This window comes from Erythranthe guttata, chromosome 14 (genome assembly GCF_056151865.1).
Source record: "Erythranthe guttata isolate IM_541 chromosome 14, IM_541, whole genome shotgun sequence".
Lineage (NCBI taxonomy): Eukaryota > Viridiplantae > Streptophyta > Magnoliopsida > Lamiales > Phrymaceae > Erythranthe > Erythranthe guttata.
In genome coordinates, this window is record NC_142546.1 from 9224689 (window position 1) to 9282199 (window position 57511).

General features: G+C 34.8%; 11 protein-coding genes across 16 annotated transcripts; 7 read left to right on the forward strand and 4 right to left on the reverse strand.

Annotated features, from left to right (window-relative positions):
* The first annotated feature begins 636 nt into the window (after positions 1-636).
* HPR (hydroxypyruvate reductase) lies at positions 637-3816 on the forward strand. The gene is made up of 13 exons (XM_088813527.1): positions 637-1034; positions 1131-1214; positions 1298-1438; positions 1733-1854; positions 1981-2062; positions 2303-2375; positions 2474-2565; positions 2663-2737; positions 2827-2934; positions 3054-3131; positions 3260-3304; positions 3416-3530; positions 3631-3816. The coding sequence occupies exons 1-13, from the start codon at positions 912-914 to the stop codon at positions 3651-3653; spliced, it is 1161 nt and encodes a 386-aa protein (XP_088669653.1). The 5' UTR covers positions 637-911; the 3' UTR covers positions 3654-3816.
* A 93-nt stretch (positions 3817-3909) lies between these two features.
* On the forward strand, positions 3910-6572 carry LOC105954641 (SKP1-like protein 1A). The gene is made up of 2 exons (XM_012978308.2): positions 3910-4560; positions 6153-6572. Exons 1-2 carry the CDS (start codon positions 4225-4227, stop codon positions 6324-6326), a joined length of 510 nt encoding a protein of 169 aa, XP_012833762.1. The 5' UTR covers positions 3910-4224; the 3' UTR covers positions 6327-6572.
* Positions 6573-11475: 4903 nt separating this feature from the next.
* LOC105954643 (aquaporin PIP2-7) lies at positions 11476-12723 on the forward strand. Its single transcript, XM_012978310.2, has 3 exons — positions 11476-11844; positions 11938-12233; positions 12323-12723. Exons 1-3 carry the CDS (start codon positions 11553-11555, stop codon positions 12581-12583), a joined length of 849 nt encoding a protein of 282 aa, XP_012833764.1. The 5' UTR covers positions 11476-11552; the 3' UTR covers positions 12584-12723.
* A 717-nt stretch (positions 12724-13440) lies between these two features.
* LOC105954644 (GCIP-interacting family protein) lies at positions 13441-16314 on the reverse strand. The gene is made up of 6 exons (XM_012978312.2): positions 16106-16314; positions 15828-15997; positions 15393-15589; positions 15062-15302; positions 14044-14180; positions 13441-13941 (listed from the first exon to the last, which is right to left on the reverse strand). The coding sequence occupies exons 2-6, from the start codon at positions 15949-15951 to the stop codon at positions 13714-13716; spliced, it is 927 nt and encodes a 308-aa protein (XP_012833766.1). The 5' UTR covers positions 15952-15997; positions 16106-16314; the 3' UTR covers positions 13441-13713.
* Positions 16315-17120: 806 nt separating this feature from the next.
* On the forward strand, positions 17121-18090 carry LOC105954588 (transmembrane protein, putative (DUF1279)). The gene has a single exon (XM_012978252.2). The coding sequence runs from the start codon at positions 17296-17298 to the stop codon at positions 17725-17727; it is 432 nt and encodes a 143-aa protein (XP_012833706.2). The 5' UTR covers positions 17121-17295; the 3' UTR covers positions 17728-18090.
* Positions 18091-18797: 707 nt separating this feature from the next.
* On the reverse strand, positions 18798-24350 carry UBC23 (ubiquitin-conjugating enzyme 23). The gene is made up of 8 exons (XM_012978313.2): positions 24045-24350; positions 21465-23366; positions 21210-21344; positions 20428-20874; positions 20265-20334; positions 20017-20156; positions 19620-19931; positions 18798-19504 (listed from the first exon to the last, which is right to left on the reverse strand). The coding sequence occupies exons 2-8, from the start codon at positions 23358-23360 to the stop codon at positions 19250-19252; spliced, it is 3255 nt and encodes a 1084-aa protein (XP_012833767.2). The 5' UTR covers positions 23361-23366; positions 24045-24350; the 3' UTR covers positions 18798-19249.
* An 8764-nt stretch (positions 24351-33114) lies between these two features.
* LOC105954524 (putative protein phosphatase 2C 60) lies at positions 33115-36750 on the forward strand. The gene is made up of 6 exons (XM_088813619.1): positions 33115-33380; positions 33665-33718; positions 34062-34497; positions 35031-35398; positions 35485-35721; positions 36083-36750. The coding sequence occupies exons 3-6, from the start codon at positions 34179-34181 to the stop codon at positions 36338-36340; spliced, it is 1182 nt and encodes a 393-aa protein (XP_088669745.1). The 5' UTR covers positions 33115-33380; positions 33665-33718; positions 34062-34178; the 3' UTR covers positions 36341-36750.
* Positions 36751-37097: 347 nt separating this feature from the next.
* LOC105954648 (protein CHAPERONE-LIKE PROTEIN OF POR1, chloroplastic) lies at positions 37098-39088 on the reverse strand. The gene is made up of 3 exons (XM_012978316.2): positions 38777-39088; positions 37492-37843; positions 37098-37380 (listed from the first exon to the last, which is right to left on the reverse strand). The coding sequence occupies exons 1-3, from the start codon at positions 39086-39088 to the stop codon at positions 37205-37207; spliced, it is 840 nt and encodes a 279-aa protein (XP_012833770.2). The 3' UTR covers positions 37098-37204.
* LOC105954647 (V-type proton ATPase subunit B 2) lies at positions 39048-44237 on the forward strand. Of its 5 annotated transcripts, XM_088813617.1 has the most exons (17): positions 39048-39184; positions 39303-39532; positions 39626-39683; positions 40495-40555; positions 40942-40997; positions 41103-41201; positions 41404-41463; positions 41757-41868; positions 41956-42164; positions 42233-42361; positions 42456-42593; positions 42744-42894; positions 42998-43080; positions 43277-43324; positions 43426-43479; positions 43571-43654; positions 43752-44237. In XM_088813617.1, exons 4-17 carry the CDS (start codon positions 40498-40500, stop codon positions 43935-43937), a joined length of 1467 nt encoding a protein of 488 aa, XP_088669743.1. In that variant the 5' UTR covers positions 39048-39184; positions 39303-39532; positions 39626-39683; positions 40495-40497; the 3' UTR covers positions 43938-44237. The 5 variants fall into 5 exon arrangements, with proteins under 5 accessions (XP_088669743.1, XP_088669742.1, XP_088669741.1 ...); XM_088813616.1 differs by lacking the exon at positions 39048-39184 and having other exon boundaries at positions 39509-39532; positions 41757-41872; positions 41960-42164; XM_088813615.1 differs by lacking the exons at positions 39048-39184; positions 39303-39532 and having other exon boundaries at positions 39535-39683; positions 41757-41872; positions 41960-42164.
* A 713-nt stretch (positions 44238-44950) lies between these two features.
* Positions 44951-47348, forward strand: LOC105954589 (DNAJ heat shock N-terminal domain-containing protein). 2 transcript variants are annotated; one of them, XR_016029696.1, is made up of 4 exons: positions 44951-45917; positions 46024-46212; positions 46494-46579; positions 46922-47348. XR_016029696.1 is itself a non-coding variant. In XM_012978254.2 (3 exons), exons 1-3 carry the CDS (start codon positions 45246-45248, stop codon positions 46512-46514), a joined length of 882 nt encoding a protein of 293 aa, XP_012833708.1. In that variant the 5' UTR covers positions 44951-45245; the 3' UTR covers positions 46515-46702. The 2 variants fall into 2 exon arrangements, 1 of the variants encoding a protein (XP_012833708.1); XM_012978254.2 differs by lacking the exon at positions 46922-47348 and having other exon boundaries at positions 46494-46702.
* A 5477-nt stretch (positions 47349-52825) lies between these two features.
* LOC105954526 (uncharacterized) lies at positions 52826-54216 on the reverse strand. The gene is made up of 2 exons (XM_012978196.1): positions 53802-54216; positions 52826-53649 (listed from the first exon to the last, which is right to left on the reverse strand). The coding sequence occupies exons 1-2, from the start codon at positions 54214-54216 to the stop codon at positions 52826-52828; spliced, it is 1239 nt and encodes a 412-aa protein (XP_012833650.1).
* Positions 54217-57511: the final 3295 nt, after the last annotated feature.

Sequence of the window (57511 nt, forward strand, 5' to 3'; positions counted from 1 at the left end):
TGGCGAGCAAAAGAACAGTCTTGCTTTCGGACAATATTTAACACAAGTCCAATAAGATCTTGTTAACATTGTGTGACATGACAGGGTACATGAAATTTGACTTTTGTTGATATTTTTAAAGTCCGGACGTGGCTATAAATAGCGGACATCCATGAGTGTAAAAAGGTAAGAACAACAATCTTAATATTTGTGACTTAGGAGATAATCTCTTTTTAGAAAACTGAACGACTTGGCCATTGGAGTGTTAATTTTGCCTTAAGTACGGAACTTTCCTCTCTTTTGCAGATCACATTCAACATAAATCACAATCCAGAGCAGATCAAACCATCAAGGATCAAACATGACCACATATATTTATATATTTTTTATTATCCTCGTGTAATCGAGCTCGATCTTGCGTTGAAATTCACAGTCGACCAAACAAAAATATATGTTCAAGTTTAATTCGTTATGTTAGCGAATCAAACTTGTAACAACCAACTGATTTTCAATCGAGCATTCAGAGTACTTCTGTCTATGTAATTTTGAAGATGTGATGGAACATTAACAAATGCCCAAAATGCAATCAAAAATAAATAAATAAAATAATATATACAAATATTTGTTCTTCCAAAAGAAGTGGCTCACAAAAAGGATAGCTTCCTTCACACGTGTCGCAAATCCACCATTTTCATTATCTCATGTTCAAACGAGAGGCCCATAAAACCCTTCAAATTCAATCCGCACCACCCATAAATCACTAATCTCCACCGTCGATTTCCTGATCAAATCAATACGTAGAAATTTAGCTCCATATTTTTCAACCTGCGGAATTGAAGTTTTATAATTTGCTGGCTGAGTACTGGCACTTAACCAGAAGAACACACACACACACAAACACACACAGTAAGTGTGTAGAGCTCTCAATTGTAATGGCGAAACCCTTGCAAGTTGAGGTTTACAATCCCAATGGAAAATACAGAGTTATCAGCACCAAACCCATGCCCGGTACCCAGTGGATTAATGCCTTGATCGAACAAGATTGCCGTCTCGAAGTAAATTAAAAATTAAAATTAAATTAAAAATCCTGTCTTTATTTCTCAAATTTCTGATTGATTTTATTTTATGTTAATTTGATTGTTTGTTTACAGATATGCACACAGAAGAAAACCATACTCTCTGTTGATGACATCATTTCTTTGATTGGTGATAAGTGTGATGGAGTCATTGGACAGGTAATTGGGGTTTTTTGGGATATGATAATTTGTGTTTGGGGTTTAAATGTAATTAATTTTTTTGTGGGGGTTGTTTATGATAGTTGACTGAAGACTGGGGTGAGAAGTTATTTTCTGCACTGAGCAAAGCTGGCGGCAAAGCATTTAGCAATATGGCTGTTGGCTACAACAATGTTGATGTCAATGCTGCTAATAAGTATGGTGTTGCTGTTGGCAATACTCCTGTGAGTTTATTTCTTTTTTCATTATTTATTTATTTATTAATTTTCGATTTTTTTGCAAGTATACTAGTTTGAATTTATTTCTATTGTTTTGGATTCAATTTATTTAAAATAGAAATGAGATTATACTAGCTGATCGAACCTCTGAGCTAAGTGAAATCTGATTTTGGTTTACGTAACATGGGATTTGTGTCTTTCGAATAATATACACTACCCGTAATCGGAGATTGGGAATTGTGTGTGTGTGTGTGTTTTCCTCGAATTTTGAGAATTTATATATATTTTTTTTATGATCAGGGAGTACTAACGGAAACTACAGCTGAGCTGGCAGCTTCGCTTTCTTTAGCAGCATCGAGAAGAATTGTCGAAGCAGATGAGTTTATGAGAGCTGGCTTATATGATGGATGGCTTCCTCATCTGTATGATTCTTTCTCATATATATATATATATATATATATATATATATATATATATATATATATATATATATATATATATATAATGTATATATATAGGTATATATGAGAATGGATGTTTGTTTGTAGGTTTGTGGGGAACTTGCTTAAAGGACAAACTGTTGGTGTAATAGGAGCTGGTCGAATTGGATCTGCGTATGCTAGAATGATGGTAAAAATATTTATTGAAAATACGAGCATCGACTTTATATATTTTATTACATTTATATTATAATAAATTGGTTTGCAGAAATAACAATTTTAATACAAAATACGTTCAAACTCATCGATCTGTTGTTACTTGCCACTGTCCAAGAATTCCTCTCGATACCATTATTTCTTGTTTAATTTATTATCCAAAAAAAAAAAACAATTTGCACCGCTGATGGAGCATTTTATTTTTTTGGATCAGGTGGAAGGGTTCAAAATGAACTTAATTTACTTCGACCTCTACCAAGCCACTCGTCTCGAGAAGTTCGTCACAGGCATGTCGTTTTATCCGATATAAATGTAAAACTACTATTTATTTGTACTCCATCTCTCTTTGCCAATACTAACTTTTTTTTTTTTTTTGTAAACGCAGCTTACGGGCAGTTCCTCAAAGCCAACGGTGAAGAGCCAGTCACGTGGAAAAGGGCCTCGTCCATGGACGAGGTTCTTCAAGAAGCTGATGTGGTCGGTTTTTTTTTTTTTTTTTAATAATTATTATTTATTATAATTATACTGAGTTCAAATTAAATGAGAGGATACATTATATTGAATGATTATGCAGATAAGTCTTCATCCAGTGCTGGATAAAACAACTTACCATCTCATCAATAAAGAAAGACTTGCAAAGATGAAGAAGGTAATAATAATAACATTAATTTCTAACAAAAAAGATAAGAGTAAAAAAAGTGATTATTTTATTTTATTTTTTGGCAAATTATTATGCAGGAAGCCATCCTCATAAATTGCAGCAGGGGACCCGTTGTCGATGAGGTAGCTCTTGTCGAGCATCTGAGGGCAAATCCTATGTTTCGAGTTGGCCTTGATGTCTTTGAGGTAACATTTTCTCATCACATAAATAATATATTATATATACATGAATATAATATCTAAAATAATAATAATAATAATGTAAATATGTCGTTTAAAAATAGATTTTTTTGTAATTTAATTAGGACGAGCCGTACATGAAACCTGGTCTCTCGGAAATGAAGAATGCTATTATTGTGCCTCACATAGCCTCGGCTTCTAAGGTAATTTTCTCCTTTATTTATTTATCTTTTTTACTTTCACTTTTGAGTTTTTAAAATTTTGTACAACTTTCTTCGATGCATGTGTATATAATATATATTGATTTTCTTTCCCGTGCCTTAATGTGCAGTGGACTCGTGAAGGAATGGCGAAATTGGCTGCGTTAAATGTCTTGGTATGAGAAATTACTTTGCATTCTCTATTTCAATTTCCGTATTTCATCTCATCGATTTCATTTGTGGAAATATTTTGTACACTATATATTCGTTTTTTTTTTCTCACACAGGGGAAAATAAAAGGATATCCAGTTTGGTCCGATCCAAACCGGGTTGACCCGTTTCTTAACGATAACGCACCAGCACCTGCTGCTTGCCCCAGCATTGTTAATTCAAAAGCTTTAGGTAATTCATTTAACAGATTATAATAAACAAATAATTTTTCGTCTGAATTATTATATGGTTTTTATTATCGACTGTCCTAAAAATACGACGATCGTTGTAGGTTTGCCCGTCTCGAAGCTGTGAAGATTGGATAATCTCTCAAGGAAGCATGCAGATTACTGTTTTAATTTTCAAGAAAAAAAAATTGAATAGTTTGTATCTTTCATTTGAGGAAATTATTCAGACATTTGTATATGGGTTTTTATTTTTAATCTATTATTAATACAGAGTTGCTTTTTGTGCTTCATTAATAATTTTGACTATTTTAGCAAATTTAAATAGGATTTATATTTGGGAAAAAAAAACAATTGTCCATTGTTTGACATTTTTCATAAGTTCAAGGACATAATCGAAAATAGCCTAAAAAGTAAGGACTTAGTAGTAAAGCAAATAAATAGTTCTGCCTGTTGCAGTCATCTTGATTCTTGACTCTCCGTATTTCCAATTAACTTATAATAATAAATAGTTTTAGTTAAATTAAATAAAGGAGGCCGCAGTTACCATTTACAAACGTCGTCGTTTCGATATCTAGGGCTCTATAAATACAGATTCGCAATCGAATGGGCTCACACTTTCGCTCAGTTTATCTTTCATAGTTATTTTCTCTCTCTCAGGTTTAGGGCTTTCCGAATTACAGAGTCGAGAGAAAAAAACGATGTCGACAATCGACGCCGCATCTGAGAAGAAGATCTGCCTGAGGAGCTCCGACGGCGAGACGTTCGAAGTGGAAGAGTCCGTCGCCGTCGAGTCGCAGACGATAAAGCACATGATCGAGGACAACTGCGCCGACAGCTGCATCCCGCTCCCAAACGTCACCGCGAAGATCCTGTCGAGGGTTCTCGAGTACTGCAAGAAACACGCCGAATCCGTCGCGAAGTCTGAGGCCGAAGGCGCGTCTACCACCGACAAGGCGGCCGCCGACGAGGAGATCAAGTCGTACGACGCTGATTTCGTGAAGGTGGATCAGGCTACGCTTTTTGATTTGATCCTGGTATATCTCCCCTCTCTCTCCGTATTCACTTTGTCTATTTTGTCCCTAGGGTTTTAATGATTTTTCCATTTTTTCTGTGTTTTTAATCTTATCGTTTACCCTCTCTATATTCCTTCACACCTTTGTCTACACTAATTGTTCTGTTGTATAGAATTGTGGATATCCTTGTTTTGGAATTATCTAGTTTCTGATTTGTTTTTTGTTGTTATTGCTTGTTTGTTATTTATTCTGCATGCTAGTATGTGTACGGATGCTAATGTAGGGGTAGAAAACAAACCTAATTACCCCATGTAACAGTTAAATTCTACCTACTTTTCTCATTCAGTAATATTCTATGTTTGGCTTGTTAATAATGGAAGTATAAATGTGTAGAAAGATCAAACTACTAGAGTTTGTTTGGTTCACAGTTATTAATCATGTTTGAGCACAATTTTGGAATCGCGAAAAATTTCGAGCATGCTTGGTCATTGAGTTCACTTGATTGGTTTGTCATTTTTGCACCAACACCAATGTTGAGGAAACTTAGTATTTCTAGGAACTCTTTGTTGATTGGTATCTGAGGTTTTCTGTAGTTGTATGAGGATTTTTGGGCCTCTACTGTGTTTCTTTGCTGCTCTATATTGTTTTCGTCTGGGCTTGTATGCTTCTAGTTATATTATTTTGGTGTTGTTTTCAAATTTTAGCAGTATCGAATGGAGGTAGTCTCCCTCTGCTTTTCAAACTTTCTAGTTTCCAATTTACTCTTTGTTCGGCTTGCTCGTACTTGTGCGACTTGTTATGGATTCTGCATGTTTCTAAGTATGCTCATGTTGGGCTGACTGACAAACTTAATTACCCAATCTAAGAGATTAAGTCTGCTTATATTTTTTCAGTAGTTAAGATTGTATGATTGGTGAGTATAAATGTGTTGGAAGATCAATGTACTTGAGTTGATTTGGTTTACGATTGAAGTAGTTCAAACAACCTGGAACATTCAGATGCTTTGCTTGACTTGATTGGTTTGTGAACCTACACCTGTGCCAAATGGAATTAATTCTTTACGGGCACAATTCATGTCTTCAATGTTGATAGCTGGATATATTCTGCAGTTATACGAGTTTTTTGTACCATTCCTGTTCTTCTCTAGTCTTATATGATGCTAGCTTTGTTTCTCAAGGTTCTTATGTTGGATAAATTATAAATTACATTTTGATATTCATGTTTTCATTAGCAGAAGGAGATTTGTTTGTCGCATGGCTTTTGTTCGATTAACTGTTCCCCTTGTAATTGTGATGCTTATTAGTCCCTAGTTCCAATAGAGGAATTTGTTACTTAAGAAGAACCAGATAGTGCTAAGCTGACTGCTCATAGGTCTCATGCAAGTGTTTCTGTTGACTCCTTTGAACATGAATTATCTGCACCATATTAGTACCCCTTGTTATAATATCGTGTTTTCTTGTTCTGCATTATAACCAGTTTTCTTCATACATTTCTTAGCATCCTTTTTTTAATGAAAATGTGAGGTTCCCCAAGTTATCATTTACGTTAATAGTTCTAAATTTGTAATGCTGTTTTCATCCGATGGGGCTTCTGATTATGTTTTTATTTTTCAGGCTGCGAACTATCTGAACATCAGAAGCTTGCTCGATCTGACCTGTCAAAATGTGGCTGACATGATCAAAGGTAAGACACCCGAGGAGATACGCAAGACATTCAACATTCAAAATGACTTCACCGCTGAGGAGGAAGAGGAGGTCCGAAGGGAGAATGCTTGGGCTTTTGAGTGAGATGGGCACCGATTTCCATGTCTATATAATATGACAGTTCCTTTTGCGGTGCCCCTTATTAATAATAGTAACTGGTTACGAACTTCTGGTAGTAGTAAATATTCAGTATCTAGTTCTCTGACTAAGTAGTAGTTTCGTGTTTTGGTTGGTTCAGCAAAATCGAACCTCGCCTCTTTTTTTTTTCCAGTCGTGGCATGTTTGCTTATGTTTTGACATTGGTTGCGTCAATCGTTATATTTTGATTTTCGGAGCGTGTTATTTTGTTTTCACCTTTGATTAGTATCTTTCTGCTTGGTGCTGGATTATTGAGCTTGATTAGATTGCTTCATTGCTTGATTGTTCAAGGTGGACATAGGCACGTTTTGAGTGATAAAACTGTAATAGAGTCCCTCTTTATCTAGTGTTTGGTTTCTCTTATGTGGGCCTTTAGTAATCAAGTTTCTGGGTTGTTCAGCTCGGGCCCTTATCAAATTATAGAACACCAAAAGAATCCATATGGCTTGAATAAATATATGATCTTTTTTTTTTTTTTGTTTTCTTCCTGTATCTTGTTGTGCGAAAATCGATCTCGAATTCTAGTTACTTCCAGTACCTTGATATATTAATTGTTAAAACTATAAAATACAAATGACGTGGGGTATTGTTTACAGATCAGCCTAATGGATTTGATAACAATTAATTGACATTTATCATGTGATTAGGAAGTGACCAATCAACAACGAATGAATAATATTACTTCAATTTATTTATCATATATAATTGATCTCAAAAGATTTGCTTTGTCATTCCTTTGATGATGATTATCACAAATTCTAGTAAACTCTATTCTACCACATGTGACAATTTGGTCTAGCTAATATTTGGACTTTGAAAATAACACCTAACATATTTTATTTAGACATGTCAATGAAATTGCAATAATAGAAAATTTTAGTTGTCAACAATTAATAGTATTGATTACATAGTGGAAGTAGATTTTGCTGGAATTAAAATACTTGCCACCTTATGTGTTCTATGCATTATTTAATATATGTTCTAATTAAGTAATTTCGAAATAAATGAAATTAACACCAAACTCATATTAAACATACTTCATAGTACATATATTAAAAGTACTCGCATTTATCTTTGGCTTAATTCCACATTGCACCCTTGAAATGAAGTCTTTTAGCACTTTGCACCCTTGAAAAATAATAATAGCACTCAGCACCGTAAAAATACAATATATTATTCACAATGCACCCTGAATTGAATAATAAAGGCAATTTATTTTTTATTGTTTCTTTTATTCGGTTTATTTTCTTCAGCCTTCAACCTAATTACGAGCGCACAAAGTGCGAAAATAAACACCGGATTATTGAAAACACTATATTTTTATACAACATAAAATAAAATAAACTTTTATCACGAAATTATTCGATTGATGGATTTTTTTATTGTAACTGGTGGAAATATTATGTAAAAATATTTGAAAGAAAATATGATTTTCAGATAACTTGATAATGAAATAGCTGAAGAAATTTTTTTTCGTAAAATATATTTTGTGATAAAAATATAATTTTTAAATATGTTGATGAGATGTATTTTTATTTATGCACTTTATAGTTTCAAAATGATTGATAAATAAATAAAAATATTTGACATTTATCATCCTAAAAGCTGCCACTAAAAATATTAAATTCCATTTACTAAGTATAAAAATTCATTTGAGGTGCATTATGCATGATTTATTGTGTTTCGATGGTGCAAAATGCTGTTAATTTATTTTGAGGGTGCAAAGTCCAAAATATTATATTTCAAGGGTTCAAAGTGGAATTAAGCCTCTATCTTTCATGCTCGAATAATAGTTAGTTATACTAATACACCCACATTTAATATACATTTTCACCCCTTAAACATCTACAAGACCTTAAAGTAAAACAAAAAACAAAACAAAGGCCAAAGATGAAGACGATTATGACCTTCACAATTATTGATTGAAAAATAAAAAATTAAAAAATTAAAAAATTACCTAGTACTGGTTCGTTCTGGAAACATCTAGCCTCGAAACAAAGCCTTACACGTGTCCACTCCTGGATGGTCTAGCATCTATTTTTATTTATTTATTCCATTTTATTTTTTAATTTCTTTTCTTAAAACATTTCATTGTCGAGTAGTGTATTAGTCTTTAGATGCTAGACAATTAGGCACCCGTTTGGAGTGGGCAGGCCCTATTCTCTACATTTAGAATAATTAAATTCAATTTATTTGAACGAATTTCAGATTTTGAGGCGAATTTTGTACCTGTATTTTCGGAATTTAATTTGATTTAAAACTTCAAATATTTATGTTTAAACTATTAAATATTAATTAGGATTTAGATGTATATTGGATGAGAATGAAAAGGGAAAAGTGGTCCATTTTCTATAGAGTTTTTATTTCTTTATCAAACGTGACAATGCCAGCTGTTTCCCACATGGTTTTTTTTCCTATCCACCCCTCTAATTCATTTTAATAAATAAAATAATAATTAATAAATAAAGTCACAAATACAGAAAAAAAATTAAACAATGAAGATAAGTATGGGATTTATCCACGAAATAATTAATATCCCCACTATTGGAAGTGCTGTTATTGCTCTCCAACTCGATTGATAAAAGCTTCATCCCGTCGCGACTTAGAGGGTATTTGGCTAAACTTATTTTAAACAGCTGATAAATTCTTACGTTTGATAAAATGTTTAGGAGTTGATAAGTTGTTACATCTTATTTTTATGATTAATTTTTAGAGTATTTGGATAATGAGCTTATTTCCTAGTTTTACTCATTATAAGATCGTAAATAAAAGGGTAAATTACACCCACACCCCTAAGGTATGCTTAACATAACTTTAAGGTTCATGTAGTATCGATAATTACACTCGCCCCCTTGAAACGTAGTTATAAACTCGAATGAGATAATGCATTGGATAAGTTATTACGATAGAGTTCTAACAGACTATTGGTTTCAGGAAGTAGTAGAGACAACAAAGAGTTATGGGTGATTTAAGAAATATTGGGGGAGCCATGTCACCCCATAACTCCCCATAACTCTATGTTATCTCCACCACTACCTAAAAGTAATAGTCCATTAGAACCCTATCGGAATAATGTATCCAATGCATTATCCCGTTAGGGTTTCTAACTACGTTTCAGGGGGGTGAGTGTAATTATCGATACCACAGGGACCTTAAAATTATTTAAGCATACCTCAGGGGTGTGAGTGTAATTTACCCTAAATAAAAATGTGAGGTAGAGGTACCTATTTAAAAAGATCTTATTTGCTCTTCAACAACTTATTATTACGATTTTATTCTAAAAATTTACCAAACATTTTGGAAGAGCTTATAAGCTCTAAAACATCTTATAAACTCATTTTAACATCTTATAAGCTTAGCCGAACAACCTCTTACATTAATAATTAAATCAAATTTATTTATTGTTCGTTAATACTCAAATTTTTTAGCTTATTCACCTTTATAATAATTAAAGATGCGAATTACCGTTTTCGAAGCACATAGAATATTTATTAAAAAATATATATATATATATATATATATATATATATATATATATATATATATATATAGGGAATTAAATTAGATGGATAAGGGCAAAAGCCAAATGATAGATGACAGCATATTTGAGAATGATTATACCTAATAAATTAATTACTATCATAATTGTGGTTACAGATAGTCTTGGTCCTCCCCAACTATTTTATATGGATTCTTTTTATTATAAAGTAAATTTTCATTGATTTGTTTACCATTTTTCATATTTTGTTCATCTCAACAAAGGCCCAAAATTGTTGGTAGGTAACAAAAACGACATCGTTGTAAACTACATTTTATGCTATTAATAATTACAACAATGACATTCTATTTGTATCTCTTCCAAAAAAAAAAAAATCATATTCATTACTTACATTGAAATATAAAATTTCATTTGAGGAAGCTTTAAGCAAATAACAAAAGCACTTTTCTCAATATTTCCACCTTATTTATTTTATTTTATTTTTAACTTCACCAACTCCAAAGTCACGTGAGCAAGTCATGTAAAAATAAATAAATAAATAAAAAAGTGAAAAAAAAAAAAAAGAAAAGGAAAAGCAAGGCAGGCAGGCATCCAAGGAAAAAGCAAACAGAAGAAGGGACATATAAAACATGCAAACAATTTGGAAAAGCGAAAAAGTAGACGTAAAATGTAGCCGTTGTGGGTTTTTTTTTTTTTTTTTGAAGGCACTGCTTTGCTGCGGTGGACCCGCACACAGCGCACCACTTCTCATCACCTTCTACAGGTTATCCCCATCACATGGTCTAGCTGTCTACTTCTCCCCACCACCCACTTTCTCTCTCTACTCTCTCTCTCTCATCCATATATCCTTTTTATTATTTTCACTATTTAAAAAAAATGTTAAAACAAAATTGAAAGTTATTAAGTAATTAATGTTAATAATGCTTATGTTAACTAATAGAGATTAAATTCTGACCGGATCAGCCGATATTTAACATAAATCTGATTCCACTAATTTGTTGACATGTGGCACTCTTAAATCTTAACTCTCAATAAATCACGTTGATTATAATTAGGGTTAGGGAGGTTATGGGTTTTGCGGGTTTTTTTTTTCCCAATTATTAGAATCCTAATTATATTTTATTTAAATTATCCACGTGTCAATCATTCCATAACATCCGATTTTCATATTAAAACAGACCATCCGGTCTAAATTTGCATGCTAACTAATATTGTTATTCTTTATATCAAGAGCTAATATTTGATGTGGTTACTGGTTACGGGTGGAAATCGGACGGACGCGAATTAGATTGGATTTAAGACAATGTTGATTAAAATTCATTTTTCTATAAATTAAAATTCACCAATGAAATATTTTCTTTAAAAAAATATACTAGTATATTATTTTGAAACCTTTGACTAATTTTCTGTTAATAATAATATTACATATTTCCCATGCACAATATATTGTAATTGAAGAATATTATTCTTATTTAGTTTCATTACTTAATTAAAAATTTATTTATTAAAAAAACATTTTTATTGGGTCCCCAAAATAAAATTCCGAAAATACCCTTGCTTATCCAAAAATTGTGCACTTTACACTCTTATAAACCCTCGCATACACTACAACTTCAATGACAGGAAAAAAAGAAAAAGAAATTTAGAGAGAGAAAACAAATTAAAGTGCAGAGATGACGAAGGAACTGAGCGAAGAACCACCGGTGCACCACCACAAGGACTACGTTGACCCTCCGCCGGCGCCGCTCCTCGACATGGGTGAGCTTAAGCTCTGGTCCTTCTACAGAGCCCTCATCGCCGAGTTCATCGCCACCCTCCTCTTCCTCTACGTCACCGTCGCCACGGTTATCGGACACAAGAAGCTCAGCGCCGCCGACCAGTGCGACGGCGTCGGAATCCTCGGCATCGCCTGGGCATTCGGCGGCATGATCTTCATCCTCGTCTACTGCACCGCCGGAATCTCAGGTTCAATTTCATTTTCAGCTACCGAACCTTTTTCACTACCGACGAGTTGTATTATTATTATATAATAAGCTTTCCTGTAATTAATTTTTTCAGGTGGTCACATAAATCCGGCGGTGACATTCGGGTTGTTCTTGGCACGGAAGGTGTCGCTGGTGAGGGCGGTGGCGTACATGGTGGCGCAGTGCTTGGGTGCTATCTGCGGCGTGGGTTTGGTGAAAGCTTTCATGAAGAGCCCCTACAACCACCTCGGCGGCGGCGCTAATTCTGTGGCCCCCGGTTACAACAAGGGAACCGCCCTTGGTGCTGAAATCATCGGCACCTTTGTCCTCGTCTACACCGTATTCTCCGCCACCGACCCCAAGAGGAGCGCGCGTGACTCTCACGTGCCGGTAATACTTCAGCTAACGGAATATTCTTTAATTTCTTGTTAAATTGTTAAACTAATTAACAGAATATTCCTTGGTTTTTGTAATAATAGGTATTGGCTCCGCTCCCGATAGGATTTGCAGTATTCATGGTTCATTTGGCAACCATACCCATCACCGGAACAGGAATAAACCCTGCCCGGAGCTTCGGAGCAGCCGTCATCTTCAACAACGGCAAAGTGTGGGATGACCAGTGGATATTCTGGGTGGGGCCATTTGTGGGAGCGCTGGCTGCGGCGGCGTACCACCAGTATATATTGAGAGCCGCCGCCATTAAGGCTTTGGGTTCCTTCAGGAGCAACCAAACCAACTAAAGTGAATATTTGATTTAGTCTGTTGTTAATTATTATTGTTGTCGCTTGTCAATTATTAATCTCTATTTTGTTGGCTTCTGTATGTGTGTGTGTAATGATGAGAGGAGAATGTTTATTTATTGTTAATTATCATTTATTTTCTTCTCTGCTCTTTTCGTACAGTACTAAATAATTCTTTTATTTTAGAATGTAAATTATGGTATATATAATCTATATTAACAATCAAACCATTGGATATGCAGTAATTCTATAACACATAAATCATCTTAATAAATTTACATTAAAAATGAATTTGTTGGTTTCGCAAAATACAAATTGGACAGCTTTTCGTCTTGGTCAAAATTTGAACCAACCAACTGAAATATTCAGACAGCACAGTGAAATTGTTGGATGGATGTACTTACTAGCTGCTGCAATACACCCACAATCTCATCCATCAAAACGACATCATGGGATACTCTAATCCAATGGCTGAGAACAAGCCACGTGTCAGTTAAGGATCAGGTGAAAGATGCTAGCATAATATGATGATAGCCCAACCAAAAATCTGGAAAGGTGTCTGAATTTTTTTTATGGTGGGGAAAAGGTCATCCAGTGATTGTAGGCGATGAGTAGTTTTTCAACTTTAGTATGATATAAGTTTAAAGATTTGCTTGATTTTAATTCAAATTAATTTTCTTTTATAATGCAATTTGTACTCTATTACAAGTCATGTAATTTCAAAAAGTTAATCTCTGTATTATTCATTTTGCAGCGACCTATTCAATTCGTTATTAGTAAAAAGAAAATGACAATCCGGAAAAGAAAAAAAAAATGAAATTTGCTCAATCATCATATCTCATTCTTCGAGACGTCCCTTGCTAACGACGCACATTTTACTTAACCTCTTAAAAAAAGATTCCAAAACGTTTTTTTCAACGGCACACACTGAAAAAAGGGAGGGAAAAAAAAAGGACATACGTGAACACGACAAGTGACAATGATAATTTTACACATTATGTATCAAGAAAACTAAAACCAATTTCATCAGCATCGAAGTTTCTACGGAAATAAAGAGCCAAAGTAGCGGTGCACTATATAAGACGTACAACAGTTCAGTGGAGCAGCGATGTAGCAGATTACATACCTACTCAATCAGGCAAAGCAGTTCCTCTCTCGAGATTGTTCTTGATCTCCAAAGTGTACTTGCCAAAGGCTCGTTCGATCTTTTTATTGAAATGTTCATTACGGTCATTGATTGAATCGATATCCTTTTCTTCACGGAATTTCCTCCTCCTACTAAAGGACCTCGATTTATCCTCCCTGTCCTTTAGCTCTTTGACCATTCTGTCAATTTGCTCGTCTGAGGTTTTTGGTGCCTGTTTTAAATTACAAACAATGTGAAAAAATCAATTTCAGACAATTGATACTAAGATGTAATGAACCGAGGGATGAAATAGCAAGTATATAGTAATGCTTACTTTTCCATATTGAAGACTCGATGCCCCTCGGTAGAATTCTGGATCAGCTTCTTTCATTCTATTGTACTCGTCATGGTCTAAATTAATCTTTTTTGTTCTTTTCTTGTGTGCTTCATACAAGGTCTTCTGATTGAAAACTGTAACAAATATGAAAAAAGGACGAATGAAACACAGAAATATAACTTCTAAGGCTGGAAAATAAATTAAATATGGATTCGGTTTTCTAAAACAACGTCCGTTGAGGATAAACAAAGTAATAAATACATTTTTTTGGCTGATGAAATGGAAGTTGTTACTTACTATAGAAATAAATAAGCCAAGAGTTTTCAATGTCTAACATTAATTTCAGCATTGAAATACAAGTGTTGTCAATTCTAATGCTCGTGTTTTAGCATTAACTTGGATTAACTTGAAGTACTTCATATGGATTTTTCTATTACAATGGGTTGTCCAAAAGGAACACCCGTTCTTCCATAGAATCTGTGAATACAAATACTAGTGGAACGGTTCACTGGGTTGCTAAGTGGCTTTCTTGAAGCTTTCTTCTTCCCTCATAAAGCGGTGTTACTCTTTAACGCCTGTCTACCAAACCCATGCTAATCGAGTTTCTATTAAAAAACCCTTCCCAAATTCATTCATGAAAGTACTCTTATTGATGCTAACCCGAGTGTATATTAAAAAATCCGTCCTAAAATCATTCTTGAAAGCACTCTTATTGATGCTAACAGAGTGTATATTAAAAAAAACCCCATCCTATTCATTCTTGAAGGTACTATTATTGAGTTGAAACCATATGATAGGGTCCTAAATTAACAATCTATCAATAATCATGGCTGCATCAGCACTAATACTTACACGGATTGGGGGTGCAGGTAGTTCACACAATAAAAACACGACAGCAGAAAACCATTAAGGGATCAGAAAACATTGCATTAATCACAGTTTAATAAATAATTTTATTCTAAATAATTTAAAACGAGTCAAATACAAACAAGTAAAAGAAATATGTGTGACTTACCATCCCAACCAGCAGGAGCAGGATCCTTCTCCCATTTCTTGTACTTGGACTCTGCCATCTCTTGTGTATCGAGCATATACGCCTTGCTCATATCTAATCCATTTGCATCTAAAAGTTTTCCTATTTTCTTCTTCCTTTCCTCCAGCCATTTTTGCTTCGAAATCCCTCTAGACTCTACCGGACCTTCCAATTTCTTCTTCTCGTTCACCATCGCAGTCTGATTGGCTTTTTTTGCCTCGTTCTACATAGTAACAACAAGTGGGGTAAGAATACGAATAATACACACAGAATCAATTATCCATTACGAAGAGCATTATGAAACAGTCCTTACCATCTTCATTCTCAATTCAAATAACCTCTTTTGCCGCCCTGTCAGATTAGCCAAAGTGGTGGCTGCATCTTCACCATTAATGGCAGCTTCTTCTTCAGAATGGTCCTCACGGTCGTTTATTTCAGCATTAGCAGATTCTCTTTGATTGGAATCTGCTGCTATATCTGGCTCTACATTATGTACGGCAGCCTCGGAACCTAGCACCAGTAAAAAGAATTATATAAAATACAAATTAAGAAAATTATCACTAAACATAGTATAAGCAAGGAAAAAATTAGTTGGAAATACTACTAATCCTTTTATTTGTTTCAGCAGATTAAAATTGTTCAGTAATTCAGCTCATGTTAACTTGCAAAAAAAATTAATTATTCATCCTTTTATTAGATTCAGCTAAAATAATACTAACAGTTAGCTAAAGCAACGAAAAAATCCAACCCGCATCAAATTGATTCGCCTTTTTCTTCGCCTCAGCAATAATTTTGAAGCAATATTCACTGCATTCATGATAAAGGTTTGGTGCGTTTCTGCAATCTGGGTGCACCCTCCTTTCTTCACCCATACCTCTTCGATCTTATGAACCGTAGACCGTAATGAAATATAAATACCTAGAGGGGAAAAAACACAAATAAATTATTGAATTAAACCCTAGCTAAAACCATTAATCGATGAAATTGCAGCAGCGTAATGAGATCCAAACGAGAAAGCAATGATACCTGCGAATCCAACAATCGAATTGGGAGGACTAGGGCTTGTATTGTGAGAAACAAATTGGGTATTTCTCGAACAAAATTGTTCGATTTTCTTCGATTAGGAACCTAAAACGCTAAAAAGATCGAATTTTTTTATCTCTTTATATACTGTTATTGGGCCGGATATTGGACAAATAAAGCGATGATTGCATTGGTCCAACGAGGCTCATTAGCTAGTCTATAAGGCCCAATAAACGATAGTGGTTATTTCTTTATTGGGTAAATTACGGCCATCCACTGAAATAAAATTAAATTACGAAATCCCTTTATATTTGGATAATTACAACCATCCCTCAACAATGATTTTTTTACACGCTCATCTTTACGGTGTCAAATTTAGTAAAATACTATCCAGTTTGTACCTATTTTACCCTATTCGAGCTCCACATTTTAAAACAAGAAGATCATGAGATGTGTTTCTTGTAAATATCAGATTGTGGTGCATCAGAAACTGTATTTTCTGCACAAAACGAGTACAAACTAGAGAACACTTGGGAATCTAAAAGATTATGTTGAATTTGACACCAATAAGGGTGGACATGTAAGAAGATTCATAGTTGACGGACGATTGTAATTACCCAAACAATAGGATTTTTTCTTCATAATTTGACTTTACCTTAAGAGGATGGCCGTAGGTGCTCTTTATTTATTTATATGTAGGCCTCGTTTGAGATCATTAGAGCATCTCAAATCTCTACCGCAAATCAAAAGTGGGTTATAGTTGGCTTGTTATCGATAATATTTCAATATGTTAGGACAATATCACGGTAATGGTTTTGGTATCGTAGCCCGACGAAATATTGAAGTATGGTATGATAATTTACTATTAACAATCGTTAGAAAGTTTTAGTAGAAATTCGGTACGGTACGATATAACACTCGATCGACGCGGCAATTCGACGAAAGAAAATAAAAAATATATCCCCTAAATATAATTGATTATAGTAATAAGGACTAGAGCCCAAATATGAACTGAACTGCATCAGAAAATACAAAAGGCCCAATTACACATTTATCCAGCAAGAACAATTGAATATTCCTCGTCTAAACCCTAGCCAAAAACCTCACAATTGTCAACCCATTTCTAACATTCTCGCTCAATCCTGGTAATCTGTACATCTCTACAGCACGAATTTCGCGTGAGCTGTGAAAAAATGGCCGCAAAGTTTAAAGAGCTGTTAAAAAAATACGGTAAAGTAGGATTGGGCGTACATTTCGCAGTCTCCGCCGCCTCCATCACCGGACTTTACGTCGCCATCAAGAGCAACGTCGACGTTGAATCGATGCTTGAAAAGTTCGGCATGCCTAGCCTCGTCAAGGAGAAGGAAACCACCCCCGCCGCCGCTGATCTGCTATCGGAAGATCTCGGGACGACCGTTGGATCCGATTCGGGATTTAGAAGCGATCTGACGGTGGAGAAGGAGAAGAATCGGACGACTGAGCTGGCGGCGTCGAGCGGCGGTGCTTTGGCTTTGGCGGTGCTGCTTAATAAGGCGCTTTTTCCGGTTAGGGTTCCGATCACGTTAGCGATTACACCGCCTTTGGCGAGGTTCCTTGCTAAGAGAAATCTTATTAAGAACGTGTGAGACTGTGATTGCTTAGTTTTTCTCTGTTAATTTATTTTGAGTTTTTTTTTGCTCTTAAAATAAAATTCAGCAGCTTCAAGCTAACACTTAATTGTGCAAATTTGGAACGAAAGCAGGGATTAACGGGTTCGTAAATCTTAATTCATACTTAAGATTTTAGACCTAAATCTTTGCTAATGGAAAGTACATTGTGTACCCAAGCAATTACATGCTTCTTTTGTAGAAAATATACAACTTTTTTAGCACAATGTTCGTGTTGTTGCATCTTTCGTTTTTCCCATTGCGTAATGTGGAGTTGAAGTGTGTTGATGAATGGGAATATACTTTATTCTTCAATGAATTTTGATCTATGTTGGGGTTCAATTTCAATATGTTTGGTATTGTTCATCGATGAATATTTCGCTTGCATTTGCTTTAGTTGTCATTGTTTTATTATGATCTCAATGCAAATTATTAGCTGTTTTCTTGTTTGGGGTCTGTTATTTGATAAATGAAGGGCTATGCAGATGATAATAATCGGGAGGTTCTCTCTTGGTTTTAACTCTGTCAAAGCTCCTTGCTTTTTTCCCATGAATTGATATATGTCTTAGTCGAGTCATTTTCATGGTTATTGCTAACAGTTCGATTCTTAAAGAAAAATGTCTGCCCTTGAATATATTTGGCTTGAATTTAGTTGCATTCTTCGGCTTTCAAATCATCCGACCGAAGTAATTAAGAGCTCGTACAGATTTTCTTGATTTTGTTACTTGTTGTACTTCTGAAGCTCGACTATCAGGCTATGTATCGAAGCGTTTTGAGGATGAATTTTTATTTCGTTTTCAGAGGAAGGTGTTTTGAGAAAGTATTGGAGAAATGTATTTTACTGTTCGTTTATATTTTAGTGGTGATTACTTTGGTCAGATTAATACTTCTTTTCTATACCGAAATATTCGTTGTATGAAGAACTTTTGTAGTTTAGATTTTGTCACAACAACTTTCCAATGATGCAGTAATTTAATTTTCCTTTGTTTAGCCAATGTACGTAATAACCGAATTGAAGTGCAAACAAACAACAAACATCACTAAGGAAATTTAAATTCTTGTCCAAACATTGCCTGTAATAACGTTCAACGAAACTACAATCCAAATGAATACAACAACAAATTCCATCGATCTACTCTAAACAAAAATATCGACTGCCCGACCAAGATTTTGCAGCACAAGGACATACATAGCCCTCGAAAAAATATAACAATTAAAAAATGTTTATAGAAAATGATAGCATGAAGAGATCCTGCCAGAACCATCACAAGTTCTCCATAAACTGCTCATGTTTCTGTAATGTCAGTTCAAAAAATTTTACAATTAAATGATTATAATAGTTGTAATTATAACTCAACCAGATTTTTAGACCCAAAATACGAGCATTAGAATATGGTATATCAACATATCCCAATTAAGAAAACACGCCTCCATGCCGAGACCAGAATTTCAATTAATCCTCGAAGATTTGCTTTATTCGAGTAATACTTTCAGACCATTGCTACAACTGTACCGGATTTAGATGCTCAAACTCCTGGCAGTTTGCTCCGATTCCTTGTAAAGCAGAGAAAAGTTTCGGTGCAACTTTATTAAGCATAAGCTTGAAACCAACTGAATTTGAGTCTGTATTAATATCATTGGTCGAAGCATCTTTTGCGAGCGAACCGATGAGGTGGCCTTTCATATAAGCATCACATGCCTTGAGAATATAGAGACCCCTCTTCTTGAAATGCTCGATCACAAGCTCTTCAAAATCCTGCAAATTTAGATCCATGGATAATTTTACTTCAGCAAAACATATCTAAAAATTTAGGCCCTCAGATAAACAATCCACCCCAAAAAGAAAATGTTGAAAAATATTATTTAATCACCTTTGGGGGCTTTCGGATCAGATACATCATTGTCTTACAGTTCAACAAAAACGTATTTTCATTGTACGACAATGAATTTTTCTCCCCTTCAGCTGTGCCAACTTGTTTATCATATCCAGCTTCGTTGAAGTACGGCTTGGAATTTAGTACAAGCCCTTGAAGTGAAACGAGAACTTGAAGAATGCTCGAGGTTGAAGGATCCCAAACCTCGTTTCCTCTGCCTGTCCACGTATTCAAAAGACTAAGACAAACTTTTCCTTCCTCGTATAAGTTCGGATTTATTCGCCACCCTCCAGAGTAATAGTACGCCGACTACAAACATAAGACAGTATATTTAGTACAACAACTTAATAATAATAAAAAATATATATATATATATATATTGAAGTTTTCATACAGGTGGAACATCTGGATAGTCTGGTGGAAGAAGAAAATCGAAGAAAAAAAGTCCATCTTGGTAAGGTGTGCCGTAAGCTCCAACTATCACAGCCCTCAAAAGATCCATTCTATCTTCATAGACACGTACATATATACCATCTGTTAACATTACATTACTACAGCTTTTAGAAAAAAACATCACCTAATATGTTTCAAAACAAGAATTAACAGGTGAGAGAATTAGAAAAAAAAATGACTCGAGCATACCGGGCAGGTTATTTTGTAGAATGTCCCAATCTTGTTGAACTTTCTTCAGCCATTTCCTGGCAGCATTGGTCTGTAAATATTTACGCAAACGCTCAGTTACTACTCAAATTCCTAAAGAATTTGGGAAACAGCATTTGTAGGTAAGAAAAGAAAGGACAAAAACCTGTCTCTGTGAACCAAGAAAGTAATGGTCTGAAGGATCTTGAACAATATCGAAGCCTTTGAATGCCGAATTAAGCTCTTCTTCAAGTGGAGGAGCATTTGATTCTGGTGGTTTTAAGTTGCACAGAGTCTCGGCAATTTCTAACAAATCGGAGGACTCAGCATTATCATTTTCCTCCCCTTTACAATTAGTAGTTAGCTTAGAAAGTCGATATTCAATATTATTAGGTTCCTCGGAGCTGGACCCACCATCTTCTTCACCGTTGATATCCGAGTTCAAATCCGAGTGCTTTTGTCCCCTTGAGAATATTCCGGATGCTAGTCTGGTCATGAAACCGATTGCAGCAAGTGGAATCGAGAGTGCTCCATTCATTCCGGAATTTTCTGCAACGGGATTCTCATCTTCAATCCCGGCCTGGATTTCACTGGCATTGTCTTCCACATTGCCCTAAATTCGATGCATATTCACAATTTTATCAAACAAATTAGACAATTATATTCTGCAAGAAAAGGTGTATTACAATCATGTGCTAAGTAACTGAATTAAACCTCTCAAGTTGCTTATTCAAATAGATAAGTATGCATCAAATCCACAAATTCACCATAAAGGATTTAAATAATAATGATGTAATAGTCGAGAAGAAAGACTGAATTATTATTTTTTTCAACAAATAATTTACAATCCGATTAATTGAACTCTACGATAATCCAAAACACCAAACAAGAAAGACTGCATTAATTGAGCGTAAAATAATATACTGTTCTATTAGCCAATTTTTTTACCTCCTGAATATTACCGACACTATCCATGTCATCTTCCACAGTTTCCCAGCTAGCTGCATCATCACTGTCATCACTTCCACCTGCAACTGATTCATCATCATCTCGACCAACGACATATATTGCTTGAGGACCAACCTGATATAACAACAGAGTTTACAATAAAATTCAAATTTAAAAAAAAAAAAAATATATATATATATATATATATATATATATATATATATATATATTTCATGATGGCTGCAGAATAACTACCGTGGATACCATCCCATCAGCCCAAGTAACTTCTATATCACCATCTTTCAGCGCTGTGATATTCCCTACCCAAGACAGATCCGAAAACTCATTGGACGTGTCTTGTGTATTATCCTTTTCATTTTGCTCCCCCTTTTCATGTTCGGGTGTATTTTCGACAGAGTGTGAAACAGAATCCATATCGGCCGGTACAGAAATAGGAGACAGCCTAACAACTACGTCTCCATAACAATAATCATAGTCAGGATGTCCTTCCAGCTCATAAACACTCACCACTTCCTCCTGATCAAATTCTCTAGGGTCATCTGCCCTCAAAACGGGCTTCAACCACCGAATATTAGCCGTTCGATCTTTCGCATTGACACTTTTCACAACACCCACACGTCTTGTCTCAGTAGGGTCGTCACTGTCAACAGCCTTCTCCACTACGTACTGTTCCGCAACAAATTCGTGGTCACCAGGACTGTCAATGGGAATTAAAGAAGTCGAATCCAGGCCCCGTTTTATCGTCCCATCCTGCCAGGCGACATCGACTTTTGTCTTGGTGTTGATGATTAAAAGGGCTCTTTCGAAGTTTTCGACTTTCTTACGGACTTTCTTGTCCTTTTTCACCACCACTTTACGGATCTTTTTACGGTGAAGGGGCACTGAAGTATTGCATAATCTTTCTGCAGGAGTGTTGTGATCTGATATTCCACCAGTTTTGTTCAAGGAAGCGTCTGAATCGTTCTCCATGGATGCCATGTCTGCATCAGAATCATCGCCATTTTCAGTATTGGATTCATGTTCTTCCTTAGTAGAAACTGGTTTTGATGCTTCATTATTTAACAGTGTGAATGAGGATGACTCTAAGCCTGAAGGAGGTAAACACCAATCACCCAACTGCCAATTTGTGTGCGCGAAACAAGACAATAGCTTTAAATTCTTCGGAGTCTGCTCTTCATCTGGTGTAGTAGCGGAATCAGGCCCATATCCAGCCGAAGCAATCCAGTATATCAAAACCGACCCTACAGTAACTTTAGTCACTGTCCCTTCCAAACGGTTAGCTTTCCATAATCCAGACAACCATCTCGAATTCTTGAAAACCGAAGAAGAAGTTGCCTTCACACGCTGGCCTGGATAATAAGGAAAGTGCCCGTCTTCAATAATGTTCTTTCCGACCGGTTTAAGATGCAACGGGTCGGCTTTCATTACTTTGCACACAGAACCATCATCAAGCTGAACAGTTACATTATCAAAAACGTCTTCGATCCTACCTAGCCATGGACCAAGTACAACATGATCGCCCACAGTGAAATCCCTAATGCGCCTCAACTCTTTAGACGGTTTATCTTCTAGGATAGTTCCATCGTGTGCTAATAAATCAACATTGATATCAACATCAACCACAATACCAATTTGACCCATCGGATCAGAGGCTGAAGAAACATAATCGCCGTGTAGAAACCCTCTATCCACAACTTTCACGTCGTTAGTGCTTTCGGTTGTTTCTGAACCGTTCATCCAAAACACTCTAAGTTGATCGACGGTAAGTGGGGTGTGCTTGTAGTCATTTTCATCGTTATTGTCAGCAGCATTTTCACCATTGTTGTCTACTGCACCTTCATCGTTCGAACCAGCACCATCTTCTTTTTCGTCATCTTCATCTTCTTCATCATCTTCATCTTCATCATCATCATCAGAGCTATCAGAATCCGAATCTCCAGCAACTTCGGTCACTATTCCAATCTCAGTGTCGGTTTTGTTTCTCACGACATCTTGTCTGTAAATGTACGAGACGTTCTGTAAATTCTTGAGAATATCGCCAGGTTTATCTCCATGGCTTGATTTTGGATCTAGATTAACCCCGTTTGAAGACGAATCACCTTGTTTTGAGGTGACAGTTTCAGAATCCATCGTGACCTGTTAATCACATAAAATACCAATTTAAAAATCATCGAATCGATACATAGAATAGCTTCCCTGCATCGATCGATGGGTCAAAAACAGTACTATACGGAAACCTTTTTCCTTTTCTTGAGTAGCAAAAATTCACGGAGTGATTCTTTTTTCTACTAGGAGGGCATCTGATTCATTGTGAAAGTAATATTACAATCTGTTTCTCTTGACCACCATTTCCAGATTAGAAACTTACTCCCATCTCAAAAGGAAAACGAAAACTCAATGCATGCATATACAGAACATCATAACCCTAATATCCATCTAATTTCAACTAAACCTTCATAAAGCATCATCCAATAAAGCACAGCAGAAATTTCTGTTCAAATCTAAATTGCAGATTTAGGAAAGCAACTAAAAAGATAAATAGTAACACTGAAAAAAAAAATCCCCAAGCCAGCTCAAAACTCATCATCCATTGAAACTCGGTACAGCTAGAGAAGAAGCTGAGAAATAAATTTCCCCAAAAAAAAAAAAAAAAAAAAAAACAAGATCAAAATAAATTGCTACCTACACGAGTCAAATGAATATGCGAAAATACATAAAACGAAATTGTTGCATTTGAAAACGCAGCGGATATGATAAATTAATGGATAGCACAGATCAATTGGGGGAATGGGGGAGAAGAATGTTAACAATCACCTCTGAAATCGAGCTCAAGGCGCAAAATTGATCGATTGAAAATGGAAAAAAAAAAAAAGAAAAATTAATGAGAAAACGAGCGGCTCTCTTCGTTTATTCTAATAGTCGTGGAACAAATGTTTATATATAGTGTTCAGAGGAAATGTTCCGTGGTGTGGTATCATCACGCGCCGCCTACAGGCTCTCACGGTGGGTTTGGGGGCTTTCTTGTCCTTTTATAATTATAGTTAAATATTATAATTCGAAATTAGAAATTAATCCTTAAAATAAATGATATAACACAGTTCGGCCCAAACATTATTGGGCTCACCTAATTAACCATACTCGTCCCGATAAGTATTTAGGCCTGAATTCAATGTGGCCCAAAATTCACCCTAAATATATCTAGTCACCCCTCATGTAAGGTCAAATTATGAAAAAAACCCCTCATATTAGGGTAATGATTACAACCATCCCATCAACTATGAATCTTCTTACACGTCCACTCTTGCAGTGTCAAATTTAGTGGAATATTCTCCAGTTTGTACTCGTCTCCACATTTTGAAACGAGATGATCATAAGATGTTCTCTTGCCATGTAAACATTAGATTGTGGTGTTTCTGAAACTGTGGTTTTGAACAAAACGAGTACAAACTAAAGAACATTCCATGGAATCTAGAAGATTATATTGAATTTGACACAATATAGATGGACATGTAAAAATATTCATAATTGAGGGATGGTTGTAATTATCCAAACATGAATGGTTTTTTTTTTTTTTTTTGTAATTTAACCTTGCCTTAGAGGAGTGGCCTTAACTTATCCTATATCTTAATAGCTTTCGATATTAATTTCTTTTTAAGAGAGAACAGTGTTTTTCCAAAAAGAAAACAAATTTTTCGTTCAAATTTAGAATTTCTTTTAGTGTACGCAATATTTGAAACAGAAGTCCGAAAGCAACAAATCAACCCTCGTTAGGAGAGTTGCTACGTAACATATGTATGTAACATGATTTGAGTTTTTCCGAAAAAAAAAAAAAAAAAAAAAGAACTATAAGTGGGGCTAATTAACGGGCTTCTTTTTTATAGGGTTGGGCTCTTCAATGAACTTAGAGCAACTCCAATGGAGAGACATCAAAATGGAGCATTAAACATTCATTTGATACTTGATATAATACTTTGATACTTCTAGAAAAAAAATTCACTCCAACCACAAGTATCAAATAGATTATCAAATTTTAAATATATGAATAATTATGGCTCTGTTTGGTAAGCTTTTGGGCTTCCATTTCCATTTTATTTTGGGGAAAGATGTTTTGGGAGAAGAATTTGAAAATTAAATAAAGTTTGTTTGTGTTTTGGGAGGAGACAATTTGTACTGTAGCAAGTCAAATCATGTCTGAAAGGTGTTGGAAAAAGGTATTTTTGAAGAAGAATTTAAAAGATAAAGTGATTTGATTTTGTATTTTAGTGAAGACAATTTTCACTGTAGCGGTCAAATCATGTTTGTTAGAGAGAGAAATATTTGAATTTGTTTTGGGGAAAGTTTTTGAAAATAGTGTGAAAAGATAATTTTCATTTTGGGGAAAGTGTGAAAAGAAATTGGAAAGCTTAACAAACATAACCTATATTATTAAATGCCACGTGGCAAATTGTGATAGGTTAATAGAGTGGTTACAATTTTGATACCTCATTTTCCAGGGAGTATTTTTGCACCTCGGGGTGGTTGAATATCAAAATAGTTCTCCCTTTAATGCCTCCATTGGAGGAGGATTTTTTAATTTTGGAGCATCAAAGTGGTAGTTTTTTAGTTTGATACCCCATTTAGTTCCTCCATTGGAGTTGCTCTTATGGGTTATAATTTATATGAAACAAATTATTTTTCCTATATGAAAAAAACCATTTAGTTGATATATTATTCATTAACACACATAAATATGTAGGTGTATGTAAAACTTGTATTGGATGATGCACATCTACGAAGAGATGACACATAGTCAAGTTTATGAGGTGTAAATACTAATAAACTAAATTTATTGATAAAATGAAAAATGAGATTCATTGTATATTTCGCAATCCCTTTCGTATCATATAGTTTGAGTACTTTGACTATTTTTTTTAAATTTCCTTAACACAATTGAAATAAAAATAATACAATTTTCATGTGATAGTTACATTACATGACATCGTATTTTAATTAATAATGCATGAGTATGATGACTTTTAGACAATGAAATTGAAGGGTCTGATTTTGGATAAATTAAAATGACAGTTGGCCCTTGAACAATTAATTAGTGGATTTTATATATTGTATATGGGGCCAAAATAGTATTATTTTTTTGAAATTTCGATAACTATTTTACCAGTTCATAGTTGAACTTGAACATTACGTAGTTGCATACGAGTTTTTTTTCTTTCTTTTTCGATATATTTTTGTTATGCATCACATGTGCATAATAAAATAACAAGGATAAATTACGTAAAACCCCTGAAGTTAGGCTAAATTACATAAAAACACCCTGCCTATCCTTAATTATTGAATATAATTTAATGATTTTTATTAACAGGAACGAGGTTCTAGTATACAAAATAAAATAAATAATTGCATACTGACGCAAGTGATGATGGAAATGTAAAAAAAAAAGTGTATATAAACGTTTTTATGTGACTATTTTTCTAGAAATAAAATTAAATTATTAATAGTTTATTATAGAAACAAGACAATATATGAAGGGTTGCTTGGTAAAGAGTAGCTATCAGTTGATATGCAAGAAACTTGGGCTTTTTATTTGACCAGAAAGGTCAGTTTTATTGCATTATAATTTATCACTGGTCAAACTGATGTTACATATAATTAAATATTAAATTGATCCCATTACATAGGGTACTATATACATTATATATTAATTATTAGGTTTCTCTTAATTTCAATTTTATATATATCTTTATATATTATTATTGGTGAAAATCATTCTTAGGACGGCCTTAACCAATTTAAGTCACACTCAATCAAATCAATACGCGGTTAATTCCTAACCTCAAATACCATATTGGATTAACTAATATAACTAATTCGCTATTTTCAAAGTTAGGTTCAAGTCTTCATATATTTTAGACTGTGCAGTATGGATACAAGAACGCGTACACGATGTAATGGGGAAACAGACAGTGGGAAACTCTATTTTTCAAAAAGTGTGATACGAGAATATGGGAGAAACGTGTAAAGATTATTAAAACGTTTAGCTTACATATTTATCGGTCAATTACATATTTGTATCTACAAATTATATATAATTTACAATTTCCAATCCGAATTATCATTCTACATATTACATTTGGGGCATATAAATTTATTTTAGTATGAAATCAGCATCTAAAAAAATATTAAAACACCATTTGAAGAGAAAACGGATTTTTGATTTTCTTTTTTTGGAAACTTTTAAATATTTATGGAAACAACCCCAAAACTTTTAAATATCTACAAAAACCCCAAAACTTTTAAATATTTATGGAAATGACCCTAAAACTTTGAAATATTATACGAAAACGACCCAAAATGTTTCTTGTAATGGCATTTCAATTTCCGAAATGTGGAAACGTGTGTGCATAGAACATAGAAGTTTCCTGCATCATATAATAATTTTATATTTATGGTAATGAATCAATGGAGTTTGCCTAAAGAATCATATGATGTAATGGATTAGGAGTTATTAAATGCATTATAGCTATAGGGTGTTTTTTCTTGATTATTCTAATTTGAAGCTGTATACTCTCAATTTCTTTTTTAATGAATTATTGGTTCTGAGTTGGATAATCATTTCAAACTATTTATTATTTGATGTGTGTTACTACTATTTACCCTTGTATTAACCTAATAATAATAATAATGAATAAAAAGGGGCTCCATGTAATAAATGCAGCATAGAAATAAAGACTAAGTCCATAGTTTATTTGATTAATTGAATAATAATAATGAAGAAAAGAGTTGTCATAGATTCAGGTAGAACAACATTATCCTTGTGAGTCCATTTCTAGGTGGTGGTTAAGATAAGGGCAACCCCCAATACATGATCTCTCGGTCGTGCGTTTTTTTTTTTTAATAATATAATAAAAAAAAAAAAATCATTGTCTATTTTCCAAAATTTATCAAGGTCCCATGAGCCATTTTTTTCCTAGATATTGATTGTCGATTTCTAATAAATGTTGTGTAGGAAGTAGGGGTGAGTTCGGGACGGGATTTCGGGAAATTGGGATTTTTGGGATTGGGATTTCGGGATTCGGGATAGAAATTTTAAATCCCAATCCCGTCCCATATTATTAAATCCCGGTAAATCGGTATCCCGAAATATTTCGGGAATTCGGGATTGGGATCGGGAAATCCCATATTTTTGCCTAAAAAGTGAGAAATATTGCATTTTTTTTCCATTAGTATGATTTTATCCACTAAACCAACTTGAATATATATATATATATATATATATATATATATATATATATATATATATATATATATATATATATATATATATATATATATATATATATATATGTGTGTGTGTGTTTGTGTGTGTGTGTGTGTTTTATTAGTTTTTTTTTCTTTTTTTCCTAATTCGGGATTAAAATATCCCGATCGGGATTGAACCAACTCCCGAATCCCGATCCCGTATTTGTTCCTAATCCCAATCCCGAATCCCGTAATCCCGAATTCCCGAAGTTTTAGTCCCAAATAGTAAAATTCCGTTCGGGACGGGACGGGATCCCGAATCCCGATCCCAAATGCCCAGCCCTAGTAGGAAGTATAATATTGCTCGACGACCGATTGATTTTAGAAATGCTGGTAGCAATTGAGATCCTATAAGTGGTAAAATAATTGATAGAAATTATCTAATAAATCAAGATAAATATTAGTTCTTTTGAGTGGGCTCTCAAAAAAACTATTTCACTAATCACCAATTATTCTTTATTTATCTAGATTTAACAAAGTCCTAAAGATTTTCTTTATTCTAAATTTTGAATATTGATAAAATAGATTTATGTAGAGGATGAGGAAGTATAGAAAAATAATGGAAGCCACAAATAGGAAGGGCTAAGAGAAATAGGTAACTGTGTGTAGAATTTGGTAACAGTCCAATCAGAAGAATGGGGCACTTATTTAGTGGACTTGCTGAAATACACTTGTTGTTAGGTATGTGTTTGTATTTTATTTTGATTTTATTATATAGCAATTATTATTTTCTTTTTTTTTTTTTGTCCCCAAAATATATTAATAATGTTATCTTAACTTACTCATTGGATAATAATTTTTATTAAACAAAATAATGGTTTAATCCTACTTTACAGTTTACATCATGAAATGTGGCATTTTGGCACTTTACACCCTTGAAAAAAATTAATAGCATTTTTCACCATCAAAATAACATTAAATTGCTATTGGTGGGGTGCATTATGCATGATTCATTGTGTTTCTGTGGTGCAAAGTGCTATAACTTTTGTTTTGAGAATGCAAAGTGTCAAAAAACTACATTTCAAGGGTGCAACGTTTACTTCAATCCCACTCAACGCAAATCGCAAGTGTTGCATTTTTTTAACCTAAATTTTCCTATCTTTGTATAAAAATAATAACGAAAAAAAATCCTACTATTACAAATAATTAATTGATTTAATGTGAAATAATAATGCATAAATCGATTTTAGCACTTGATTTTATTATGACTTGTGAGAAGATAAACCAAAAGAAAAAGTAATGCTCCATGATATTTTGGGTATTTTTTTTAAAATATCCTTATAAATGACCATTACATTATTACATTATCTTTAATAATTTAGAAATTTAAAATGTGATAAATATATGGAGGTAAAAAAAAAAAAAGTAAATAATAAAAGTAAAAAGAGAAAGCGTGTTTGGTGAAGTTGGGCATTTAATTGAACTTGAGGAATATATATGTAGAAGAGTTTAGCCAACAATAGAACACTGTCCACTCAGATACAGTGGGGCTGAATAAATTCGATGCTGACTGATTACCATAAAGCATTATTACTACTCACAACTTGAATTTTGAATACTCCACATTTTTTCTATGATGTTCGATTTCGGTCTTGTCCTTCTAATTATGTTTTTGTTTTTGTCGTTTCGATTTTGCTTAAATATTATACTCAACTTTATTAATACTGATCTTGAACATAAGTAAAGCTTATACATGTATATGTGATGGAGCAAAATTTGCACATCGATCGTCGGAAAGTTCACTCGACGCTGGATGTAGGGCCCGCGGTGATAAACAAGCAAACGAAAAATGTAAAAAGAGAAAGGACAATTCAAGAGAGTATAAAAAGTGTGTTTATTACTCGTGATTTACATTAATTGCTAAACTATTAATCTTATTTTACGTATTTTTCTTATTTACTTAGGCATTGTATTTTCGAATCTTCTTCTTCTCACGACTCTTATTCAGCTCGTTACCTACTACATTGATCGTCTCTTGCATGTTCGGATGGGTTGTCAACTCCGTTAACCGCGTATCCTAGATTCATCGTTTGACGAGCTTGGTACTAACGACCTTTCTTCCGCTGAGCTTCTAAAGAGGCCATGTATTCGATGTACACTGAGTTTTTAGGCCCCATAAATCCGTATTGGCCCATATGTTTTCGTCCTGACATTGTCAATAGACCCGATGTGAGAAGTTTGGCCCAATCTTGTTAAACTGACCCACTGTCATTACATATATAAGTAAAAGTACACGATAATCAAGGAATTTCACTTACTATTTCTAAATGTTTAATTATCTTTTCAAATGGGGTCAAAATATTGGAACTATGGTAGAGAATAAGGGGATGTTTGGTTTCATTTCCAAAACCAATTTCCAGTTTTATACTATTCATAAAACCGAGATCATGTTTGTTTCACAATTTTATCCAGAAATTCCCATTTTTTCTTATCAAATTTCTATTGAAAATACACTATTCATACTTTTTTCAATTTTCAAACCTACTAAAACCTACTACTAACATATATATTTTATTCCAACAACTCATTTCTCTCTCCTCATTAATATTCACACTCTCTCTCCTCTCTCCTCATTAATATCTACACTCTATTTCCTCTCAATTTCTCTATCTACTACTAAAAATAAAATAATAATAATAATAATAATAATGATAATAATAATAATAATAATAATAATAATAATAATAATATAATAATAATAATAATGATAATAATAATAATAATAATAATAATAATAATAATAATAATAATAATAATAATAATAATAATAATAATAATATTGTTATTGTTATTAAAAATAATATTCATCGTAGAAGTAGTAATAATAATAATAATAATAATAATAATAATAGTAATAGTAATAATGATACTAATAAATAATAAAATAATAATAATTATAATAATTATAATAATATAAGAATATAAACAACAACAACAACAACAACAACAACAACAATAATAATAATAATAATAATAATAATAATAATAATAATAATAATAATAATAATAATAGTAATAGTAATAATAATACTAATAAATAATAAAATAATAATAATTATAATAATTATAATAATATAAGAACAACAACAATAATAATAATAATAATAATAATAATAATAATAATAATAATAATAATAAAATAATAATAATAATAATAATAATAATAATAATAATAATAATAATAATAATAATAATAATAATAATAATAATAATCATTATTATCATCATCACTATCATCATCCTTAATCATTATATTCTACTTTTGCACGTATTTTCGTAGAGAAAATTCACCACAACCAAACATATTCCCATTTCTACACCTACATAAAACTAAAAATACCCCTTCATCCAAACATATTCTCATTTTTTACACAAAAACCAATAAATTACTTTTTCCATCAGAAATTTTGAAAACTAGAAATTCCCATTGGAAACATAACCAAACATCCCCTAAGAGTCACTGAGGGAAGTTTTAAACTCCTCTATAATAGCTCCACTGAATTTGTAAAAGTTAATGATGTTTTTTTTAATAAAATTTATTTAAGGTCAATTAGATTATTAATAAGTCGAATCAACTTAATTCGTTTGCACCTAATCACAAGTCACATCTATCAATCATGCATAAGAAATCAATGTAGCGAGATTATCACAAAAAGTAATGATAATTTGGTTTTAGCAAAGATTTTCTTAAAATTAGGATTACGAAACCTTAAAATGGCTTCCACCCAAGATTAATTATTGCACTAATGACCAAATGACATATGCAACAGAAAACCTCCAATAAATTGATTTCATTCTAATTGTTTTTCTTAAATGAAAACAATGGTTCATATCATCGTAAACTTGTTACGTTTCAAATTAAATGTCGTTTCGAATTTTTTCCTTGATATTATCTGTCATTTTAAAATTTTAATAAAATTTATTATTATTTTTTTGCAACCAAACAATAGGTCTTTATCAATTGTACATGTAGTGGTGGGAGCATTTAACATCTAGCAATACGAATTTAGGCAACATTTTAAATGATAATTGCAAAAAAAGTAATTACCAAGAGCGGTAATTAGTGTAATTAAAAGTAACCACTCACTTAAATTTGAGTTGTTTTATTATTTTATTTTGGCAATAAAAAAGAAAAAAAAGAAAAAAAGAAATAGTTTCAAGTGAGAGTTCATAAAGAAAGCATTGATTGAAGCTGAGGAAATGCAATTAAAGGACGGCTGAGTAATCAAAAAAAGTCCAAGCACAAAAAGCTCACACTGAGCTGGTGGCCATACTTACCCATTCATGTTTACGCAATATCCTTTTATTTCACCATTTTTTTTTAATTTAATAATTTATTTAGATATTTGATTTTGTAAGATGAAAAATATATATATTTGATCACACGTATGTTTCCACGTGTCGCATAGTAAAAGGCTGGTAGTAGCATGAAAAACCCATGCTAAATGGTAATTATTCAACTTCATTGACAATTATTCATTTACGTGTTTATACGCTAGAACTAGAAAAAAATACTACTGTATTATTTTTATATTTATTTATTTATTAAATAATTAAAATAAATATAAATGAAGGGGAATTTGGTTTTAAAATGTTTAATTTTATTTTTCTTGTGCTCCTAACTAGCTATCTCTTTCCATAATGGAGATGGTAGGTATAATTATTTATAGTTTCTCTCTCTAGATTTTCTGTATCTGGAAGAGAGAGAAAGGGAGAGAGAGAGGGCGTGGAGCCCAAAACTGGTCCTCTGCTTTGCTGGATCGAAGCTCTCGATTGTTGGTTTTTAATGGTGTTTGTCTGCTGAGATATACCACAGTTTCAGTTGCCCCAATCAAACACCACCATTGCACTACTGTAATTCTAATTCAAATACCAACTCTCTCTCTCTCTCTCTCTCTACTGTTTCTTCTCTCTCTCTCTCATCGATAATTTCTGTTTTGCAGCTCTGTTTTCTCTCTCCCCCATTTCTGAGTTTTTCCTTCTTCTTCTTCAAATACTTCATCATCATCTTCTTGTACTTGTAATTGCGCACAAACAAAATTAAGAGAGAGAGAGAACATTTCGAGTTTGTTGCTTATTTTATCTCTTCGATTTTGTTTTTTGGTTAAAAAAATCCTTCTGATTTGATTGATCCACAGATCTAAAGTTTTCCTTCATTTCCAGATCTTTCTTCCTCTCAATCTGCTGTAAAGGTAAACTACTGTAGCATATTTAACAGCACCATTTCACTATGCGGTTGCTTTTTATTTGGAAAATTTGTAGTGTTTGAATTTCTTATGCTTTCAGTAGTTTAATTTTATTTTTTTAATTCTATTTCTGTTTTGGTAGAATTTGACAAAGATGAACTGAATTTTGACCATCTTCTCTGGTATTGATTTGTCTTGGTCATGGTCAGAGATCTATTTTACAACCATATTACATTTATTGGACTAATAATCGAACACCTAATTTTTGCTTACTTCCACTGCTTATCATTTTGGTAGAGAAATTGAATTTATATTTTTCCTTCAACTTCTAATTTTGTGTTGGTTTTAGGGGTTTATATACAGCGAAATATCAGTGCACACATAAGCTTCTGATTTCATGTATGCTAAAGTTACCTCAAGTGGCCATTACATGATACTTTGGAGGGTGTTTTGGATGAGATGAGGTATGTTATCAGGGCTGATGGACTTTCTGACGGCCTGTTTTCGGCCGAGGGCGGATCGGAGTGTTCACACTGGTTCGGATTCTAGTGGCCGTAAAGATGGGCTTCTGTGGTATAAAGACGCAGGGCAGCATTCCAATGGAGATTTCTCCATGGCTGTAGTTCAAGCAAATAATTTACTAGAGGATCAGAGCCAGCTCGAGTCTGGTTCTTTGAGTACTAGTGACTCTGGTCCGTACGGCACTTTTGTTGGGGTTTATGATGGGCATGGTGGTCCCGAGACCTCTCGTTTCATCAATGACCAGCTCTTTCAACACCTAAAGAGTAAGTCCATATAATTTTATTTTATTTATTTTTGGTAGGATAAATTGATTCATTTAGTATGTTGATGTGAAAACTTGAAACTGATGAATGATATGTATCCATTATAAGGTGGTGTTCTTCAAAATGCTTTTGAAAAAGAATAGGTGTTGGTGGTTATGTGTGAAGTTTGGAATGATTGCTTATTTCTGAAATCTGAGGGTGTTTGCAGTTGTCTTGAAACATCAAACTTTAAGCCGTCGATTTATAAGTTGACGTGTTTAATTTTCGATTTTCTTTTTTTTGGTAAAAAGTATCTTAGATTTTGTCCTTACATATGAAACTGGATTTTGATAAAAATAACTAGAGCACAAATGTCCAATGCAACTTTTGGCTCCAAAAAGTTGATGAAGAGATGCTTTTGAGATTACAGCTTAACACAAATTATTTTATAACACAAACACTAAAAAAACCTCCTATTTTGGATCTTCATGTAATATATCATGTAGTTGGTTAGGATTGGTGGTTTTGATTTCTTAAAGGTGAAATTGGTGCAGGGTTCACAGCAGAGCATCAATCTATGTCAGTGGAGGTCATTCGAAAGGCATTTCAAGCAACTGAAGATGGGTTTCTCTCAGTTGTGAGCAGACAATGGCCCATGAAACCACAGATTGCAGCCGTTGGATCTTGCTGCCTTGTTGGAATAATCTGCGGTGGGATTCTTTATATCGCTAATCTCGGAGATTCTCGTGCTGTCCTAGGGAGGCTTGTCAAGGCCACAGGAGAAGTGCTTGCTATTCAACTCTCGGCAGAGCATAATGCTTGCTTCGAGTCTGTGAGACAGGAGCTGCATTCTATGCACCCCGATGATCCGCATATTGTGGTTTTGAAGCATAACGTTTGGCGAGTAAAGGGTCTCATACAGGTCGGTTTTTATCCATTTTCTGGTAGCCTTTTCATTATTAGATCAAGATTTCCCCCTCAGTTGAATGCGTATTTTCTTGTTTACAGATCTCAAGATCAATCGGAGATGTGTATTTGAAAAGGGCTGAATTCAACAGGGAGCCACTGTATCAGAAATTTCGACTTCGTGAGCCTTTCAAAAAACCAATTTTGAGCGCAGATCCATCGATTTCTGTGCACCAATTGCTGCCTCACGATCAGTTTGTTATATTTGCATCGGATGGTCTCTGGGAGCACCTCACCAACCAAGAAGCAGTTGATCTAGTTCAAAATAATCCACGCAATGTAAGATTAAATTTAATACTGTTATCTTCATATCTTAATACTTCCATCCACGATTGAATAAATTTCTGGAGAACGACACAGTTTTCATCAGATTCTTTTCTTTTTTAAATCACTCCCTCGGTGACAAAATATTTGTTGCTTTAAAGAACTCTTTTTTTTCTTCCATAAATTATTTGTGACTTTGAAATTCCGACCAATGATGTATTAATTGCACTTTCTATAATTGCCCTTGTTATTCTTAATTAGTTTGAGAGAGAATTAGTGGAAATATACTTAACCAGAAGGGTATTCCAGTACTTTTCCTATATGACTTCCCAATTCTTGATTTTGATTCTCCTATTTCATACACTATTTGCCACAGGGTAGCGCTAGGAGACTAGTGAAGACGGCATTACAAGAAGCTGCAAAGAAAAGGGAGATGAGATATTCGGATTTGAAGAAAATCGACAGAGGGGTACGTCGTCATTTCCACGACGACATCACAGTGGTAGTAGTATTTCTGGACTCGCATCTTGTGAGCAGGGCTAGTTCGGTCAGAGGGGGTCCCAGCATATCTGTGAAAGGCGGTGGCATCACTTTACCCACCAATACTCTTGCACCATGCACCACTCCAACATAGCTGTCTCTGAAGCTGTTATTACCTGCTTTGTACTACTCTGTTCTTGTCTGAATTGAATTTACAGGTAGCTTCTTGAAAGAGAGACAATAGACCAGAACCTTGGATTCTTTAATGTACACCGTAACCCGTTTTTAACTGAAGACTGATGATAATACTTTGGCATAGTTCAACTGCCCAAGAGAGAGGAAGAGAGAGAGAGAGGATGGAGAAAGTGAAAAGTTGAAGGTGATATTCGTCGTAGTTATGTGTTTTCTTTCTGGGGCAGATGTTTCGAACCCATGTTGTCTTCCGTTTTATTATTTGATCGAAAATTCACTTTTGTAAATCCCGTTGGAGACGAGTGAAGCATATTATAAAAGCTGAAAGTGGATAAGCAGAAAGTTATATATGTTGCCATTTTTTTCTCTATACATATTTTGCATATTTTTGGGTTTTGTTCTTTCCTGGATTTTAGTTCTTATTTAGCTTTGTTTGATTAGTATGATTAGCTATTATTGATTGAATAATTAAATTTTATTTGATGTATCGGTAGTCCTATAGTTTTTCGGACATGCTCGCACGCAATTATGTAAGAAAATGAACTTTTATAACGGTTTCATTGAGAAATGGTGCAATTTCATCTTTGCTATTAAGTCAATATTCATGGTTGAATGCAAATATGGTGAGCAACATCAATGAACCTGCAAGCTATTTGAATGTCATCAATGATCAAACAGTAATCGAACTGAAAGAAAATTACAGTTACGAACATAATAACTTCCACAAGTAAAATTTTATTTACTCGTATACGTTCTAAAACACATTATATTTCCACATTGTATATAACAACAGCTATCAACAATTCAACAATTTTGGCTTCTGTAACTAACTCAAGTACAATGAGATCAAAAATTGCGAGAAAATTACAAATTCACTCACTACAGTCGCCGGGGAATGTATCCCAACAAACGGGACAATATCAACCTGCAACCAGCTCTCCACAGCGGACCCCACCACTGCACCGGCCACAAGCCCTCCAAGTGTTAGTACACTTGCCTTCCCTGTGATCATTTTTTTAAGAATTGTATGAAAAATAAGCAACGAAAAAAAGAAAAGAAAATTGAATCAGTGAAAAAAAGCAAAAAAGAAGGAAAAGGGTAATTTTTTATTACCTAATTTAACATTTCTCTTTGTCATGAAATACAAGGATGCCCCAAAACTAGCAGCTAATAAAAGGCCGGGAGCATTGTCTTGGTACGAAGATGAAGAGGCTCCGCTCACGTATGTTAAGACCACGAGAGCCCCGTACACCCCAGCTTGCAGGGGTAAGTCTTTAGTAGACGGCGATTCAACTGATATTGCCATGAAGTTTACGGAACTTTGCAGCCATTTAGGCATTGACCCTGATTTTTTAGAAGTATTTACGGGTTTGACGTCAGCATAACGGATCCCGCTATTAACAACTCTACCTGCTCTGCGTTGTGATAAGCTCTGCATTAGCAACATATCGTACGCAGTCTCTACCTGTAAAATAGATAACCCGTATTCATTAATTCATGTCATATTTAACTTCTTTCTTTATATGCTCGGGTTTTTCTTTAGCCAAGTAGAAGAAAAAGAAAGTAATGTGACGAAAGATGGGTTTTTATTTTAGCGTTCTACAGTTGAGTTCGGAAAAAGAAGCGAAGTTAAAGATAACATAGGAGGTTGATTTGATCCATTAAAAAAACAGTTATATAAGTACCGTAGTTAACAAATAACAACCCACCGACGAAGAAATCAACAAGCATTGAGCATAATGAAGAGGAACTAAAATATTATCCATCTCCGAGTTTCTCAACAGGGCTTTTTAGGACAACTAGTTTTTAAACGAAACATCGTATACGAGACCACCTTGAACAATAATTATTAGACAAATCATCACATTCAAGACGGAAAATAAGCGCAGTAAAACCATATTCCGCTAGAATTGAAGGCTATGCAAAATTTCAAGAATCGCACATAAAAAGTCGGGCTTTTGGAGACTTGACAGTAGGGATGAAAATCAAACCAAGCTACTCGATACTTGATTCGATTTGAGATCGTTCTCTTAGAGTTAGTCGGAGCTCGATTAGTCCACATAAAGAAAACTTGAACACATAATTTTCGGCTATAGTTGAAGATCAATCCGAAAAAAAAAGATAAAACACAAATTAAGCTACTCGAGCTCAATTCATGCTCTAACTTGATTACTAATCAAACCAAACTCAAACACAACTCTGAAAGCTCGATAAAATTCAAATAAGCTTGAGCAAACACGTGCTCGGGTCGACTCGATTTCATTTACACCCCCAAATCAATAACACAATATTTACTAAAAATAGATGCTCACGTGCTTATAATATATAAACTGATCATTCAATAAAAAAACCCCCAAATCTAAAAAATAAAATAAATGCAAAAAAAGAAAGTAAGAACCTGAGCAACTGCTTGTTCGTCATCTTTACATGAAGCAATAACAGAATTCTTGGCTCGGAGAATATCCTCAAAAGATGCTCCCTCAGATACCCCCAATAATTTGAGGGCGTTCTCCACCGACATCTCCAACGGCGCAGAGTCGTCGGCTCGTGAGCTAGCTCGCAGCGGTGGGGCTAATAGGCGGCGCCTGAACTGTGGGCGGCGGTTCAGGTTAAGCATCTGAGTGACCGGAGATAGTCTGGATTGGGTCGAACCGCCCGGTCTTCCGCCGGCGATGTAGCGGTTGGGCCGGACCGAGAGGGCTGTGGCCATCTTTCACTGCGTGTGTGTGTGTGTGAAGAAGGGAACTGTTTTTTAACGGCTGAGATTAAAAGTTTCCGGCAATGTGAAAAATTGTACAGATTTTATGTACGATTTCATAATTATATGTGGTTATTAATTTTTTATTTAGATATTTTCATTTATTCGCATATAATAAAAAATATTAATTGTTATTTAGTTAATTATTTAAGCTGTCTTGTCACAGTGGGTCCCAATCAGTTAGAAAATGACACGTGGCACACTTATCCAACGTGAGATCTGGACGAATACACCCCTTACTGCTCATCACATTTTACACGGGCCAACCATCTGCCAGCTGGTGATTATTTTGTTGTACTCCTCCAGCATTAAAAAATTGCCATAATTTTACAGCGGCAGTAAATCACGCTTCAAGAGTTGTACGCTCCAGTATTTCAATTGCGCTCGTAAATATTGGTAACTGTTAAATTGTTGATAAAAAGAAAAAGTCTTCACATTATACACGATTTCAAAATAGACAGTGATAAATAATTTTATTCCGATCGTCAGATCTCAGTTCCTCCTCTTCTTCTTCAGTTTTCTCTAGGTATTGAGAAACAGCAAAAAGGTATGTGACTTTTCAGATCCAAATTGGTGCATATTCAGTTTCTTTCAATTGGTTCATACAATTTAGATTTTTTTTTTTAATTTTGTTTTTTTGATTTTAATTTTTTTGGTGTATGTGAGTATCAAATCAGCTTCGTTTTGCTTGGATTGAGTTATAATTGGCACATTTAAGGCTTATATTAGCACCAGCTACTGCGTTTGCGGGTATATGGTTGAGTTGAGAATATGAATCCGATCCATCTTTTTTTAGTTTATGCGCATGATTTGTGAGGCGGTTTTTCCATTGTCACGTGGTTCGCTGATTGCTGCTTTTAGGTTAACAATTTAGCGGAATAAATAGTAGAAGTTCCTGTAATGATCGTCTTGCCGTAATCGAATGTCAGTGTCAGTTTTAACGGACTTAGTTAGTAGGAAAGGATAGAGATGCACTTGCTGAGATCCTGTTTTTGGAATCGGGACACCTAATAGAAAAAAAGGAAAGCTCTATCGAATTCGAGTTTGACCACAGTAAGAATTTATCAAAAAAATGATCAAGGGTATCAAATGTTGAACTTTACGAGGGATTTGGCACTGAAGTATATAATTAAGGGACTAACGACGGAGACGTTTTGTGAAATTGGCATATTAATGAGATACGGGAAGTAGGGTGTAGTTCATGTTAGAGATTTCTAGTTCAGTTTTGTTGTTTGGAGTGATCTGAAACTCAATGCAACTAAATTTGGTTGCTTCAAGTAGAATTTAGCCCTCTCTCTCTCTCTCTCTCTCTCAAAATTTCTTATGCAATCTGAAATTGTGTGATTCTTTTTTTGTAGGTTATGGGTGGAGCACAAAAAAATACTGACATGGAGGAAGGAACTCTAGAGATTGGAATGGGTATGCTATCGTCATAATTAGTCATCTCCCTGTTACTTAAATATATAGATGCGTGTGTACATCTACGCATATACATCTGTGATGTCTGATTTTAAAATCCAAATGTTGTCAAATGGTGACAATTACCCTTGTGATATATATAATATGGATAATGAACTAGAGTGTTTTAAATTGTTGGATGCGTAAGTCTCCCTAAAGCATGATAGAGTCTTGATTAGGATTGTACATTCACACTGTAACAGAATGTAATGATTAGAAATCTATGAATTCCACTAAGCTTTCATCTGACATTGCACTGATATCACTTAGAAGGTAAACAAGAAGTAAAAGTTAGTACAGGACCATATAAATATTCTCTTGATTCCTTTTTTTCTTCCCCTTTTCAGAATACAGGACTGTCTCTGGTGTTGCTGGACCTCTGGTTATCCTTGACAAAGTCAAGGTAAATGCTGTACTTTTTTTGTGTGTTTAAGCATCTAATATGCTTCTCTAGGCCTTTATGAATATGGATCTAGGAACAGGATCATTTATATGTTAACTATGTCAGGGGCCCAAGTACCAGGAAATTGTCAATATTCGCTTAGGAGATGGAACAACCCGACGTGGGCAAGTATTGGAGGTTGATGGGGAGAAGGCTGTTGTTCAGGTGAGCACCCTCAAATCTTCTTTCTCTTTTGATTTTCAGCCTCTTGTGAAGAAGCCAAATGGATTTTTGATTCCTTTGCTCCTTCAGAGTTTCAGCGACACATATCCTCTTCCTTGAACTGTTTAAATGTCGTTTTCTTATAATGATTACATAGTACTTCTACTTCTTTAACGATTTCATTTTTCCTTTGTTCTTTAACCAGGTTTTCGAAGGAACATCTGGCATTGACAACAAATATACAACTGTCCAGTTCACTGGGGAGGTACAGTCATTTGCACTTGCTGTTATCTGTTGAAATTGGGTTCAAATTGATGATCCTGAACAGTGCTAGATTAATGGTTATGGTCTATAAGTTTTTCCCAGGCATTTCCAATCTTGAAAATGCTGATTATGTTGTTTTCTTTCTGAAGTTTAAAATGCATTTATATTTTTATGTAATGACATTAGATAGTGGTGCAATTTTGAATTCCTAGAAGCACTGAAGTTGTATTTCTTTGTTCTTTTGTTGTTATGAACACTCATTCTTAAGAATTTGGTTTCTCAACTTGTTTACAGGTTTTAAAGACACCTGTCTCCTTGGACATGCTTGGTCGTATTTTCAATGGTTCTGGAAAACCTATTGACAACGGCCCACCTATTCTCCCTGAGGCTTACTTGGATATATCTGGCAAGTGTCAATGGCGTAGAGAGAATTGTCTTTTTCTATACACATCGCCTGCCCACATTTGATTTATACTGTACCCTCTTTGTGCAGGGAGTTCCATCAATCCTAGTGAGAGAACCTATCCTGAAGAAATGATACAGACTGGAATTTCAACTATTGATGTCATGAACTCAATTGCCAGAGGACAGAAAATTCCTCTTTTCTCCGCTGCTGGTCTTCCCCACAATGAAATAGCTGCCCAGATCTGTCGTCAGGCTGGTTTGGTGAAACGTTTGGAGAAAACAGAGAATCTTCTCGAGGTATGTTGTCACCGCGTAAATTTTTTCCCTTCATAAACATGATTCTTACGATCTACTCTATACTACAGGATGGTGAAGAGGACAATTTCGCCATTGTCTTTGCAGCTATGGGAGTGAACATGGAAACAGCACAGTTCTTCAAACGTGATTTTGAGGAAAATGGATCCATGGAGAGAGTGACCCTTTTCTTAAACTTGGTAATGATGCTAATAACATTCTATTAAATCATCAAGCTTTTGTTTTAAATAATGGGTCAAGATGCCTCCTGTTTCTGAAGTAAGTTTTCTGCAGGCCAACGACCCAACAATTGAACGCATTATTACTCCTCGTATTGCTCTGACAACTGCAGAATACTTAGCATATGAATGTGGGAAGCATGTCCTTGTCATATTGACAGATATGAGTTCTTATGCTGATGCTCTTCGTGAGGTAACATCATCATGAATTTCCTGATTTATCAGCTATACGAACTGATAAACTGGGTTTGTTTAAAATTTATTTGAAGGACTTCACATCCTAAAGGCTAAAGGTTTCAAGTAAATTAATTAAAAAACTATAGGCTAAAGGTTTGCTTCTTAGGTGTCTGCTGCTCGAGAGGAAGTGCCTGGAAGGCGTGGATATCCTGGTTATATGTACACCGATCTGGCAACTATCTATGAGCGAGCTGGACGAATTGAAGGAAGAAAGGGTTCCATTACTCAAATTCCTATTTTAACCATGCCTAATGATGGTAATACATCTATCAACATTCTACTTTAGCCATCTAGCAATTTCACCTTTTTTTTTTCCCTATTGCAATTTTGAATTGATCTTGTTCTCTTTCAATTGGTCAGACATTACACATCCGACCCCAGATCTTACGGGTTATATTACTGAAGGGCAGATATATGTCGACAGGCAACTTCAAAATAGACAGGTAAAGAGAGCAATTAGGGCTATTTTTTGTCCAAAATTTTTAAGAACATGTCTTTTGTATAAACTATATTTCCCTTTGTAATATTGAAAATGTTGGGGTCTCGTCACTTTTCGCATGGTGCATCTTTTAGATGTTCGTCCCTCTTTATTTGTTGTGTCAAAATAATCACTAAAATGATATCTGTGTGAATCGACAGATATACCCTCCAATCAACGTGCTTCCATCCCTGTCTCGTCTAATGAAGGTAATTTGATTCGGTGCTCAAAAAATGTTTGGTTTTATTCATGTGAGAGAAATTATAAAGGATAATTAGGGTTCCATAACTGCTGCTTCAATATACTGCAGAGTGCCATTGGTGAGGGCATGACCCGTAGGGATCATTCCGATGTGTCTAACCAGGTAAACTATCTAAATTTATTTTGCAGAAGTAATCCCAATTACTTAATGCTACATTTCACTACTAATTTTTCTTTATTTCATATTTTTCCAGCTGTATGCAAACTATGCCATTGGTAAGGATGTCCAAGCAATGAAAGCTGTGGTTGGAGAAGAGGCACTTTCCTCAGAGGATCTGGTCCGTTATCTGTCTCCCTAATTTCTCTATTTGTATTATTAATTTCATGCGGTAAACACCAATTTAGATTACTAACAATACACATGGATATATACAGCTATATCTCGAGTTCCTTGACAAATTCGAGAGGAAGTTTGTTGCCCAAGGGGCATACGACACCCGCAACATTTTCCAATCACTCGATTTGGCGTGGACACTGCTCAGAATCTTCCCCCGTGAGCTTCTTCACCGTATTCCGGCAAAGACTCTCGACCAATTCTACAGCAGGGATGCTTCCAACTGATGAGAGAGAGATATATATATATTCGGTTTTTTTTTTATGCGGTTTGAGATACATTTCTTGACATATATTTATTTATATTCTTTGAAAAGAGAACCAGTTTATTCATTTATGTATTATTGTGTTCGGTCTTGATGAGTGGTGCTTTTGGGATCCTTAAGTTGAATTTTCGATACCTTTTTTTGTGGTTTCGACCGTTAAAGCGAAGCGACTGCGTTATATTGTTTCCTGGAGATGTATGCCTGTTGAGAATTGGTTATGTACCTCTATGTTTTAATTTAATAAATGAGGATTTCTTCTGTACCTTTCTGCCTTTCCGAGTTCCGATTGGAGATTTCGAACCGTTCCGTAGTTTTTGGGTTCGTGCAGAACAACACGAACTTCATAAAAAAATAAACACCAACTGCAGTCATGTTGTAGGATGCAAACAAAGAGACTTTTTTTAATCAAATAATATTAAATTATACTAAAAATTAAAAAGGGTAAATTACAACCACCCTAGGTATGGTCAATTTACGGAAAAACCCCTCTTGTTTGGATAATTACATCTAACCCCCTCAACTATGATTTTTTCTTACATCTCCACCCTTACGGTGTCAAATTCAACATAATCATCTAGGTTTCGTGGAATGTGCTCTAGTTTGTACTCGTTTTGTTTAAAAATACAGTTTCTGATGCACCACAATCTGATATATATAAGCAAAAAAATACATATTATGATCATCTTGCTTCAAAATGTGGAGTTCGAATAGGATAAAACGGGTACAAAAGTGATAATCTTTCATATAATCTCGAAGATTCCACTAAATTTGAAACCGCAAGGGTGAACGTGTAAAAAAATTTATAGTTGATGGGTGGTTGTAATTACCCAAACAAGAGGGGTTTTTTTGTAATTCAACCATACCTCAGGGGTGGTTGTAATTTACCCAATTAATAAATAAACAAATAATCAGAATATACATATTTTATTAATAATTATTTCGGTAACACCCCCATATTACTCTTTCCTTGAGCCCACAACATTATTTTAATCCGAACGCCGTCGTTTTTTAAAACAACCCCTTTCTTACCCAATTCACCTTTACAATCCTAATTCCCCTTTTTCTTCAATTTCTTCTGCGATCAAAACCCTAAGTCTCGACAATTTATTTCCCCCTCCAAAGAAATCAATCACCTTTGCAATCCTAATCCCCCTTTTCTTCAATTTCGTGCTCGATCCAAACCCTAGTTCTTCAATTTCTTGACAATTTCACCTGTATAAATTTATATATATATCTTCTCTCCTCTTTTGAATATTAAAGCTTTCTTATTATGGATGTTGAAATCGACCATTACAATGTTCTGGGGCTACCTTCCGGCGAAGAAGGTGCTAAACTCTCCGACCAAGAGATCACCAAAGGCTATCGATCGAAAGCCAGGGAGCTGCACCCCGACAAAAGACCCGACGACCCTCAGGCAAACGCTAATTTCGTAAAGCTTCAAACTTCGTACGAAGTTCTCAAGGATGAAAAGGCGAGGAAGTTATTCGACGACCTACTCAGAGTTAAAAGGGAGAAGCTTGTTCGACAGGGTCAGCACGACTCGAAGCGGAGGAAGATGATGTCGGATCTCGAAGAGAGAGAAAGATCCGCTTTTGCTGTGGACCCCACCGCTAGAGCTCGAGAAGAGGAGGAGAGAATTTCCCGTCAATTGAAGGCGGAGATTGCTAGGATTCGTGCAATGCGTACGAACAAAACGGCAGCTGGTACAACACCTTTCAAGCAGGAAACAACGAGGGGTGAAAAGGAGAGCACGGATTGTGGAAGTAATGGATTGGATAAGGAGAAGGTACTTAAAGTTTCGTGGGAGAAGATTGGTGGCGATTACACTGCGAAGATGCTTAAAGAAATTTTCGAAGAATTTGGCGATGTAGAAGATGTGGTTATCAAGAGTTCGAAGAAGAAAGGGTCGGCTCTTGTAGTAATGGCGTCTAAAGATTCTGCTGTAAGCTTTCATTTTTTTTTTCACATGTATTTGATTCTTGTGGACTTCATTGTTTTTTTTTTTTGAATTTCCAAATTATTTTTTTATTTTTTTAAATTTTTTTCAGGTTTCTGCTACTGGGAATATGTTGGGTAATATATCGAATCCGCTCCTAGTTCTGCCGCTTCAACCAGCTCCGTCTCCAGTTGTTTTCAGTCATGAGAAGAAAAACGAGTCCGATGGGCCAAAATTAGGCAATTTGGTCGGTGCTGGTTATCAGGCGTTTGAAGATTCGGTATTGGATAAATTAAAAAAGGTTGGTATAGAATTATAACACCTATATTTAAGTTGAGCAGTTCTTTTACAGTGTAATTGTTAATTGCTTATTAAATGCTTATTTTTCTTGTTTTTGTTATACGATTGGATTTCTTTTGTATAGTGTTGTAGTATCTATGTTGTGCTGGGGGCTTCTAGTTAATTGCAAAGTTAATATAAATTTTGTGAGTTTTTACTTTGGGTGGGCGGTCGATTATCGAAACAGTAGCAAAAAAGGTCACCATTGTTTTCTAATTATTGTTTTTTTGTTAATTGTGGCAGGCTGCTGAGAAGCAAAAGTGACTTGTTAAAGAATCTTGGAGGAGGTGTGAACAAGAAGATTATTTGATCTGTTTAAAACGCATAAGGTATCTCGCAATGGCTGTAATTCTATGTTATATTAATAGATCTTATTATGATTGAACGATCAACGTTTGTTCTGTCTGCATACTCTGTATTTATTTTTTCAGTAATTGATGCGAAAATCCAAATATTGGTTGGGTATTTGTTATTCGAAGTTATACATCTAATTGTTAAAAAAATTAATTCAACAAGGTGTAATAGGGGTAACCGAAACTTTCTTGTGAAATTTGCATCAGAATTGTTTCACAAGAAAAATCTCCTTACGGTTGTCTGTCTTTTAATACATTTCTTCCTTTCTTCTTCTTCTTATTGTTATTATAAATTTTATTTATTTATTTATCTTCTAGTTATATTGGCGAATGGCGTGATTGCTCTAGAGCTAGAGGTGGAAGTGGTGGCTGCACCACCTATTACTGATTATATCTCCGAACGGAACAGTGCGTTGTGCATACCTTAATGTGCAAAAGTCGATAACGGGGTTTTGAGATTTTCTTTGCTGCTAAATACCGGCACCCCCAACCCCCACACTCTGATGATTGAATTTCTGTATTATGCAAGAATTACTATTAAGTTAGAGTGAAGCAGATGAAAGTGGCAAGGTAAAATCATGTGTGCATTGCACAAAACAAAGGTTAATTAGAGGGTAATACCTGCCATTTATTTTATTTTATGGTGCAGCGTGTAGAACGAGTTTAGTTGGAGGGTGCAGAATGCTAATTAGCCAAGTTAATATACTATGTTGATATGCATTTCTTCAATTTATTCACACCATAATAAGTATTCTCCATTTAATTCCGTCCATCACACAAGACACTATTTACACGTTTTAAACAAAATATCTCTTTATTATACTCAATAATCTACTCCAACTGTGACGTGACCCCCAATCGTTTATCCGACTCCGACTTAATAGTACATAATAATATTGATATCTAAATGCGACTATCGATTTTTTTTTGGAATGTTCGAAATTGAATCGAGAATACGAATTTCATATATAGTCCAATTTAAGTACAAAAAAAATTCGATAACAATTTGAATGCATATATTTTTTTCTGGAATTCAGCATAAAAGACAATCATTTTAAAAGAATAAAAAAAAAATTGAATTCCAATATACATCATGTACAAACAAAATTTGGAATGGGTCCGAAAATAAAACAAATAAAAGTCTAATCACAATAGAAACACACGTGTTCATCGTGGTAGGTGCCAGCTGTGAGTGGACCCCACACCCCCCAAAAACCGGGGCCCACCCCTCAGAGTCATGACTCACCTAAATCACTTATCGCCAACAACACACACACCCACATAAATAAATAAATAAATAAATAAATAAAACACAGTCAGCCAGAATTCTCTTTGCCCATCAAATTAAAATTACAGAATCTGTAAACCATAAATGGTAGAGATTGTGTATTATGGAAAGCTCCTTAATTAAACCCTTTTATTTGCCCTTAAATCTCATACTTAGCGGTACTGCTAATTATCACTACTACAACAACAAGTATACATAGAGAGAGAGAGAGAGAGAGAGAGAGAGAGAGAGAGAGAGATGATTGCTCTAGAGAGCAGCATCAGCTACACCAGCTTGAAGGACTTGATGCCGCCGTCGACCTCTTCTCCGACTGGAAGCTGGAGGGAGATTCCGATCAAGGATCCTCTCCTCCAGCACGCCGCCTGGGCCTACCTTCGTCCGGTGGCTGCGGACCGCGGCGATGACGGGCGGTGGTGGAGGAGGTTCGCCGAGAAGTTCTGCGGTCTGTTCGTCTGCTTGAACGGCGTCGTTTTGATGGTGTTTGAGGGCATGTTCTCCGGTCACGTGATGATCAAAGTTTGACTAATCCGACTTAAGAGAGAGAGTACAATTTACAAATAACCTGGTGGTGGACATGATTTATTTATTTTAATTTTAATTTTTTTTTTCTTTTTGTATATATACTATACAAACAAATCATCTTGATTAATTCTTAGAATTTCTGTCTTACATTGATCTTGATGAATTTAGAAAAGACAAATTTGTATAAGTGGAATTTCTCAGGTTTTTCATTTTTTCAATTGATGAAGAACTGGTAATTAAATTACAAGAAAATTTCGAAGTGTACTAGTAATATTATATTAATTAAGGTGGTCAAGGTGTATTAACAAGGATTAATTAATCATTAACTAACATAAGTTGCTGATTTAATTTTGTAAATCAAATTTATGTTGCATTCAATCAAAAAGTGTACATGTAAATGAGACTAGATGTCCAATTCTTGAACCAAAAATGTACAAATTCAGCAAATATGTGGTGTATTTAGTATCTGAAATTTGTGTGTTTTCAATGTAGCAAATTAAATGGATGAAATTTACATAGCTGGTTTGTATCCATTTATAAACTCCGAATTTACGTTGCGCTGTCGTAATTCGATTCTTGAATGGTCTCATGTTCTAAATCAGGCAAATTTTCCAGCTTTCACCACAGTGCATGGGTAACAAGATACAGCTTACCACAACGGTTATTAATTGGGTAATTAAGTCTTAATCACGAGAAACAACCTTAGCAAGATCCAGCTCACTACTTGATGTCTTTTTCCTTAAACCGGTCGAAAATCGATGCTGCAAACTTAATAAATCTGCTGCGTACAATAGTTGTTGACTCTTCAGCGTTTGAGATTAACTTTTCAGCATTACTATGGCAAATCATCTGATATTCTTTCGTGTACTACTCATTTTCCGCAGGCATTATTCTTAATTTCTTTCACGAATTTTATTACAAATGGGATATCGCTATTTAATCCATTTAGACTGAGTTACTAGTAAGTTTGGAAGAATCAAGAATCAGGCATTGCTCAGTCAGTTAGTCAGTCTCAGATTTCAAATGCTAGTACTTGGTTTAGTCATTTTGTCAAACACTTGTAGTTCATTCAATATGGCAATTTGAATTAACTGGGCCCAATTGTAGGAAAGCCCATTTAATTTATTGATTTCGGTGGGCTAACTTTGTTGGATTTTGAGCCCAATTAAATTATTCATTCAGCCCATTAACTTAAATTCTTTTAATGCGGTCCTATCATTCAGAAGCCCAACACTTAAGCACACTCAGATCCCGTCAAACCTTTGGAAGGCTCTTATTTTTTTATCGAACATTTAAAATTAATGAGTTGTCGCATAAATTCAAAAATGGGTTGAATTGCGTTTTGCACCCTAAGATCTTAAACGCTTTGTTTCATTGGCAATAATAAGATCAATGAAGATCAAATTTTGTTATGATTGCAATTAATCTTACTAGGAACCAAAGTCCAACACACAATTCTCATAATTAAGAGCTCATTTTCCCCTAAAAAATGAACAAAACACATAGTAGTAATCGAACACAAGAAACGTTTATTAAGTTTGTGAAGAGCCCTTGATATATTTAGAGGGGCAACAAGAATTGATCGAAGGGAGCTAGTGCTCTAATTAATTAAATACTTACTAGGGTTTTTTGGCTTTCTACGAAATGTAAAGACATGCATTTTGTATATATATATATATACTAGTAATACACCCGTGCGATGCACGGTGTATTGATCGTAAAACAAATATTGAATAATAAAAAATGTTCTCAAAATAGTGATATTAATTGTTAATAAGTAAAAGAAAGAAGTAGAACATATTCAAAAATAAAAATAATTTGTATGGTGTAAGTTCAAAATAAGCCGAAATAAGTGAAAAAAACTAAACATCGAATGTTTAAATTTTCTCATACAAAAGAACGAATATATAGTTGGTCCCAAACTTGTACAACCATAATGACATGAACGTTGAAAACTTGAATTGTTTGCTACCAACCGCCCTAAACGAATGCAACAAATCCAATACAATGCAACTGACCTGCATATGTTGTAAAATGGTCACACGAAATATGTAAATTGTTACCAAAACAATACCAATATAACTTTTTAATTGCATAAAATTATTGTAAGATTACCTTCATCAAATATAGCGAACGGAGTCCATAGCAAGTTCCTAGTACAATTAAAATAAACCTACGAATGAGGAATAACCAAACATAAAAATAATAGATAATAAAGGTCGTCAATAAATATTGTAATTTTTTGTATAAATAATTACCTTCATATACGCTGAAAAACTTCCTTGTATACAACATTATTTGTAACATTGGTCGTATCACCAGATTCCGAGTTAATCAAAAATCTTTATGCCACTTCGACTCTTAACCCTCGAGAGTGCGACATAGAGCTGTCCGTGACTGAAAACAGGTCTCGGCAAGTACATGCCCACGTGAGAAAGAGTTTGTCCTTGACTTTTATTGATTGTCATTGCGAATGATACCATCAGCGGAAACTGACGTCGCTGGAATTTAATAGGCAATGCAGAGTTGGACGGTACCAAAGTCATTCTAGGAATGAACACCATATCACCAACATGTTTACCGGACAGGATCCTGCAGTTGAGAACGTGTTTTCCCATATTAATAATCTGAAGCCTTGTTCCATTGCACAATCCTCTGGCCTGATCGATATTTCTGATGAGCATAACGGGAACACCTCTTTTCAATGTCAACTTATGCGGTGGAATTCCGGAACATGATATGGTGTTGAGAAACTACGGTGAGTATATTTCTGCGTTGACATCCGACAACAACTCCTCCTTGCACATACTATCTGAGCTGAAATAGACCTTCTCCTCTCCAGTTATGATCAACAAAAAATGATCGTTTACAAAACCGACACTTTCATTAGTGGGTGCAAGGATTGCTCTGCCTTCGAAATACTCGGGAGTGAAAAGGTTGGTCACCAGATCCGGATAGACAAACTCTATAAGATCCAAAAAGGGATCTGCAGAATTCCGAATCAGCATGTCATCGGGAATTTCAATTGTGGCATTACCGTCATTTATCTCGCCAGCATCGCCATTGCCGATTCTCAATATCCAGTCCGCAAATTCTCTTATTTCATCTGCATTGGCGGAAAAGAAGGACGACTCAAGTCTCATGTTCTTGTTTAACTTCATAACTTTGCATTGCCTCCACAACGGTGATGAATTGATTGTAGCATGCACAATGTCTTGTCTCGACGCTTTCAACACAACTGACAAAATTTGCCGAAAGTCCCCTCCAAGCACTACGACCTTGCCTCCGAATGGCATATATGAATCAAGTATAGATTTCATTGTTTTGTCGAGTGCTTCGAAACAATATATGTGCATCATCGATGCCTCGTCCCATATGATTAGCTTTGCTCTAGACAACAATTCTGCCTGTGGGCTCTGTTGTTTGATGCTGCATGTGGAGCTCTCATGTACAATTATTGGCAGTCCAAATCTAGAATGAGCAGTTCTGCCACCTGGAAGTAGAAGCGAAGCAATACCACTGGAAGCAACATTTATAACTATTTCTCCTTTTGAACGGATAACAGCCGATAGAGTTTTCCGTATGAAAGTCTTTCCCGTTCATCCATGCCCATAAAGAAAGAACAGTCCACCTCTGTCATTTGTAACAGCATCCATGATATCATCGAACACTTTTTTCTGCTCATCAGTAATGGATGAAAGGTATTTCTTAAGTTCTTCACGCATAGCATCAACGTCATAGTCCAACTCGTCGAGAACTAATCTATTTACCGTGTTGTCCGTCATCGGCCCAATTGGAATCGGCATTGGGGGAAAGTTACTCAGGCTTTTGCTGTTGCTTTGCAATATATTTTCTATTTCGATCAAAGCGTAATTTCTCAGAGTATCGTCTGACACAGGTGGACCTTCAATATAATAAAATATGAAAAATTAACATAATGTGGCGATTATAAAAATATATAGTTTTAATTCAAATGTGTGTAGTAAACGGTGTAAGAACGTAAGATGTATTCTCATACCTGAATTGGTACGACGTTGTTGCAGTCTGTACTCAATATCCTCGGCGAATTCTTTCCAGCAACACTCCCACACATGTTCCGGCCTGCTCATATTATTTGCGACCATAAGTACGACGAATAATCGTCTCACATAGTCACCACTGGCCCACTCGTTTGCCTCATTTATGCCAGCTATGTACTCCTTGTCGTCATCCAGTAGTCCAAGCGCAAAGCACGCATCTTTGAAAGTTGGGTAGACGTGATCCTCGATTTTCCTAAGATCATCGTAACACGTGCAACCTCTTTGAAAGTTCAACAACAGTCTCAAGTAATAGTCTTCACCCCTGCCTGGCGGTACATTGGTAACCCTTTCGATCGAGAATCCCATCTTTCTCGGCATCTAACAGCGAGCTTTTTACTTATAGACAAATTTCTGTGGAAACTCTCCATACCTCAAATTTCTAGCTTCAGGGTACAACTTATTCTCTTGGAACCAAGCAAGGAACATCGTTTGCTTCGCAGTCGGTCTGTTCAGCACATCAACTAATGAGTCATTATCTGTAAACACAAAAGACTGACTGTCTGGAAGATGAAAGCTTAACCTAATCACCGGTGGGTCTCTAAAGTGAATGTCAAAGCTAAATAACCTCCAAGCAGCCTCGCATGACGAAAGATATCTGCAGTCGTAGTACATCTTTATCTCATCGCGATTTTCAGGAGGTGCACCTGGATTATTTGATTGATAAAATGCCGCCGTGACCCGATCGTGTCCTTTGTTGACGTACTTGAATAAATACTTTATCGACTTATTCTGGTTGCACAACTCGACATTAATGTGTGCTCTGTACTTTTTCAGTAGAGCACGGTTATAAGGCACGACGAAACCATTGACGAGATATGTTTTCTTCTTAACCACGGTCCTCCCATTTTCTCTTCTTCTGTACACCGGATAACCATCTGCATCGGCCTCAGTACGGTTGACAAAACTCTTTAGAAATCGCTTCGTGCAAATCCCGTCCTTCATGCATGGAGAGTTTTGATTGGCCAGACCGCACGGGCCGTGAATCATATACTTCTCAACCAAATCGTACATCTTTCGGTCTGTTACCTTATCTGAGATTTCGGCACATATGATTTTATCTATGTCTTTTGATGTCTTCGGTTTGTCTTCATTGTGAAGCCAAATCAATATGTGCGCATGCGGGAGACCGCGCTTCTGAAACTCAATTGTGCAAACATCTGAACATTTTACATTTTAAACGTATTTGGTTAGCATTAATATACATATATTTTCAATGTTTGACGTAATAAAATATTTATAATATTATAAGAGTAGACAATGTATAAAATATATATTATGTTATATTTTTATCTTATAAATTGATACTTACATGCTCTAATGCGATCAAATATTTTGCCCTTCTTCAAATCTGACATCAGACTGTCGAGCTTCATCTTAAAAACTCGAGCAAGAATATCGGGACGGTCTTCAGGTCTCAAATTAGTACCGTTCAACGCCTTTTGAATTTCTGGCCACTGTGGATTGCAGGTAATAGTGATGAACAACGATGGAAATCCAATCCAGTTGCATATTTGAAGAGCATCGACAAAGTTGTTAAACATGTATCTTGGACCTTGGGTAAAACTGCCTGGTAGAATAACCCTCGTGCCAATGGATCTAGCATCCGTATCTCCCTTCAAAATACTTTCCTCGATACCCTTGTACATGTCAACTCTTAACTTATCCTGGTTAAATCTTATAAATTTCAGTCTTTCCGATTCAACCCTTGAAAATGCGTCGACCATGAATTGCTGGCACAATTATTTTGAGTGCAACAGAACTGCGCTGTTGCCAAATCTTTTTTGGATCCTATACGCAAAGTACTGCCGCATTGTTAACTTCTTGCGTATACGTGTACCACTCACTGATGTTTCCCTCAGTGGTATATCATCCCTATAACCATCCTCGCCCTAAGGAAATATTAGCGGATACTGCAGTGGAAGATATAAAGGGTGCAACTCACTGATTCGCTGGAGTTTTTTCGACCGTGTCTCGACAACTATGTCTCTAACACCCTCCTGGGTGTCAAAATCACCAACAATGAGTCACGTGATTTCACTGGAGTTCGGGAGATTGTAAGTACGGCCATCCGTACTTCATTTTTTTATGAGTCTCAATTTGACATCTTCCATTCCAGTCTGCGAGAGCCTGTCCCGGGCAGCTCTGTAAGACTGAGCAAGCATATTTGAGTTGTCGACCATATCCTTGAATGTAGAAACAATCTCAGGATCCAATTCGCTGGAACTGTCTCCGGATCTGCAACGATAAAATGAAACATAAAGTAAATTCCTTGTAATATAAAAAAATAATAACATATAACTGAAAGTGCTTTATACCTGACTGTATCCATTCGATTATTGACTTCATTCTCCGTGTCAAATATATAAAGCTGAGCAAACTTGGGACGCGATCCTTCATCTGGCAACAAACTACCCATTAAATGGTAGTTTTGTCCATGGAGTAGGAACGTGTACGGACCGGATCCTCTGTTTATCGTAGTCTGTATCTTTCCTCCAATAGATGTGAATGAGAACATCATATTATACGATGGTATGTGTTCTTGGAAATGCTTGCTTCTTCCATCGGTACCAAATAGGAGAATCTTTAGGGGATCTGGTGATTCTAGTAAATTGGGCAATTCGACTTTTCCTCCATTACAGCACATTGAAAACTTAGGATTTGATGTACCCTTTTGCTTATCGATCCTTTCCCCGTTCCACATCATTGCGCCATTGGCATTCGTATGACTGATCACCAAGATCATCGTATTCTGCGTAGGAAAAAGACATCCGTTATTACGATGAAAACGACATGTTATCATACTTAATTAATATTGGGGTACTTACCATCATCGTCGTTGGAATCAATGAATGTTTCGTCATTTGATACATATTCTGATTCTATTTAAATAAAAATAAATAATGATATCGATTGATTATTATGAACAATTTATTCAAGACGAATTTTACGTGACAAATGTGATCGAAATTATAACACATACCTCCACTGTCCGAAGTAATTTCCCGTATAGTCTGTAAATCTTCATCGACCAAAGTGACAAATTTTGAATCCATATCCAAGTCACGTACAACAGAATGTATGGTTTTTTGACTCTTCGATATCATCTTTCCGGTACGAACCGAAGAACTGTAAATTATTCAATGAATAAAAAAATATTATACTTTTACAATGTTGGATATGGTAACATATTAAATACAAATGTGTTATATAATTGTATTAATGTTGTGTTTCGTAAATATTACGAAATGTACCTTTTGTTGGTTTCGTAGTATGTATTAGCAGAAATATTTTGCACACTGCCAATGCTATGTAACCCATCTATCTCGACGAATTAGCATCTGTTGGAAATATTATTAAAGACATCCGTAAGAAAATTTTGAATAATTCTTCTAATGATGATAATTAATTAATAGAGTGCAAACCTTCACAATTTGCTGCAACATTGTTATATGTCACCTCACGATTTCTCTTATAGCTTTTTTTGTCATTTGTATCTGTATTTGACATACTTTTAACATTTAGAGTTCGAGTTTTTCCTTTATACTGGGCAACTCTCTTTTTGCTGACAGTGTATTCCAAATCTGTTTACATAATATAAAAATGTAATTCTTCATTATAATTTATATATTAAATTACGCCACATTTGTAATGACGAAACTCAAACTATAGTTATATTATTTATATATATATATATATATATATATAAATAATATAACTAAAGTTTGAGTTTCGTCATTACAAATGGTAATGTTGTTCGTACCTGTTACTGCGACATCCTTCACAACTCTTCCATTGTTTCTTTCAGTTCTACTTACTGAAACACATCATAGTAATAATTTAAATTCATTTAATACTGATATATTCATATTAAAAAATGTAAGGGGATTAAGTAACATGGAATGTATGTAAACTACGAATATAATAATTAATCATTACCATTTGTAATATCAGATATAATTAAATTTGTGGGTGTAGTTGGTGATGTCGGGTTATTTGGTGTATATAATTCAAGATCTCTGAATCGAATTCCAGCTCTCTGCCTGGATCGAAACTCATCTGTGTTGTAAAAGTTTGATTTATCGATTGAAATTCCGCAAGAACCTGCATTTTTTTTCGAAAATTCTTATGTGTATTATCGGAATATATATAATAAGGATGCCCAATACTAACTTTTATTAATTGTACATTGTTAAATGATATTTGAAGCAGACATTTGTATTAACCGAACATATTAATGCATAATTTAATTGACCTGAGGGGTCCATTGGCCTTTTTCCCTTGTCATTTCTATTTGTTTGCATATTATGGGTGTATCCATCATCTGTATGAATAAATTAAAAGTATTATTACATCTAATGGTAAATATATTAATGTATAACAAACGTAAGTAAACACATCGTGACAATATATAAATACAAATTAACAAAAATAGAAAATACATAAATAAATAAAAAATGATACTAACCATTTGTCATAGCAGATATAATTAAACTGTTTGTTGTGGTTGGTGTTTTCATAATATTAGATGAGCACAATCCCACAGTTTTGGTTCCATTTACGCAACCATGGTTCGATTGAAACTCCTTCATGGTCTCATTATTTGATTTATCTATCAAGTAAGACCCATATTAGAGTGAAATATTAATAACATGATTAGTAAAATGAAAACTTGTGAATATACACCATAAAGAAACAATTTTCACGAATTTATTTGCAAACAACAAAGTATTTGTTACCTTTCGCCGGTGTTAATGTTCTCTTGTTTCGAATATAATTTATGCGATTTGTCCTTGCAGCTTTTGTATCATGAATGTTGTTCTGGTTAAAAACATTCTGCGGGGGGGGAGGGGGGGGGGGGGGGGGGGGGGGGGGGGGCGTTTTCTTTCATATTTGATTGTATATTCGTAAAAAATAAGATTACAATGTGATACAACAAAATGAAGTAGCGTATTTATATAATTGCAATATTGTTATTAAATCTATTTAATACCATAAAATCTTCAAATATTACGACTAATA

Coding starts and splice junctions, on each gene's coding strand:
- HPR (XM_088813527.1), top strand. CDS start 912: ATGGCGAAACCCTTGCAAGTTGAGGTTTACAATCCCAATGGAAAATAC. Junction 2,566..2,662: donor TTCTTCAAGAAGCTGATGTG/GTCGGTTTTTTT, acceptor ATGATTATGCAG/ATAAGTCTTCATCCAGTGCT. Junction 2,935..3,053: donor TTGGCCTTGATGTCTTTGAG/GTAACATTTTCT, acceptor TAATTTAATTAG/GACGAGCCGTACATGAAACC.
- LOC105954641 (XM_012978308.2), top strand. CDS start 4,225: ATGTCGACAATCGACGCCGCATCTGAGAAGAAGATCTGCCTGAGGAGC. Junction 4,561..6,152: donor CGCTTTTTGATTTGATCCTG/GTATATCTCCCC, acceptor TTTATTTTTCAG/GCTGCGAACTATCTGAACAT.
- LOC105954643 (XM_012978310.2), top strand. CDS start 11,553: ATGACGAAGGAACTGAGCGAAGAACCACCGGTGCACCACCACAAGGAC. Junction 11,845..11,937: donor CTGCACCGCCGGAATCTCAG/GTTCAATTTCAT, acceptor TAATTTTTTCAG/GTGGTCACATAAATCCGGCG. Junction 12,234..12,322: donor CGCGTGACTCTCACGTGCCG/GTAATACTTCAG, acceptor TTGTAATAATAG/GTATTGGCTCCGCTCCCGAT.
- LOC105954644 (XM_012978312.2), bottom strand. CDS start 15,951: ATGGGTGAAGAAAGGAGGGTGCACCCAGATTGCAGAAACGCACCAAAC. Junction 14,181..15,061: donor TGCTCCTGCTGGTTGGGATG/GTAAGTCACACA, acceptor TATTTGTTACAG/TTTTCAATCAGAAGACCTTG. Junction 13,942..14,043: donor CGAGTCTTCAATATGGAAAA/GTAAGCATTACT, acceptor AATTTAAAACAG/GCACCAAAAACCTCAGACGA.
- LOC105954588 (XM_012978252.2), top strand. CDS start 17,296: ATGGCCGCAAAGTTTAAAGAGCTGTTAAAAAAATACGGTAAAGTAGGA.
- UBC23 (XM_012978313.2), bottom strand. CDS start 23,360: ATGGATTCTGAAACTGTCACCTCAAAACAAGGTGATTCGTCTTCAAAC. Junction 19,932..20,016: donor ACTATCCAGATGTTCCACCT/GTATGAAAACTT, acceptor TTATGTTTGTAG/TCGGCGTACTATTACTCTGG. Junction 19,505..19,619: donor TGATCCGAAAGCCCCCAAAG/GTGATTAAATAA, acceptor CTAAATTTGCAG/GATTTTGAAGAGCTTGTGAT.
- LOC105954524 (XM_088813619.1), top strand. CDS start 34,179: ATGTTATCAGGGCTGATGGACTTTCTGACGGCCTGTTTTCGGCCGAGG. Junction 34,498..35,030: donor GCTCTTTCAACACCTAAAGA/GTAAGTCCATAT, acceptor AAATTGGTGCAG/GGTTCACAGCAGAGCATCAA. Junction 35,399..35,484: donor GAGTAAAGGGTCTCATACAG/GTCGGTTTTTAT, acceptor TCTTGTTTACAG/ATCTCAAGATCAATCGGAGA.
- LOC105954648 (XM_012978316.2), bottom strand. CDS start 39,088: ATGGCCACAGCCCTCTCGGTCCGGCCCAACCGCTACATCGCCGGCGGA. Junction 37,844..38,776: donor ACGAACAAGCAGTTGCTCAG/GTTCTTACTTTC, acceptor TCTATTTTACAG/GTAGAGACTGCGTACGATAT. Junction 37,381..37,491: donor AAAGAGAAATGTTAAATTAG/GTAATAAAAAAT, acceptor AAATGATCACAG/GGAAGGCAAGTGTACTAACA.
- LOC105954647 (XM_088813617.1), top strand. CDS start 40,498: ATGGGTGGAGCACAAAAAAATACTGACATGGAGGAAGGAACTCTAGAG. Junction 41,202..41,403: donor GGGAGAAGGCTGTTGTTCAG/GTGAGCACCCTC, acceptor TTCTTTAACCAG/GTTTTCGAAGGAACATCTGG. Junction 43,325..43,425: donor CCCTGTCTCGTCTAATGAAG/GTAATTTGATTC, acceptor AATATACTGCAG/AGTGCCATTGGTGAGGGCAT.
- LOC105954589 (XM_012978254.2), top strand. CDS start 45,246: ATGGATGTTGAAATCGACCATTACAATGTTCTGGGGCTACCTTCCGGC. Junction 45,918..46,023: donor TGGCGTCTAAAGATTCTGCT/GTAAGCTTTCAT, acceptor AATTTTTTTCAG/GTTTCTGCTACTGGGAATAT. Junction 46,213..46,493: donor TATTGGATAAATTAAAAAAG/GTTGGTATAGAA, acceptor TAATTGTGGCAG/GCTGCTGAGAAGCAAAAGTG.
- LOC105954526 (XM_012978196.1), bottom strand. CDS start 54,216: ATGGTCGACGCATTTTCAAGGGTTGAATCGGAAAGACTGAAATTTATA. Junction 53,650..53,801: donor ATTTGATCGCATTAGAGCAT/GTAAGTATCAAT, acceptor TAAAATGTTCAG/ATGTTTGCACAATTGAGTTT.